Below are 72,089 nucleotides of genomic sequence, written 5' to 3' on the forward strand. Positions count from 1 at the left end.
TTCTTCACAAACTGCTCAAGTAGGACCAGCAACTACACTAACACACAGTAAGGTTTGTACTATAACTTCATGTACAAAGCGCAGGTCCCTTCCATGGGCTGCAGTCCTTCAGGCACAGACTGCTCCAGCGTGGGTCCCCCGCGGGGTCACAAGTCCTGCCAGAAAACCTGCTCCAGCATGGGCTCCTCTCTCCACAGGGCCGCAGGTCCTGCCAGGACCCTGCTCCAGCGTGGGCTTCCCACGGGGTCACAGCCTCCTTCGGGCATCCCCCTGCTCAGGCGTGGGGTCCTCCCTGGGCTGCAGGTGGATATCTGCTCCACCATGGACCTCCCTGCACTGCAGGGGGACAGCCTGCCTCACCATGGTCTTCACCATGGGCTGTGAGGGAAATCTCTGCTCCGGTGCCTGGACCACCTCCTCCCCCTCCTTCTCTGACCTTGGTGTCTGCAGAGTTGTTTCTCTCACATGTTCTCACTCCTCTCTTCAGCTGCAGTTGCTGTTGCGCAGGTTCTTCTTTCCCCCTTCTTAAATACGTTATCCCAGATGTGCTACCATCATCACCGATGGGCTCGGCCTCGGCCAGTGGTGGGTCTGTCTTGGCGCCAGCTGGCATTGGCTCTGTCGGACATGGGAGAAAGCTTCTAGCAGCTTCTCACAGAAGCCACCTCTGTAGACCCACCCACTACCAAAACCTTGCCACGCAAGCCCAATACACCTCTTAACCAAAAGAGTAGTTTTCTGTAACAGTACTATTTTTGCCAAGCAAGGTGGTTAGCCTTTTACTCAGACCTGTATCTGGGGATGGGACCAGCAACTACACTAACACACAGTAAGGTTTGTACTATAACTTCATCTACAAAGCACAAAAGACTGCAGTATTAGGAGAAAAAAAAACTAAAACAAACAACTCACCTCGCAAATGTAGTAACTGTCTCTACCTTTCTCTTTTCTTAAGGGTCTCAGAATGTTCAAATATATTTAAGTAAGTGAGAAGCTCTTGGTTTTTCTTCTTTTACCTCATTCAGAGCTCCACCTAAACTTAGGCCCTCTCCTTTTACTGATGAAGGTTAATGACTCTCCTTTCCATCCCAAACTATCAGGGTACCTCTCCCAGCCTGAGAGCCGACCGGCTGTCATGCAGAAGCTGGTCTGCATTCCTGTCCATTAGGCTAGTTTTCTCAGGGTGCATATCAGATCACATATGCATTAGACAAACACAAGAGAGCATGAGAGGTCATCTGCCAATGCAGCAGCTACAGCAGAGCAGCTGTTACACTGAAAACACTGCAACTTTTGAGAGACCTGCTCATCAGCTCACAACCCCATCTTCCTAATCTGTCCTTGCTACCTTTCTCCCTTTATTTTCTTTTACCTTATGATTCAGGCAGGTACCTTCTTCAGCCTCAACTAAACCTGTTGTCTTTGATTTGGTGGTTGACTTCTAAGTAGTGCTCTTTGCTGCTGCTCTAGTGGAGAGGTGACCACCCTAGTCAGCTGCCGATAGACCAATAACAGCATTTGGTGATACCATGATTTCCATGGTGCATTATTTATCTACTTCCTTCAGGATTCAGTGCAAGGGTAATTACTGGTTATGTAGCACAAGCATTTAAAAGAGCTTTAATCCTAGGATATAGATAATTTCCTAGGTAGTGGGACATTTTGTTTCTCTTCTGGAACAAGTGATAGAAGTCTCTGATAAAAGCACAGCTTAGACTGCTTCACGTCTCATTGCTTCAGTTCTCTGGTTCCTGGAACTGTGAATTTGGAAAGAATGGGTAGCTGAGGAGAATCAAAATGGGCACAAATTTGAAATGACTGCTAGAGAGTTAGGAGTGACACTCCTGAAGATCAAAATTTGTATTTTTACCATAGGTCTGAATGAGAAGATCACTGAACTTCCTGACAGATTCATGGGATGTATAGAAACTAAATGATCACCAATGAGCACCTTTTTTTGGGGGGGTGGTGGTGATGAGGGGGAGTGGTGTCTGATTATTTGTAGCTTTTGAAGGTGAAGACAGCTAGTGCTTTTAATCACTGGGGAAAAGCTCTGGTTAGAGATAACTTCTTTGTGTCTGCGATTTCTCTTTGTGATAGCATTTAAAGAAAAGGTGGTGCTACCTGTGAAACAAGGCTTTCCTAAGAGTATTCTTATACAGCCTCATACAGACTCCAAACTTGTTCTGACACTTATCTACCTCAGTTTTTCAAAGGACCTCGGGCAGTATTTTAAAGCCAAAACCCTGAAAGTCCGGAAGGTAGCCTGCCTTGTGAGAAAGCACGTAGCGAACTGCAATGACTGTCATGATGAATCAGAGGAGTAGGCATTTCAGACCACGTGAGGCGATGGTCCTGTACTTACTTCTGCAATGACAGCAAAACCCCAAGGAGCGCTACTGCACATGCACGCGAAGGCACAACAACTCTGTGACACTAAAGATAGCTATCACTCAGTGATAGCTAAAAAACAAACAAGCAAACAAGCAAGCAAAAGACTGCGGAAACTTGTCCCACAATCTGAGAAGTTGTTTATCTTGTCAAGACCTTTCTCACAGAGAGGCATGTGACCACCACTTGGGCTGAGCATGAAAAGGGGTGCAAAGGAGGAAGTTACACGATGCTTCACATGATAATGGCCAATTTTTTTCTTTTTCTTTTCCAGCGTGTAACAATTCAAGACAAGGAAAAAATTTAGCAAGTTTGTAATGTTTTGGTGGGGATGGACTTCACTGGCTGCACAGTAAGAGCTGGGAGGTGTGTACAGGGGTTGTGGTAGCACAGGCAGAAGGTGTGCCGGGGACAGCTCTCATAACCGGAATTACATTTCCTTAATTCCTCTGTGGAGAGCTGACTTAATTTTTATTCATTGTTTTCATCTTTCACAATGCTCTGTTAAGTCTCTGCAGTATTGTCATTATAAAAACCAACCTTATTAAGCTCTGCTGATGTGACACCTACCTTAGGCACACTGTCAGCCCTTGATAGGACTGTCAGAATACCTAACATCTACCCAGGGCTGGTGATTCCTTGTTCTCACTTACTTTTGTGTAAAATACCATTTCAGTCGTAGAATCGTAGAATTATTTATGTTGGAAAAGACCCTTAAGATCAAGTCCAACCGTTAATGTAACACTGCCAAGCCCACCACTAAACCATGCCCTTAAGTGCCACATCTACACGTCTTTTAAATACCTCCAGGGACGGTGACTCAACCACTTCCCAGGGCAGCCTGTTCCAATGCTTGACAACCCTTTTGGTGAAGAATTTTTTCCTAATATCCAGTCTAAACCTTCCCTGGTGCAGCTTGAGGTCGCTTCCTCTCGTCCTATTGTCATGTGCTAGAAAATGTGTTATGTGTCAGAAAATACCATGCAAGCATGCTGCCATTCAGGAAGTTAAAATCCACATGCCAGTGAGTGGCCAATATTTCAAACAAGACAGTTAAGCACTTGTTGGTTGTGAAGCTCGTTACTGCACTCATATTAATCACAAAGGTCAGTCTGTGAGTATAGTGTTGCTACATAATGTGAGTGTAGTTTCACAATCCATTTTCTTCAGCCTTAGCGCAGCTGGGAGCAGATGTTGGCTCTCTAACCCGCACTGACCCTACACCTCACAGCACCACTTCATCACCTGTGGGGACACCATAATTTCTGAGGCCATACCAGTGAGGTGTTTTCTTCAGCATCCAGTGCCGGATTGCAATCTCCCTCTCCTCGCTACTCATTCCCTCTTGTGCAGAAAATCGTGCTGTCTCCTCAGTTTTGCAAATGCAGATCGCAAGAAAAGCAATTCCTCCTCCACACCTTTCTCCAGGAAGTGGGATAGGAAATAAACAGCGAGGGAGCAGCTGAAGTTACGTTTTCCAGGAGAGGCGTGAGAAAGGGGAAGAATAATGGCTCTAGCAAGCAGCTCTGTTTCCTCCTTTCTGTCTCTTTGAAAGCCTGGGAAGAAGCATGCGTGCCAAGGAACCCTCAAGCTGCCTCCATTTTAGGTCTAGATACAAGTGTGATTTGTAGAACCTCGGACAGGAGCTTAAAAAGCTGCTGCATCCACCTTACAGCTGGGGAAGTGTGTAGCAGAAGAGGTTTCTTCTGTGTCCTTCTCCTCATCTGGCCCAGGGTGGCCCTGAGGTTGAATGGTTAAGGTGGAGAACCATCTGGCACTGGGACACTGGGTGGGAGGCATAGAACCGGAGGGTGGAACGAGCTGCGATCTCCATCTTGCTTGGCAGCATTTCATTTGATTCTTTGAAGTGGATATAAATTTAGGTTGCTTGCACGAAGGAATAAAATCTCTCATCATAGATTAGGATTCCTCTACGTGTATGAATTCAAAGCACCGTTTCTGAAAAACTCCACAGGATGAACGCTTTGCGTTTTTTGAGAAATGGGGAGAGAGCAGAACTCCCAACATGACGAGGAGGAGGAGGAGGATGCTTTTTCAGCGGCTGGGGCTGACAGAGATAACACAGCACCGGCACGTAAAACCCACAAAATTAACAAGGCCAGGGCATGGCGGAGGCGAACGTCCCCACTGCGCCCGCCGCGGCCCCCGCCGCCTCCCTGGCTCCGGCCTCCTCCCCGGCCCGGGCGGCACTCCCCTCTCCCCTCCGCTCCGGCGGCGCCCCTCAGGCAGCCCCGCCCCCGCGCGGCTGTCCGCCCGGCTGCCCGCCCGGCAAGCCCGCCGCTGCCCGGCAGTGACCCGCCGCGCCGCCGCCCGCCCTCCTTCCCGCCGGGGGCGGGGCCGCCCGCCCCTTCCCGGCCGTGCCCGTGGGGAGCGCGGCGCGCAGGCGCCGGAGCGGAGCGCAGCGCAGCCGAGCGGAGAGCGAGCCGGAGCTTGGGTGGCCCCGCGTGCGCGTCCCCAACCGCCGCCGAGCGCCATGCGGGTGCTGCTGGCTCTCCTGGCGCTCGCGGCGCTGCTGGCACCCCGCCGGAGCGCGGCCTCCCGCGGGAACCAGCCGCCCGCAGGTAACGGGCGGGGCCGGGACGGGGGGACGGGCCGGGCCGGGCCGGGCCGGGACGGGCAGGCAGGCAGGCCGCCCACCCCCCCGCCCGGGTCCCCTGAGGAGCGCGGAGCGGGGCGGTGGGCCCGGAGCTGGCGGCGCCGCCGCCGGTGCTTCGCCCTCTCCCGGAGTCGTTCGTGACCGAGGGCCGCCGGGGCCGCGGTGGGTCCCCCGGCCTCGCGTCCCTGCGTAGGCACAGGGAGCCGGAGGGGAAGCGGCGGGGCCCTCCTTGCCCCCTGGAGGGCGAGCAGCCGGGCGGCGGCGAGGGAACCGAGTCCCGCTTCGTTCAGCTTCGTACCCCAACCCCCCCAGCCCCCGGGCCTGTGCTGTGTTGTCCCGCCGAGGTGACCCGGTACCGGTTGAGCTCTCTCTTGGGTTGCGAGATTAAACTTTGCCGTGGAAGTGATCTAGTGGCATGCTAATTAGTTCTGGTAGCACTGCACTGTCAGCGCATTTGGAGACCTATTTCTGCTGTCCGGTTACTGTTATGGGCATAAACCCTGGCTTTATCACAGCTGTAATAAATGGTTACAGTCATTTACAGTAAGAGTGGCTGATAGCAGCCGTTATTTTAGGTGTTTGTACATTTTGTCACGTAAACCAAGAGCAGGGTGTGCATCAAACAGGCCTATTCCACTGTACTTTATGAACGCATATGTTCAAAAAAGCAGATAAACGGGGAATTGCAATGCAAAGATGGGGGAGTGCAAGACTGGGGAGTCCAAACAAGGTGTCAGGATCATGGCCTTGACCACAGGTGTGGGGACACATTTCAGCCAAGCACTGATGGGGAGGAGGGTGGCCTGCCAGCAAAGAACAGTCTTGTCTCTGTTTGGGAAGAGTTGGTGCAAGTAAATCATGAAAGAAATACTCAGTCTGGTTTACAAGTTTCACTTCAAACTGGAACATCTCATTAAAACCAGAGATTGCTCTCTAATAGCTCAGGTCAAAAGAGAATGCAGATTTAATTTTTAACAATATTGTGAGCAGTATACAGGGTGTTGCCTGTTACGCCCTTTATGAAAGGGCTTGAAATAGGAAGCATGTCCACACATTAGATAAATGCAGCAGCACTCTCTTGAGCTTTACCCAGCAGTACTCTCCTGAGCTTTACCAACAAAACAAGATCCATTTACCTAAAATGCTGCTTGCAGCTGGTCGCAGAAACACTGATGATGTGCCCAGGCACCTCGGATTCTGCAAATGCGTAATGCAGATTCACTAGGACTTCTTGCAGTTTAGATCCATGGCCAGGTGGAGTGACTGAACTTGGTTGCCCTTGGGGATGGGCCACACTGTATGGGATTTTGGAAGACTACTTAGGTTTACCTGATGTGGACTAGGAGCAGTAAAAATGGTAATCTGCCTGCTGACTTGTCCCCTGGTAGTTTACGTCTTGAGTGTCCAGTCTGTTGGACTTGGTGGCTGATTGTTAACCAGTAAACCTTGCAGGGAAACTCCCTTTTTTCACATTTCAGCAGTAAGGAGGCTTGTTGTGTTAAATACTGTCTTTTGAGATCTGACTTCACCTCTTTTAAGGGCATGCTTTTATTGCTGATAGAATATGCTACTTCTACATGGCATTAAGCAATTTTAAGGTAAAAACACAATACCAGTAAATCGCTTAGCGTAAAACAAACCTGCCATAATCCAGCCTAGTCCAGCACAACAGTTACCTCCGTATAAGACTACAGAATGGTGCTGTGGTGTAGTTGATGTGGCAGGCTGCCTAGAAGCAAAAAGCTCATTTTTCTGCACGTGAATGCAGCAAACCCTCAGATGAAAGGAGCAGAATATACTTCTGAGTTAGGTTTTGGAAACACAGGCAGAGTTTTTCTGGTGACTTGCGCTCAGGTTGGCCATGGCCTGTATAACCATACCCTTCAGAGACTTCATAATTTAAGCAAAAACTTAGGTTTTTAGTGAACAAAAACATGATGAAGGGAATTCTGATAGATATTGCTGTGTATTAGCTGAATTAAAATGCTGGTTATATCTGTAATGATGAACTAATACCATGTACTTACTTCATTATTACATTGATGCAAGCAGACATGCTGGCTTACAGTGGAAGGATGAATGTAGAAGGGGAATTCTGAAGCATGTTTATGATGCTTTCCTTTGCAATGATAGTGATTTTTTTTTTCTTAAGTCTTAGTAGGTCTTTCAGTGTGCCAAGCATGTAATACGAATCTCGAGGCTGAGTGTGTAATGAGGAAATGCCCAGTCATCTTCGTCTTCTGTTGTAGGACACAATTTTCCTTAGAAAAGCCAGACAGCCGAATAGCTAAACGCCCCCAGCGTTTCCTAAAGCTGGGTGCTTAAACATGTCTGCATTGATAGGCCTGTGACTCATCAGTGGAGCTGGGCCTTGTTGATGGGAACTCTCAGTCTGCATTTAAGTGTCTGGAAGAGGAGGTCCCTGGTCAAGATTACAGTACCAGAAGATTTGGAGACTGTGATAGTTCAGGTGCTTATTGCACATTGAAAGCAAGATTTCCAAGGTGATATATGTACTTCATTTTTGCAGCTGTCTTCCTGTTGCATGTGATGATCTTGGTGGTCTTGATTTGTTCTTTTATGGTTCAGATTATTGGCAGTCATAGCCGTTGTCTGTCCAGCTGCAAACAAAAACAAATTAGATGATGGAAAGTGCTGTATTTAGATATCATCTGTTATAATGACTTCTCAGCTACAACAAAAGGGAAGAATAGTCATAAAATAGATAAAACAATATTTAGCTTCTACTATTACAGCAGTTTTTAAAATGTCCATCTTGTGCAAGTTACTGTATTTTTTTTAAGATGGTAATCCAGGTCTTCCGCTCCTCTCGGTACAGCATACCACCTTGCGGAGATTTTTATCATAAACACTGATTTTAAAAGCTCCGTGGAAGTGTCAAACCTCTGAGCCCTGAGAAAATAAAAACCTGTTGTAAACAGAAGCTGTAAAAATGTACTAAATACTGTGTATAGTGTTTATTCCTGATTCCTGTGAAATCATTTAAGTTCATTTTACTAAATATTTTAAAAAATAATAGCTTTAAATTTTACCCTTGGTTTTCATACTCCCTTCATTTGTAAATTGAATGTGGTTTCCTTTTTGAATTTAAGATCTTTTGAGAACTTCTGGTAGAACTTTGTGCATAGAATTGCTGTTACTTGCACTAATTTAAGCTTGTTTTTAATAACTTTAAGGCAATACCATCAAGGTATAAGAGCAACATTACAAGAGAAGTGTATGTCCTGTGTTTCTTTTGGAGGGATAAACGTAAGTGGGTGAAGGCAAGCACATGCAAATCTTTCCACATATGCTATGTGGCTGGTGCCACTTGGAAGAAGGCTGGGCGGGTAGCAGGAACAAAATTCTTCATCACCTTGCTGCTTGGTGTTTGCTGGTCTGTCAAGCTCCTGGCCAAAACCAGCCTACAGGCAGTCTCCCCTCCAGCAGGCTGACAAGACCAGGAACTGGGCTATTGATCTTTAGTGCCTGGCCTGCCAGAAGTGCACAGTAGAGATGGATGCATGCTAACCCAGGTGTGGTGCCCTGAAGGGGAATGCAGCAGTGGACAGAGCCCCCCCCTCTGACCGTCATTTCACATTTCTCCCCAGAGCACAAGCTTGGTGCTCTTGCAGCCTGTGCTAAGCGCTGACCCCTTCCTGCTGAAATTCCATCCTGCAGTTTTGGGCAGTGCTCCTAGCTCTCTTCTAGCCCCCAGATGGCTGTACTCTGCTTTAACACAGGCCAATTTGGTTTGATTCAGAACAGATTGAAGTGAGACTCTAAATGATTAAAGAGGACCATTCTAGAAGGAAATGCAGTGTTCAGTGTGGGAGCAGCTCGGAACACCTGGCATTTTTCAAGAGTGACCGTTAGAATTTGTTGTGCTGCATGTTTGCTAAGCATTTGAAGAACTAGTTTTACAAGGTCAGGTTGGAGGATGGCCTTGTGTAGGCCTGGTAAGATGTGGCTGAAGACAGTCGTGAGTATATGTATGGAATGTTTTTATCTTGAACTGTTCTGAGGACTGGCAAACATCCCAGCTGAGCCAGATATGCCCTCCTGTGTTAGTAGTATTGGCTGTATGCCGTTAGTTCTTTCTAGATCTTTGTTGAAACATGTATAAGTTTGATTCTTTTGTGAAATAAAGGGAATCTTGCACAGAGAGCTTGAGCGCTTGATTCAGTTGCTGCATTCAGAAACAGATTCAATTATTTTTATGTGCTATTTTTCACCCTTAGCACAGACTTGCTACTCTCTGAATCCATTTTTCAGGCTACTGGCTGCCTTTTTGCCACTTTTTTTCTTTTTTTCTTTTTGCCTTTTTCTGTTTGGTTTTTTTTTTTTTCATTGCTTCTGCAGGACTCTGCAGCAATACACATTCTCAGGTAGTGCAGATTTAGCTGATCTTTATTCCCTTGTCTTCTCTTTCAGTGGTGGTGAAAGCTAAGGAGAATCACTTTCTTACACTTGTGAAGTCACCAAAGCTGCTAGTCTTTCTGGGTGTAGTTGAATTGGATATATGAGCTCAGATGGACCATGAGGCTGGCATAAGGAAGGTGCACCATTTTCCCAGTCAGGGACCCAGAAGGGACTGATTTGTTAGCATTGTATCTGACTGTTTTTTAACAGGCTAAATGATGAGTTACCCACCTGGCATGAATCCAAAGCAAAGTTCAAACTGTTGTCCCTCTTGGCCTATTGAAATGGCTTAAAACTGTTTTCCTGTGATGTGTCACTTGGGGATTATAAGGATTTGTTTGTTTTTCATGGAAATCCAAAAAAGGAGCAGACTTTCAAAAGATGTTTTTACTTGTTTTGTCAGTTTCTTTTTAAGCTTTCAATTTGTGCTTTTAATCTGTATTTCAGTGGCCAAATAATGTTTAATAGGCACATGCAACTTGAATGAACTCTGGTTCTTTAAGTCACTGTTGTCTCAGATAACTGTACCATAGAGTCTGCATTGTGGACTCATCTGGACCTGTTCTGTTACATGCATTATTGCACTTGCAGTTAAATTCCACTTCTGTGAACAGTGGTGACAAATGCCTCTGTGTGTACAGTAATGCCTCATGCCCTCTGCCAGAATGAGGGAAGGAACTTTGGTGTTGCACAAGATACAAACATCAGTTTAAAGGCTGTCTCATTTTTACATCTCTGAAGTGTCCCATTCTCCAATTCATTGATTTAATTTTTGCTGTTGGGTGATGCGTTGCTGAGGCTCAGTGAACAGGTGGGACATCTACTCCTATAAAAAAATATTAAGTCCTTCTGTATATGCTTTAAAAATAGATTTTATTGAATATATGGCTGCTTCAAACTTGTATTTCATGAGCACTTTCCATAGGTAGTATTGTTCAGGAGCATTTATATAGTGAACAAGATAGCTTGAAACCAGACTAGTATAGAAATCTTTCTTGGTGTGCGTGTGTCTGCTGAGATTTGTGAAAGATGTGTAGTGTGGTGGTTTGGATTTGGGGAAGTAAAATGTACAAAACAAGTTAGACTTGTAGATACAAACAAACATTTTCTGGTTTGATGGATGCTTTTGAAGCAGAACTATTATCATATATTGTGTGCAACTAGTGGATTAGTTCTATGAGTTATCTTCCTTAGTCTTAGAAGATACAACTGGTACACTTGTTCCTGTTACTTTGAAAAAACCAAAAAAACCCCTTATTACTTAGCCGCCTGAAACCAAGCACCAGATATTTGCAGTAAAGCAAAAGTCTTCTGGTAGCATTTGGTTTTCAATTTCCTCCCACATGTATTTCCTTCCTGTTCGCTATGCAGGTTTGCTGAAGATGTAAATGTCTCCAAAACTTAAATACATTAGTTAAGATAATTGCACATTGAGAAGATATTTGATTTTATATATATATATAAACACACACCACAGTGGTCACACCTGCTGAGGTCTTTGCCACCAATATGGCAGCAGTAGTTAGTCTGCATTGTTTGTATATGAACAAATAAATATTCACATTTCTCTCTGAGTTATTATGTATGTTGGTTATAAACTGATGCAAGTGTGAGTTTGCTCAGATAAACTGTGTGGTTGCTTTCCCATGTCTGTTCTCTATTAAATGCTCAACTTCTACGTCACCCTGTGATCATGCTTGTGTTTGCTTTTACCCCTCCCTTACTCCTAGCTTTGCTTTCCAGTGTTCCAGTTCTTTATCCTCAAAATCCAGGCACACTTGGTTTCTTCTAGTACTCTTAAAAAAATGTAAATCTGGCTGAACTACCTTTGCCTTTTATTGCTTTATTCTCTGGACATAGAGCTGCTGTCTGAAGTTCCTCTTATGTTCCACAGTGCACATACACAATTCAATTTCCGTATTTCTGTGAAAAAATTGTTCTTGCTGACCTTTCTGTCAGTATTGCTGTCTTACAAGGCAAGGTGAACAGAGCTAACTGCAGATGGAAATTGCTGCATTTGAACTGGAGGCAAACCAGAACTTGTTGAGTGTCCTGTATCATGCATCACGCACATTATTTGCTGATCAATTTTCTTTTCACTTTTTCCACACTTAGTTTCTCACTGTTTGAATTTACACTTTGAGTGTTTCTACGTTTATGTTTATTATAAATTAGAAGGAGTTTTATGTTTAAAGTGTACCACTGCGGCACTAGCCATTGTCATCTTCCTCCAGTTGTGCCTGCTGAACAGCATAGAACAGGGTGTACATGTTTAAAAAAATCAGTGCTTCATTATGGGTTAAGTAAAGAGTATTCACATAAATTATTATGGCATATTAACTGGCAATATGCAGAGATAGCATCTATGAAGATTAGATGTTATCACACTGAAAATCTGCAGTGTTCTCTATGGTCTGTAATATTGATGCTGGAGTGAAATGAGTCTGGGGTGTCCCAAGGCTCTGCCTCTGCACTGGCTGGAGGAGAAATCATTAGAAGTCACATAGACAGCCTGAGTAAAGGGGCTGTGAGCTGGACAAGGAAGACCATTTGATTGATTGAGGAGGGGCATGCAAGGGAGATAACAAACCTGAAGAAAGGCACTTGTCTGACCAAGGTGTTAAAAGTAGACTTTCCATGGGTGATCACAAGCTGATCCATTTTCTGTGCCTGTTTTGAGGTCCTTTGGTCTGAACTGTTGCAGTGCTGAGCACTCATTTCTGCATCTTCAGCTGCTGTCACTTGTGCTAAGGTTCTGTGTACTATTGCTAAATGACCTGAAGAGCAAGGTCCTTGGCCACTCAAATTGGTTAGGCAAGATTTGCAGGCAGAGATAGTCTTCCATGAAAATAACCAGTGTAATTAGGGAAAGGGGATGAGCTTTCAGGCTTTCTTTGGCTTTAAAGTAGAACCAGCAAACCTCAAAAATAAATACAGGCTGAGAACAATTTACATTTGACTTTACTACATATCCATTAGAGCACTTGAGAGACATGACTGGTGCCTGTAGAGAGTAAGGGAAGTGGTAGAAGGAGTAGTAAGGTGTCATTCCTTAGAAAAAGAGAGGGAGATAATTCTTCCTCTGTGAAACATGGAGAGGTTAATGAGGTGAGAGGAGGTGTGCTATAAACCTGTTTCTTTACTGGCTTTTGCTTCTAAGTAGAGTTATGACTTTTAGCTTCTGAGCTCATGCTGAAAGGTGTCCTTTAGGTTTGTCTTGAGGATATGGAGTGAAAGATCAGAGAGGGAGATAGTGCTTGACTAACTTGATCACTGAAAGCAAAGTTGTTAAAAGTGAGGATGAAAACAATGAGCTGATGGTATGTGTAAACTCATTCCTGTAAGTGATCAAGGCCAACTTGCAGTGCTATCGGAGATCTTGACATGGTGGTGGTGACATTCTTGGTGGCTGGTAAGGTGATTTATATGGTGCTATAATTTGTGAAGAAAGTTGTCTTTTCATGAGGAAAGCTTGTTTTCTGCTAGGTACTTTGTAGTCTCAGAGCTGGAGCATGTTAAAAATCATCTCTAGATGGAAGAGCAGAGAATTAGGTTGAGTAGTCTTTTATGGAGCTGTGGAGGAGTGACTTGGCAGATTCTTTTTAGTTCTAGTTGATTGCTCAGCACTCACAAGTACTTCAGAGTATTACATTCCTGTGCCACTCCTCTCCTGATTTATACTTGTGCCCAGTGTTACTCTGTCCCAGGTGCAGAATCCAGCATTTGGACTTGTTAAATTTCATCCCGTTAATCACTGCCCAATACTCCAATCTATCTAGATCCCTCTGCAAGGCCTCTCATACTTTGAGAGAGTCAACAGCACCTCCCAGTTTAGTATCACCAGCAAATTTGCTAATGGTGCGTTCAACTCCTGCATCCAGATCATTGGTAAAAATACTGAACAGAACAGGTCCTAGAATTGAGCCCTGAGGAACACTGCTGATGACTGGTCACTACCCAGATGTAGCCTCATTCACTACAACCCTTTGAGCCCTGCCGTTCAGCCAGTTCTTCACCCAGATCACCAGGTACCTGCTCATCTCACAGCTGGACAATTTGTCCAGAAGAATGCTGTGAGGGACAGTATCAGAAGCCTTAGGAGAATCCAGCAAAACTACATCCACTGCCTTCCCTTCATCCACTAGGCAGGTGACCTTGTCATAAAAGGATATTAAATTGATTAAACAGGACTTTGCCTTTGTAAACCCATGATGACTCTGTGTGGTGATCATATTGTTCTTTAAATGTCTTTCAATAGCACCCAGTATGATCTCTGTTATTTTTCCAGGTACTGAGGTTAGACTAACAGATCTGTAGTCTCCTGGGTCTTCCCTCACACCCTTTTTGTAAATTGGAATAGTCCTTTCCAGTCAGCAGGGACCTCCCCAGACCTTTGGTAGGTGATCAAGAGGGGTCCTACTGTAACATCTACTGGCTCCTTCAGTGCTCTGGGGTGAATCCCATCAGGCTGCATGGACTTGTGAACATTCAGCTGATACAGCTGGCTGCTTACAGTTTCAGTGTCCACAAATGGTAGGTCACTGTTCCTGCACTTAGGGTACTCTGACTCAGAGGACCAGGCATCCCAAGGTCTATCAGTATTATTAAAGACTGAGGCAAAAAAAACCCCAACCAAACAAAAAGAAAAACCCACATTGAATGATTCTGCTTTTTCTTCATCCTTATTAGTCAGGTGACCATCTTCAGCAAGTATTGGTCCAATGTTTTCCTTAGACCTCCACTTGCTATTAACGTACTTAAAAAAGCCCTTCCTGTTATCTGAAACAACACTGGCCACTTTCAACTCTAGTTCAGCTTTGGCCTTTTGTGTCTTCTCCCTGCGAACCATGACTCTAATCCTCCCACAAAGCCTGACCTTGGTTCCAGACATCATTCAATTTCTTTTTGCTTCTGAGCTCCACAGGGAGTTCCTTGTTCAGCCAAGCTGGTCTGCCCCTCTTGCTTGACTTACAAAACCACAGGATTGCCTGCTCCTATGCTTCTACAGGTGGTTCTTAAAAGCTGACCAGCACTCATGGACCCCTAAGCCCTCAAGAGCAGATTCCTGGGGAACACTGCTAAGGAGCTCCCTGAGTAGCTTAAAGTTTGCTCCCTTGAAATCAAGGGTAGCAACTCTGTCTCTGTACAAAATAAAAATGTGGGGATGGGAGGAAGAATGAGGGAGGAGAAAGCAAAGTGGCATGTAACTGCATAAGTAAAAGCCATGTAGCTTCTACTGGCAGTTCAGACACGTTCTGGGATTTAATTTTCCGCTCTTTTGTTAAGCATAGTTTTATTTGTATAATAGTACACAAGTAAAATGTTGTTAAGACTTGCTACACTGTGCCTTAAAACTAAATATTTGAAGTAACATTTGTGTTCTTTGACACCTCCTCTGCCAACTTGTCACCTTTTTTTCTTGTGGTTGAGAATTTGATGATTGTGTTCCTTTTTTCCAATAACTGAAATACCACTTCTGTACATATTAAAACATAACTAAACCACAGCACCATTTGCAGAGTGATGTATGTTACGTCTATCAAATCTTCGTGGTTAATAGCTTATCTCGGCCTCTGTGTATTACTTTCTGTAGAGTGTTGTCTTTGTGGTCTTGTTCTCAAGATGTGAAAATTGTTTACTTTCCCTCAATGTATCACAGAGTGAAGTTGAAGCGCTTGCTCTGTGAACAAGCAGCAGTCTAGAACAGGTCAATTATGAGTTACCTGTCAACATTTCACAAAAGCTATATTAAGACAATATTAAGGACACCAAACCAGACATTGAGAAGCTAAGAAGTAACAATTAAAATCAGTTGAGTGACCTTCATTTTTTTTTCTCCTTCTGAATGCCATGTGACAGCCTTCAATAGTTACAGGATCATGTAATTTTCCTTCCCCTGCAGCTGCTCCCCCAATATCCTTGTCACTGTTGGTGCTTAGAACAGAAGCTTGCTGTATGAGGAAATTATCAGTGCTGCTTTTTATTTTTGTATTGCTTACTGTGTTACCTCTGATGGTATTTACTTAAATGTACTTCAAATGCTTTCCTGTATATGAAACTACATTGCAGCTTCAGTGTTCAAATTCCTTACAAATGTTAGTAGTTTATTATTATTATCACAGCTTTCTAAAAATACTGCTGGAGTGGTAAAAATGGCATTGTCAGAAATTCACGTTGAATCCAGGCTTTCCCTAGCAGGCCTGTTGTCTTTTGGCAAGGCTGAGTCAGGAGGCAGTAGGGTTCAGTAGGGCTCCCCTGGAGCACAGACCCAGATCAGAAGATCAGGATGTAGATGAAGGCCTATCCAGGGGGGTGCCTAGGCTGAGTCAGTCAGCCCCATGCATTCCGACAGCCTCTGTTAAGAGGAAAAGGAAGGTAATTGTTGTAGGCAATTCCCTTCTGAAGGGTACGGAGGGCCCAATATGCAGACCTGACCCATCCCACAGGGAAGTCTGCTGCCTCCCTGGGGCCTGGGTAAAATACATTACTAGGAGACTCCCTGGTCTGGTTAGGCCCTCTGATTATTACCTGCTATTAGTTGTGCAGGTTGGCAGTGATGAGATTGCAGGGAGAAATCCAAAGGCAATCAAAAGGGACTTCAGGGCACTGGGGCGATTAGTGGAAAGATCAGGAGCACAGGTAGTGTTTTCCTCAGTCCCTTCAGTGGCAGGGAAATATACTGAAAGGAACAGGAAAACACACCTGATTAATACATGGCTCAGAGGCTGGTGCCATCCATGGAATTTTGGGGTTTTTGATCATGGGGAAGTTTACACGGCACCGGGCTTGCTGGCGGCAGATGGAGTCCAGCTATCTCGAAGAGGGAAAAGGATTCTTGCTCATGATTTGGCGGGCCTCACAGAGAGGCCTTTAAACTAGGTTTGAAGGGGGAAAGGGATAAAACTAGGCTCACCAGAGATGAGCCTGGGGGCAGCATGCCAATGTTGGCGGTGGTATCGATAGCCCAGCTCAAGTGCATCTATGCCAATGCACGTGGCATGGGCAATAAACAGGAGCAGAACAATGGCTACCAAACAGCCACTGTGCAGCAGGATAGCTATGACTTGGTCGCCATCACAGAAATAGGGTAGGATGACTCCCATGGCTGGAGTGCTGCAATGGAAGGCTATAAGCTCTTCAGAAGGGATAGGCAAGGAAGGAGAGGTGCTGGGGTGGCTCTCTATGTTAGGGAGGGTTTGGACTGTACAGAGCTTCACGATTGTGATGATAAGGTCGAGTGCTTATGGGTAAGGATGAGGGGCAAGGCCAACAAGGCAGATACCGTGGGAGTCTGTTATAGACTGCCCAGCCAGGTTGAAGAGGCAGATTAAACATTCTACAAGCGGCTGGCAGTAGTGTCACAATCGTGTACCCTTGTTCTCATGGGGGACTTCAACTTTCCAGACATCTGCTGGAAATACAAGACAGCAGAGAGCAAACAGTCTAGGAGGTTCCTGGAGTGTGTGGAAGATAACTTCCTGACACAGCTGGTAGGTGAGCCAACCAGGGGAGGGACCTTGCTAGATCTACTGTTTACAAACAGGGAAGGACTGGTGGGAGGTGTGATGGTCGGAGGCCATCTTGGGCTTAGCGACCGTGAAATGATAGAATTCTCAATTCTTGGTGAGGCAAGGAAGGGGGTCAGTAAAACCACTGCTATGGACTTCCAGAGGGCAAACTTTGGCCTTTTCAGGACACTGGTTGAGAGAGTCCCTTGGGAGATGGTCCTGAAGGGCAAAGGGGTCCAGGAGGGATGGACATTCTTTGAGAAGGAAATCTTAATGGCTCAGGACCAGGCTATTCCCATGTGCTGCAAGTCGAACCGCCGAGGAAAACAACCGGCCTGGCTGAACAGGAAGCTTTTGCTAGGAGTCAAGAAAAAAAGGAGAGTTTATCATCTCTGGAAGAAAGGGCGGGCAACTTGGGAGGAGTACAGGGATCTTGTTAGGTCATGCAGAGAGGAAATTAGAAAGGCAAAAGCTCAGCTAGAACTAAATCTGGCCACTGTCGTAAGCGACAACAAAAAATGTTTTTACAAATACGTTAACAACAAAAAGAGAGCCAAGGAGAATATCCATCCTTTACTGGATGCAGAGGGGAACATTGCCACCAAAGATAAGGAAAAGGCTGAGGTACTTAATGCCTTCTTTGCCTCAGTCTTTCGTAGTGACACCAGTTATCCTCAGGGTACTCGGCCCCCTGAGCTGGAAGACAGGGATGGAGAGCAGAATATACCCTGCATAATCCAGGAGGAAGCAAGTTAATGACCGTCTACACCACCTGGACACTCACAAGTCCATGGGACCAGATGGGATCCATCCAAGAGTACTGAGGGAGCTGGCGGAATAGCTTGCCAAGCCACTCTCCATCATTTCTCAGCAATCCTGGTCAACAGGGGAGGTCCCAGATGACTGGAGGCTTGCCAATGTGATGCCCATTTACAAGAAGGGTCGGAAGGAGGATCCAGGGAACTACAGGCCTGTGAGTCTGACGTCGGTACTGGGGAAGGTTATGAAGCGGTCCATCTTGAGCACGCTCACACGGCATGTGCAGGACAACCAGGGGATCAGGCCCAGCCAGCATGGGTTCATGAAAGGCAGGTCCTGCTTGACCAACCTGATCTCCTTCTATGACTAGGTGACCCACCTAGTGGATGAGGGGAAGGCTCTGGGTGTTGTCTACCTGGACTTCAGCAAGGCCTTTGACACTGTTTGTCATGGCATACTCCTTGAGAAGCTGGTGTCTCATGACTTAGACAAGTATACTCTTCACTGGGTGAAAAACTGGCTGGATGGACGAGCCCAGAGGGTTGTGGTGAATGGAGTTAAATCCAGTTGGCAGCCGGTCACAAGTGGTGTTCCCCAGGGCTCAGTACTGGGGCCAGTTCTGTTTAATATATTTATCAATGATGTGGACAAGGGGATCGAGTGCACCCTCAGCAAGTTTGCAGATGACACCAAGTTGGGCGGGAGGGTTGTTCTGCTTGAGGGTAGGAAGGCTCTACAGAGGGATCTGGACAGGCTGGATCGATGGGCCAAGGCCAATTGTATGAGGTTCAACAAGGCCAAGTGCTGGGTCCTGCACTTGGGTCGCAACAACCCCATGCAACGCTACAGGCTTGGGGAAGAGTGGCTGGAAAGCTGCCCGGCAGAGAAAGACCTGGGGGTGCTGGTTGACAGCCAGCTGGATATGAGCCAGCAGTGTGCCCAGGTGGCCAAGAAGGCCAATGGCATCCTGGCCTGTATCAGAAGTAGTGTGGCCAGCAGGAGCGGGGAGGTGATTGTTCCCCTGTATTTGCCACTGGTGAGGCCGCACCTTGAATGCTGTGTTCAGTTTTGGGCCCCTCACTAGAGGAAAGACATTGAGGTGCTGGAGCGTGTCCAGAGAAGGGCGACAAAGCTGGTGAAGGGCCTTGAGCACAAGTCTTATGAGGAGTGGCTGAGGGAACTGGGCTTGTTTATTCTGGAGAAAAGGAGGCTGAGGGGAGACCTTATCGCTCTCTACAACTACCTGAAAGGAGCTTGTAGCAAGGTGGGTGTCAGTCTCTTCTGCCAAGTAACAAGCGATAGGACAAGAAGAAATGGCCTTGAGTTGCACCAGGGGAGGTTTAGGTTGGATATTAGGAAAAATTTCTTTACTGAAAGGGTTGTCAGGCATTGGAATGGGCTGCCCAGGGAAGTGGTTGAGTCACCATCCCTGGAGGTATTTACAAGATGTGTAGATGTGGCACTCTGGGACATGGTTTAGTGGGCGTGGTGGTGTTGGGTTGATGGTTGCACTCAATGATCTTAAAGGTCTTTTCCAACCTAAATGATTTTATGATTCTATGATACTGCAGCTTTGGTATTCTCTCCACCACCACCCTCCCCCCCCCCAATTCAGTTTCTGAGAAGCAAGAGAAAACTACAGGAACTGGGCTAATCTTGAACTTCAGTAAATTCATATTGTCTGTCTTGCTGGTATATCTGTATAGTACCAACATAGGAGTATAATCATCACAGCTTATAACCTGATACGGGCTATCTGATGGACTTGCTTTCAATGGGCATAGGCTATCTGAGGTTCTGGGTTGCAAACAGGAAGAAAGCTGTCTCTGTAGGAGAGAAGAATAAAAAATGAGCTTGCAGGGCTCATGTGCTCGTACTGGTGACAAACTAGTCCATTTGGGGGCAAGTATTTGCAATTTTTATGTCTAATTTTTCCAGTAATGTCTAGCATGTTGCCTTTTCCAAATAATTTAGAAATGTATTTGGCTGTTCTTATTTTTTACTAGGTCTGTTAATCAAAGTGCACTTGTTCTATTTCTTCTAGTGCCTTCACCAACGCGGATTGCCATAACATCCGAAAATTTCAAAACTATCTTGCATTGGCAGTACCCACCTATGTCTGAAACTCCTCGTTTTATTGTGGAAATCAAACCTTACAAGTAAGTTCTTACTCTTTTGTCATTTCCCATACCTGATATTCTCTACAAGCATATAAAAGCATTCAGTCCATGGTAAATTCTTTTGTTTCTGTGTGGTGAAGTCATGTAGGGTGAAGGTTGCTAAGTGTAAATTAAGGCAAAATTTGTCAAATAACAGAATGGTTGAGATTGATGGGGACCTCTGGAGGTCATCTGGTCCAACCCCCCTGCTCAAACAGGATCACCTAGAGCAGGTTGCCCAGGACCATGTCCAGATGGCTTTTGAATATCTCTGGGGATGGAGATTCTACAACCTCCCTGAGCAACTTGTGCCAGCGCTCAGTCACCCTCACAGATGTTTTGTCACAGGCAGTGTATTGTAGAGTCTTGTGCAGTTGAAATTGTATTAACTGTTACTTGATCTGTTTTACAGCTTAGGTTACTATAACATCATCTCAACTTGTGTGAACATTTCAGCTCGTTTTTGTGATGTCTCAAGGGAAATACATGACCCTTTTGCCTCTCACTGGGTTCGAGTGAAAGCTGTTGTTGGGTCACAACAGTCTGAGTCTGTTGAGACAAATGAGTTTATTTTGCAAAAGCATGGTAAGTTCCATCATAAACTAAACCTTGTAATTTTTTCCCATAATTAAAAAAGTTAGTAATTACCCTTTCTGTTGTATTATTGTGTCTCATTTGGGAATATTGTAAAGTCAGGAGTCCAGGATGAAATGAAGCATGATGCTTGTTCAGCAGGAGCTTCCATAGTTCTGTCTCTGTAGGAACTTGTTAGCCCTGTCACTGTGGTATCTAAATATTTTCTTCAAAAATTCTAAAGGCAAGAAAGTGATGCTGATGGTGCACTCTGTACATCCTTCCCATATTCTTGCCTGGTATCCCAGACACCAATTTAGGGTAGGAAACTGCCACTGGAAGCTGTGGACCTTTAGGCATCACCAAAGTAGTATTCAGGAGGTTGGTAGTGCCTTGCTTGACACTATAATCCCATGTACTGACAGCTTTGGATGTCTAGATACTATCTATAAGCTATGGGAGTCCACTGTAGCTGGGTAACTAACACTTATTCTTCATGGAAATCCTCTAGGCTGCTTCAGGAGAAATCACAGTTTTTCACATCATATCAATATGTAAAAGTAAATTGTGTGTCTAGACTCCAGGCCAACCTGTTTAAAACAGTGGGGCAGGCCCCAGCATTGCATGGGCAGTGCAAAGCAGACACAACAGAGGGAGGAAAGACTGAGAGACTTCCTCTCATACTTGCTTCATTCTCAACATATAGCTTTCCAGCAGGACATTGCCCATGAGATTCTACCTGACTTGGGCTATGCTTTAGATAGAGCTGGATTTCTGCATTGCTGCAGCTGAAGTGGAGTCCTTCTTTTTCTGCTATGATTCCCTCCCCACCCAATAATCCCATGACTTGGAATCAGTGGCTGGTTTCTAGTGTTTGACAAAGGGACAGAAGTCACGGTAATAATGTTGAGTTTGACAATTTGCAGAAAATTGGTAGCCGTGTATGGAGGAGACAGACAAAATGGTTTTCCCATTGAACAAGAAACTCATATGTTTAGTCACATCATTAGACGCTAAAAATTCATATAGGCCATTGCCATGGGAAATCAGGCTTCCTAAGTACGGTTGCTCGCAATGAGATTTGTTCAGATTTTCAGATAGCCTTTGTTTCAGTACAGTATTGTTTTTAGCTAAGTGTGATTTATCGTGGGATCTAGTCAGCAGTATTTTGTGTTCTGTTCTCGTTCACGTCTATGTGTTTAATTGCTTTGTAAGTTTTTTCTGTTGTCAGTGAGCTGAATTTTTATGGCCTTGTGTGTATGGAAGAGTTGGATTGCTTAACAGTGAAATTCTGCGCAGAGAATCTCTGTTTCCATTTTAGAAGCAGATTCTTGAATATCCAAATGCCTCCATTACTTTTAAGTGTCCCAGCTGTGCAATATTAACTGCATTGAAATAAACATGTAATTCTTCTCAAATCTCTGATGAATTTTGGAAAACTAACTCTAAATAGCATATTTTATGTTAAAAGCTTTGGCCTAATAGCAAAGGTACAATGTGTTGCAGGAAAAATAGGACCACCAAAACTGAATCTCTCAAGGCATGGTGATAAAATCATGGTTGATATTTACCATCCTGCATTCCCATCTGTGGAGCTTGTTCCTTGGATGGAAGAGATTTATTCAGAGCCTATGTACTTGGTGACTTTTTGGGATAGTAAAAATCAGGTAAGTTCCAAAACGAAAACTCCAAATTAAAAATACTTGTTTACCTTAAATGCATAAACAAGGAGTTCACTCCTGTGACGCACAGAACCAACAGATACTAAGAAAACAGTTGAATGTAACATAGGACCACTGAAGCCCTAAAATGTCAAGTGTGTCACAGTGAGATATGTGACTGGCAGGTCTGGATTTTAGTTGTCCAAATGGGCGCCCTGTAACAAAAATGAGATTATTGCATTAGCTGTACACAAGATGGAGTTACTTGATCCCATGCTATTGTTTCTGCATACATGCTAAAACATTGGTAACTTTACTTGTGCCCCTTTCACTTGTCTGGATAGACCTTTCATTTAAGAAGGTAACCTTTCAAGATATTGATACCCCTTTGTGTAGCAATCATGGAGGGTGAACTTGAGGAAAATAATAGTATTTATTTACAGTTACTTTTTCATATGCATCTAGGTAGAAGTTTTATAAGTGAATTAGGAATGCGAATCTAGACTACGAACAGCATGTATTTTTAGCTGAAAGCACCATGGTCTGATCAACTACACCATCTTAAGGTAGCTCATAAGCTGATAGCTGAAGATCACACAGCTTTTGCAAGGCATATAGATGATGTAGGAGCCACATCTAATAGTGTTTTAACATTTTTGGAAGTGTTGGAAGATATTGGAACGTTTATATTGTTGTATTGAGTCAAATGATATAATGTGACTTGCATTTTTTGCAGAGTAAAGAAGAGTTCACTGAAGACAACTGTACAATATATAAATGTAGCCTCAACATCCCAGTTCCTGCTGAAGGTTCCACTTACTGCGTTTCAGCGAAGGGAAGTTTCTATGGCAGTCTGATGGTTGGCACCCCATCAGAAGAAAGCTGCATTCATGTTCCTTTCAAGCAGACGTTGAGTAAGAGGATTCTAAAACTTTAGTAAAAACATACTGAGTCTGACCAGCGATCTGTTCTAGCTAAGTATTTGACTGCTGATATAGCCATGGGATGACTTGGATGCCTGTGGGAGAATATGAAAAAGGGGAAAGCATGGTCATTCTTTTCCAAATGCACTGTCCCAGTTCTAAAGGCCTTTAAAGATCATGTATTAATTTTCAAGTAACCCTGACTTCTTTTTGCGTGCTTTTCCTACTTCATTGGTATTACAAAACCTGTTTCCATTGCATCTGATCATTGGTGTAATTAACAAATGACTAATGGATCATTCATGAGTTACATGGTTTTCAGAAGCATTGTCTCTCTTTTCTGACAAATGATGTTTTGCTCAGTCTCATCACTGAGGAGAATGTATATAGACTTTCTTAAGTTTCAAGCAACTATAAACGTGTGGTCATAAAATTGAGGTATTGATGTCTTTTTCTTAATTAAAGAGAACAAAGGCAGCTAGCGACCCAACTTCAGATCTCTGATAACCTCTTACAAACTTTTTAATGTTACTTCATTATGGCCCAGAACTTCACTAGAGAAAAGATAAAATTGATAGAAGCAGTTGTGTTCATTCTTTTATGCACAAGAGCAGTGGTATGGTTGAGGGGGAAGACATTAAGGAGAGTCAGACTAGTAGAATCTTACTAGTAATAGTTAACAATTCTATGTTTTGGAAGATTTCACATTTTAATTTTATTGGACATAGACTGTGTAATTATTATGTCAGTTAATACGCTACCACATGGAAAATGTACAAATCTGTTCATCCCCATCTGTCATCTCTAATAAACAAAAAATTAGTTATGAAATTCCTTTACCTCTATAAAAACATGATTGTGTTTATATAAATTGAAAATCTTCTGTTATTCTAATTTTTATTTACTTGATATAATGCTCTATAAATTAAGTTTTCTTGAGTGAAAAAAAGTGGTAGTAAATTGACAGATTCACACGTGACAGCTAAGCATTCTGAGCTATGAGGAGGGGATTGGTGACAGCCAACATGGCTTCACTAAGGCCAAATCATGCCTGACAAATTTGGTGGCCTTTTACAATGGAGTTACAGCATTGGTGGATAAGGGAAGAGCAACCGACATTATCTACCTGGACTTGTGCAAAGCATTTGACGCTGTCCTGCACGACATCCTTGTCTCTAAATTGGAGGGACATGGATTTGATGGATGGACCAGTGGGTGGATAAGGAATTGGCTGGATGGTCACACTCATAGAGTTGTGGTCAATGGCTTGCTGTCCAAGTGGAGACAGTGATGAGTGGCGTTCCTCAGGGGTCGGTATTGGGACCAGCGCTGTTTAATATCTTTGTTGGCAACATGGACAGTGGGACTGAGTGCACCCTTGGCAAGTTTGCCGACGACACCAAGCTGTGTGGTGCAGTCAACGTGCTGGAGGGAAGGGATGCTATCCAGAGGGACCTTGACAGGTTTGAGAGGTGTGCCCATGCGAACCTCATGAAGTTCAACAAGGCCAAGTGCAAGGTCCTGCACATGGGTCAGGGCAATCCCAAGCACAAATACAGGCTGGGTGATGAGTGAATTGAGAGCAACCCTGTGGAGAAGGACTTGGGGGCGTTGGTCAACAAGAAGCTCAATGTGACGCAGCAATGTGCATTTGCAGCCCAGAAAGCCAGTCTCATTCTGGGCTGCATCAAGAGAAGCGTGTCCAGCAAGTTGAGGGAGGTGATTCTGCCCCTCTACTGTGCTCTCGTGAGACTCCACCTGGGGTACTGCATTCAGCTCTGGGGCCCCCAGCATAAGAAGGACATGTACCTGTTGGATGGAGTCCAGAGGAGGGCCACGAAGATGATCAGAGGGCTGGAGCACCTCTGCTATGAAGACAGGCTGAGAGAGTTGGGGTTGTTCAGCCTGGAGAAGAGAAGGCACCGGGGAGACCTTATAGCAGCCTTCCAGTACCTAAAGAGGGCCTACAAGAAAGCTGGAGAGGGACTTTTTACAAGGGCGTATAGTGATGGGGCAAGGGATAATGGCTTTAAACTGAAAGAGGGTAGATTTAGATTAGATGCAAGGAAGAAATTCTTCACTATGAGGTGGTGAGGCCCTGGAACAGGTTGCCCCAAGAGGCTGTGGATGCCCCATCCCAGGGAGTGTTCAAGGCCAGGTTGGATGGGACTTTGAGCAACCTGGTCTAGTGGAAGGTGGCCCTGCCCATGGCAGGGGGGTTGTGACTAAATGATCTTTAGGGTCCCTTCCAACCCAAACCATTCTATGATTCTATTATGGTTTCTGAAGTTACTCTAACTGATATAGCAGTTGTTTATTTTTCCAAACTTCCTAACAGTTTTTGCTCTGACTTCTTAGGCACACAATATATCATCATTCTGTGTGGTGTTACTCTGAGCCTGAGTCTAATGTTGACAGTATGTTGTGGCTGCAAGAAACTAAGGAAGAAGAACATAAAGCTGCCTAAGTCTTTGGTAAGTTCAGACTTCTTATCTGCGTCAGTTTTTTAATATCCAACTAGGTAAGTTTTATAACTAGAACATCTTTATGCCTTTCTCATTTTCTTTTACCATGGTCTCATAGATGTTTAGGATTTATACCAGTCTAATACTCTGACAGCCTCTGCAATCAGATGCCTTGTGTTTGTTGTAGGGCTAGACTTCAGTCTCTTTTTAACTGAAGTAGCAGTAGTTGGTCTAGCTTGAGAACTTAGTTCTTAAAAACTCTATGTGTGTGTACATAGACAGGTTTGTAGTCATTCTAGCAGCAGAGACACAGAACCACAGAATCGCTGAGGTTAGAAGAGACTTTTTGAGATCATCTAGTTCAACCCTTTTGCTCAAACAGGGTCAGTGAGAGCAGGTTGCCCAGGACTTTGTCCAGTCGGGTTTTGAATACCTCAAAGGAAGGAGACTCCACAGCTGCTCTGGGCAACCTATTCCGGTGTTTAACCACCCTCACAGTACAAATCAATTTTTTACATTCAGATAAAATTCCACGTGTTTCAGTTTGTGCCCATTTCCTCTTGTCCTGTCGCTGGACACCTGTGAGATTCCTGCATTAGGTGGTAATATTGTGATACGGCTAAGTGCTACAACGTTCTTGAAGTGATGTGCAGAGTAAGGGGAGAGGGGGAGTAATAGTGCTGTAGGAAGAGGGAAGAACAACTAGGGGAAATATGTACTCACACTGTGCAGTCACAGGGGGGAGATGTCAGCAGCTGTGCTACCTTAAAAACTCCTTGTAGCTGTCCTTAGGAAACAGAGTGGATGTTCCATAGAGCAGCAGCACTCCTTGCTTTCACGTCAGGCAAGAGTGGAGTATCTGACAAGTACTGTTGTAATGTTCTCCTGGTGTCTCATTAGTCATAGCAACTGAACAATCAGCAGCAGTTGAAACAGCTTTCAAGAACTGCCATGTGAGGCAGTAGTAAATGGTAATCATATCAAGAGTGTATCTTCTCAGCGGATGCAGGAAGTCTCATAAGACTTCTAGAAAGAAGAGGCAATGATCTTCAATTCCGTGTTCTGCAACTTCAAGACCCTTTGAAGTGATTCCTTCATAGTGCAGGGGTAGCTCAATGCCTAAGATCCCCTGGAGCTTGCTTTCTTTGGAATAGAATATTAGGAGGTGAGATTGCACTGACTAAATGGAGATATCCAAGCCAGTGATGCTAGCAAGCTCCTTTTGTAGTAAGCAGCAATCTAGTCCATCAACGTGTGCAGCACAAGATGATTCATCTCATTCTAAAATAGTACGTACTTCTGGTCAGACAAAACACTCTCTAAAATGCTTGTTTCTTGCCATGGACTGTGAAAGAGCCATGAGACTAGTTCAGAGATAGCCATGCACACTGTAGACTTTAAAAAATCAGATGGGAGAAACCGGTCTGACGGAATCTGCAGCTAGACCCCAATATCAAAACACACAGGCCTGTAGAAAAAGTGAGACACTGGAGATTTTTTCATCTTCACACCAGTATGTAACTGTCTGAATATGTAACATTATGTCCTACGTACACACAGTAATTCTTGTGAAGACCGTTCATTATAGCGAAAGACGGCTCATCCAGAATGACAGTGCTATGGTCAATGGATCCATAGTTATTCTGGCTTCCCAGTACCACTGTGGTATCGCATCTAAGGGATCAGGCAAAAGAATGTTGCACAAATAGAATGTGTGCTGCTTAACTCCTGTGATCTTCCTGATGCATGATCCAAGTTCATACTTTAGCTCACCTTGTAGAAACTCATTTGTGTGCCCATATTCTCAATTTACTGGGTTATATGTTATCTTGTGATTCCTAGGTTCCAGTGTTCCACAGTCTGGTTCACATGCCACATCATGCTTTGTTGCTCAGGAGCTGAATGAAACCTGTAACTTCTTACAAAGATTGTTACCTGGGTGGTCAAGCACCGAGGCAAGTTCCCCAGGGAAGTGGTCACAGCCCTGAGCCTGTCAGTGTTCAAGAAGCATTTGGACCATGCCCTCAGCTGCATGGTTTAACTTCAGGGTTGCCCTGAGTAGAGTCAGGAGTTGGACTCTTATGATCCTCATGGGTCCCTTCCAGTTCAGGATATTCTGTGATTCTGTCCATTTCCATTGAAGTCTCTAGTGAAAAATAAAAATTGCAGAGCTCATAAGGGTAGTTTCAGTACAGGTGATATGAATAATGTGGGAATTTAAAATGAATAATTAATAATTAATTATTTTTATGATTAATCATTTAAAGTAATGAATAAATAATGTAAATGATTAATATGAATAATAAATTTAATGATATGAAGTTATCTCTGTAGACTTCTTGGAGCTGAGAGCCTGTCACTGACCTTTGAATGTGTACTAGATATTTCTCTCCGCACAGGTGTCCTGGTTTCAGCTGGGATAGAGTTAACTGTCTTCCTAGCAGCTGGTAGGGTGCTATGTTTTGAGTTCAGTATGTGAAGAATGTTGATAACACTGATTTTTTCAGTTGTTGCTGAGTAGTGTTTAGTCTTAAAGCCAAGGATTTTTCAGCTTTTCATGTCCAGCCAGTGAGAAAGCTGGAGGGGCACAAGAAGTTGGCACAGGACACAGCCAGGGCAGCTGACCCAAACTGGCCAACAGGGTATTCCATACCATGTGACGTCCCATCCAGTATAGGAACTGGGGGGAGTGGGGGTGGGGGATCGCCGCTGGGGGACTAGCTGGGTGTCGATCGGCAGGTGGTGAGCAATTGCACTGCGCATCATTTGTACATTCCAATCCTTTCATTATCGCTGTTGTCATTTTATTAGTGTTATCATTATCATTATTAGTTTCTTCTTTTCTGTTCTATTAAACCATTCTTATCTCAACCCACGAGTTTTACTTCTTTTCCTGATTTTCTCCCCCATCCCACTGGGTGGAGGGGGAGTGAGCGAGCGGCTGCGTGGTGCTTAGTTGCTGGCTGGGGTTAAACCACGACAACAGGTTATGACCATTGTACTTTACTTGAGCTTGTCTGAAAATGAAATTTGTAGGGAGGTTTTTTTCATCTGTTGAAAGGCTAGGCAAGGTGTCCTGCCTTAGGACCGCTGCCTTCCAGTGATCTGCTTCCTGGTGGCTTTAAGTATATGCTAAAACATCATTTGAGTGACTTTTGGCAAGTTGGAATTCTCCAACAGAAGGAAAAATAAGAAACAGTAACCATCAAGCAGCTGCCTTTGCTGAGTCTCATATACCCGAAGAGAAGAAAAAAAAAATGTCCATTGCCATTTAGATCTCAAGAACTTTTACATTGTCTTTTCTATGCTGTTTGTGACTCCCAAGAATAACATGTCAGTCATGTACAGGTCCTACTTCCACAGTGCCACTGTCTTTCAGTATGGGCATTGAATGATTGCCTTCATTAGAGAAAATGTTCATTTAAATGTTTAAAACAACATCCTTATTCATAGTAGGATCCTACCAGGAATATGCATCTAGTGAAATGGGACAGATTCCTTTACAAGACTTCATCGTGCTAGTCTTCTGCTGCATCACAGGAATCTCATGTTTCAGCAGCTTAGCTGTAGAGAGCTGTTCATTTTCTTTCATTTACCTCACAAAAAGTATTTCAAGAGGCCGTCTGCTTCCACGCACCATCTTCAGTCATTCCAATTTGTCCTGTGTGTGATTTGTCCTGTACGAGATTTTTGTCGTAAGATTTGTGATAAGGGCTTATCCACTTTAAAAGGACCCTGGCCTTAGTTAACTGGTATGCTGTAAGCATCTTCCTCTGCTTTAACTTCACTGTCTTTTTTTTCAGTGCCTCACACCTTTAAATGGTGGCAAATATTTTAGTGGGTAGAAAACACCCACTCTGTAAGAGAAAGACTCATTGAAAAGCATCAACTTCCATTTTTTAGCTCATACTTAAGTCAACTTTTCTGCTGTCTGCTGGTGCTTTTTCTGAGCCTGACAGGAATGACAAGGCTCAGTTCTCTCACTGTATTTGTAGAACACTTATGGATACTAGGAAGACAGTTAACTCTATCCCAGCTGAAACCAGGACAATATTCACAAAATACTTCAGGATTTTCTTTGTGACTCTGGCTTTTTTCTTTATACAGCATGTATTTTCAATTTGGAGAAATTGTAATTGTTCCTGTAAATTTTGACTGATATTTGCCACAAATAATTGTCATCTTACAAAAGAGAAGCTGCTTCATTAGCTTTTGTGAAGATTTTTTTTTTTCCTGTGAGCGTCTATAGGGCAGTAACATAGTCTCCTATTTATACGTTTACACAGCATTAATTTGTCGTGGAACCATGCAGGTTTTGTCAAGGTCCTAATAAGGTTTGAAATGGACTTCTCAAACTCTCCTCCAGAAAATGTGCACATGAAAATTACTGGGAATTCGTAGGTGGACAAGCACTTAGAAAAGAAAGTTAAAGAAACTGTTGATTACCCTAACTGTTACGGATTCCTTGGCATATGTTATTTGTATGTATACTTGAGCCTGGTTTCCACTGGCATATCTCCCTAGTCTGTTGAGACAGTGAAAGACCTAAAAGTTCAGGTGCTCTCATTGGAGACAGGAAGATATCTGAGCACCTACACATGCCAGGAAATACTGCTGACATCCAGCTTAAGCACACTGGCTGTCAGTTTGCTGGTATTAGATAATGTGCACCAAAGAAAAATATTAACTTAACTATGGTAAATACTTCTCTTAAAATAGCAACCTTATCTTAATTACCCTTGTTACTTGAGATGCTTTGAATGGCATTCCAGTTAGTGTAGTAAGTTGTAATTCTTCTCTTTGAAGCTAGAAATAACTGCATGAATTGCTAAATTGTCTTGTAGTCATGACTCAGTGACTCTTAAAGAACCTTTGGTACAAGGAAACACATGAGAGTGTTTTTTCTTCTGATGGCTTCCTTCTTTCATGGATGGGAATAGGAGTGTCTTTGCACCATCTTGCTTTGGTCAGAAACTCACCAAGAGAAAAACCGGTTTCCTTTTTGAGAACAGAAGTCTTGGATGTAGTTGTATAGAGAGCACTTACTTTATCTTCTGGGTCTATCTCTAAGCATTGCCACCTGGTGCTATGAAATGCAGAACCTGTATAGAGTACAAGGCGTTCCCTTAACACATTTTAGGACTATGATTTTTAGAGCCATGTGAAAATCCTAAAAGGACAGAAAGAACTCCTCACTGTTTTTTTATTTTAACTTTAGTACAGCATGTACTGGTATGGAGAGAGATGGGAAGTTAAAAATGCAGCTTTTAGCCCTAGTTTCTATAGCATTTTGTTTTAATTGACAATCCTCAAGTATTCCAGCTTACACAGAGAATTGTCTTCTCTTGTCACTTATTGTGTGACTATTGGAGTCACATTTTTGCTACCCCCAGAAAAACGACAGATGCTAGTCCCTTCAAGGTCAGTGTCGGTCTAGCATAAGTATCCAATATTTTTTCGTATATCTATATAAACAGGTTTTCAAAAGGTACATTAATCCTACCAGCTGTTCATAACACTTTCATTATCTACACATTACTGATTGTATTCAGGTTTCTGCAACTGTCTTTCAAGCATCTGCTTCTTATGAACAGGTGGTTTCCATATATACTCATGGAAATCACCCTGAATATTCTTTATATAGTGTTCTGACTTTTTCCACATAACAGAAGATGAACATCCAGAGAGGATGATGGCTGAATGGCAGCTAGGTTGTAGTGTGGTATATTCTCAGTGTCAGGAGCCACCTTAATGCTCTTTTTACTAGTTTTGCAGTGACAGTCCTTGATTCCCAAGGGGATCAGCTCACCTTAGTGGTGCTAAGAGTTTGTAGAACTCGCTTAGATTACAAATAACTGCTTTCCAGGGAGTGTTTGTTTGCTTTGTGGTGGTGTTTGTTGTTCAGGGTTTTTTGTTTGTTTGGGGGTTTGTTTTGTTTTTTTTAAACTCCAGTAGTTTCATTGATCCACCATAAACCACAGTAGTATCAACAGATATCAGGGCAACTGAGGAGAAAGGTGTGGGGCTGAAGTGAGAGATGAAGGCAAGTTCTAATGAAGTCAGCACACTTTGAAGGTATGAATATAAAGATACAGCCTCACAACCTTCCGATCAAGGAAGATTCTTGAAAAACAGTCAGATTTGATCATCTGGTTTGGGTGGTTGTCTCAGTTCTTACACTAATACAGACTGGGAGGTTCTTTTTGCCTATTTGTAGCTTTTCTTAAACATTATTTTTCTCCCCCTTTCCTCCTCCTACCTGTATCACTTCCTTCCAAATTTGCCTCAACCTGTATTTTCAGTCAGATTATTTTTTTTCTCAAAGTATCTCAAAAAACTGATTGTGTCTACATTTTATTAAGAAATTAGCTTCTCTATAGTACTTGATAGTCTGTGATACACATATATAGTGAACTATGAAGTTTGGACAAGGACACTATTAACTGAGTAACCCTTTCTACCTATACTTTCTGTTAGCTTTAGGCAACACCATCGTACAGCTGAAAATTTACTGTACTTTTTCATATGTATTCTTGAAAACACCTTTAAAAACAAAAAACAAACAAAAAAACCCCAAACAACCCCCCCCAAAACAAATCAGAAGACCCTAAACAGCCTGAAGACATGTCATAATCATTTAAAACAAGCTGGAGCCTGGCCATTGAAGAAATTAATATGTTCTTCCTGTGGAGGGATTTCAAAGTGAAACTTCAATGTTTGTCGCAGCATGGAGGATTTGCTTAGTGACACAGGAGAAATAACTAGGAAGACTTTAGCATAGATATGACTACTGGGTATGCATAAAGGTTTTCTTGTCATTTTAAAGATTTTTCCAAAGTTCACTTCACTCCCAGTTGAGACAGTGACCACCAAATATTACAGTCCTTGCAAATTACACTCATTAGCTATAGAGTATGAAAGGTTTCCCCAGCTAGTTGAAGAGTATTATAGCTTTTTCTTCTTTCGCTGTTTTCCTCTACATTGCAAACTTCAAATGACTTAAATACAGTGGGTGACTTGAAATGGATTTGGTCCTTGTAAATATGTTTGCACATAGAAAGCATTTTTGAAAGCTTGCATAAAAGCATTAATAAAACAGTTGAAGTCATAGATATAGGCTAATGACCTTGCCAGATTCTAATTTTGCTAATTTCTGTTGGGATTGGTTGTAATGACATTACATTTGTATTATGAACTTGTATCTTTTTTTTTTTTTTTAACCTCTGAACTTTGGCAGAATATAAAGCCAATAAATTAGTAGATTATACGGAACAAAAAGTGATTTTTTTTAATATTTTTTTTTTTCCATTTAAGGTCAGTGTGATAAGAAACCTGAATACAGACAGCATTCTAGAATCAAAATCGGAGGCAAAATACGTATCTGTAATGAGCTTTGCGCCAAGCCAGTCAGAGTTGCCAGCGAATGATGAAGTAACCTCACTGGCGGTAGAGCCAAAAGAAGACATTGTTAGTCCTGAGAACTCCAGTGAAGGAGCATCTTCTGTTCTTCCCCCAGAGGCACCAGCCATAGCAGAAGAGGTGTCTGTGCAGGAAAGCACAGAGGAGGTATCTTCTGATGACGAACAGAATCACAAAGTAAAAGAGAGTTATTTCATTTCTGACAGTAGCCAAATGGATATATGCAGTAACTCTTCAGGTCCAGAGGTTTCTGCCACAGAAATAAAACAAACAGTCGTGCCAAGCAGCTGTCTCAAGTTTTCTGGCTATGACAAGCCTCATGTTCCATTAGATATGTTGATAGATGTTGGTGAAGAACAGCCTGTGATTGCTTACAGGCCAACTGACTAACCAGGATAGCTGAAGTGTTTAACCAGAACTGAGGAAGAACAGCATTACTGAAGATTATGGAAAGTCTGTGTTGTATTACGAACATCTATAAGTTGTACTTTTCTGATCCAACCAGAGTAACTAGTACACAACTTAGTACAGTAGGATCTTGAAATGAAGCTGAAAGTAGTGCCTGAGAACAGCATAAAAAGTGGGGGGAAATTTCATAATAACCACTTTAGAAGTGTTTGTGTATATGACATAAGTTACTATTTCCTATTTGAAATAGAGCTCTTTTTTAACAGTACTCTATGGAGAACAGACTTCATGAAGGAGTATAAAACAGCAGCTGTATCATTATTGCCTTCTGTTTCAAATCCTTTTTAAAATTAATTCGATGAACATAATGCTTAAGTCCTTCACTTGGTTACAATAGAGATGTGCGAGAAATATTTTGAGAGTTTTTGCCTTTATTGGAGGTATTATCTTGCTTGTCTTTTTCTTTTGAAGAGTATTTTTGTATTAAATGAAATGCTACTATTTCTTTTAAGTAAGAATATGCCTATAACGTTTTCCTGTATATCTTAAGAATTTGACTCCATGGCCAAGAACCACTTATTTAGAGTCTTTTCTGCAATAGAAGTATGTACTTCCAGGATGGTTACTTTGTACATTTCGGTGAGAAAATTATAGACTTTTTCCATTGTAACATAAGTGCTGTGACTAAAAAAACCTATTTTTAAAAGTGCTGTTATTTTTGTGTAGCTACATCTGTTTGGATCACCTAGATATGTTGTGTAACCATGTCACATTCTGGATAACTCCTGTATTAGCATGCTGGCTGATCGTCATTGGAAAAAAACTGTGTATAATGGGTGGTTGCATAAATTCTTTAAAAAATATTTTCAAAATTCAAAAGCCTGCTTTCCTCCAGAGCATTTTTATCCTAATTCTTAGAACAATAGAAATCAACAGGACTTTGTTCAAACATGTTTTCTAGCAGGTTGAAAATGACTACCATTTTTCCCCTTTTTATGGCATAGCTCGGGAACTACACCAAATTACCTCCCTCTAAAAATACATCTCAAGACAACAGAGAAGTAGTGTGGTAAGTTGTAGTTCATAAGTTATTGTCATCTGACAGCCCTTTGAATTTTGTAGCATGAGATGGTAGTTTTGAAAACTGGAGGATGAAGATTTTATTTTTTATATTTAAAAACTTTTTACTCTAATGCCTGCAATCCAGTTATTTCCCTTTAGTCAAGATTTGATGGGTATTTTTTGTTTGTAGGAAACGTTTACAATAGTTCCTAATGAAGCTTAGTTCAGAAAAAAGTTGTTTTACAGACACAAGGTTGTCTGTATACAGTGTTTATACAAAACAAATACTTTGTTTTTAAAGATATATTTTATAGGATTATCAGAAATGTTTGCATGTTATAGCAGGTGGTTTTAAAGGAAAACCAATATCATAGTACTTCTGTCCTTACGCTTCTCAGTGGCATGAGTGTTCCTAAGATAAAGTTAGTTTATACAATAGTTTCTAGACCACTTCCATTCCTGCAGATGTCAGACATTAACTCCAGTGGTACATTCTCAATTCCCAAAGATTTAAAGACAATAGCTATTTTTCCCTTCTTTACTCATGGGAAGATAACAGATTTGTTAGCAGGGTTTTGATAATGTTAGGAGAAGCCCAATCAAAGAGGTGAATTTTGTAGTTATGGTGTAATGGAAAGCCCAACTAGAAAGATTTTGGTATGCGTTAGCTGCTTTTGATTTGTTTCTGCATTATGTTCAAATGTAGTGAGACCCCCTAGTAACTTTTTCAATGTTGTGTTCTGGGTTGAGTTCCTAGAAGGCAATGCTGGTGACTTTTTGCTTAGGATCCACTAGTGTGTAGATATCTCCATTGTGGAAGTGCAGAAAACTCTTCTGGTGTTACAAGAAGCTTTTGAAAATCAGAATTAGCTTACACTTTGAAACTTCAACTAAGCTGACTTTTCAGTTAATAATAGGTTCACCACTGAAGTGTGCTTTTAGCAGTCTGTCTACTAAGGAGATGAGCAGCTGCAACTTGGGCAGAGCGTGAAGTTGATGTAATTTCTTTCAGGTTTTGTACGTTTGTTGATAAATATGAACCGCAGTAAATACCTCTGGACTTTATAAACGTCAGGCAAGTGTTTAAGTTAAACTTGGCTCAGAAGGGAGAAATAGGGCATTGGAAACTGAGATTACCTTGTTTTGGGGGAAGAAGTTTCTGATCAGACAATTTGCTGAGTATCTTCTTTGCTACTGCTCAGAGTATTTCATCTTCTTGCAATTGGTAGGTTGTTTTCCTTCTGTCAGTTTTGTCCAAAAAAAAAAAAATGTTGCTGTTCTCCAAGAAGATGAGGAATTAGCCATAGTAGTCATTCTGTTCAGTATATCTGCCTCAAAACTATTCTGTCAGAAGTATGTAATTTCTTGGAAATGTTATATTTACATTATTAACAGTGCATGTTGAAACCCTGGCACTGTTAGGAAAATCATTAACTAAGATTCAGCCTCTTAGATTTGTGTGAACCTAAGAGATCACTAAGTGTTTTCTGTTCTGGAAGGTTTTCCTTTGCTGCCACACTGGAAGAGGAATGTTATTTTTTGCCTGTGTGGGGGCAGATAGATGCATTTTAAAACCAAGTGACTGTCTCAGATTCTTTTGTCTTCCCCGTGCAATACTACTGCATTGTACATTGTCCTGAATCTTTCAAGTCACATAGAGCCCTATGTGAGTAAAAGGGACCAGCCAGGTGCTAGGATGTAATTAAGCACAAGGATGTTAAGTTCGATCAGAAATATATCATGAGCATATGGGAAAAATTCGGCATGGCAGGTAGTTACATATAATGGAAAGGCACTGTTACTCTGTAAGCTGAAAATCAAGCATAGGAGTATGAGTGCTTTGTGCTATACAACATATATATGTGCACAACTGACCTCTTGTAATTTTTACAACGTTAAATGTATTTTTTTTTAATGAAAATTTCTGAACTGTAATTGCAACAGCCACTGAATTATCAGCCTCCCTGCAGGTATGTCTTCTGTGTGCTGTGTACTTAACAAGTAGGCAATAGCACAGGGATAGTTTAGATGTTTAAATTACTCAGGCCAACTTGCAGGTTTTATAATTGTGAAATAAAGAAGTTTAAGGGTGCGCAAAGCACCGGATTCTTTTATTAGCTGTGACTAGCTGAAATCATGAGGCCACAGTGAGACAAGAATGTGTTCCCTGGGTCAGTAAGCTCTATTTCCCCCAGTCTCGTTTCCAGCAGTTGCTAGTAGTGGTATTGAGAGAGCCTAAAAACACGGCAAGTGCATGATGGTATTTCTACTAGGATACAAACCAGCAGCCTGCAGTGTGATGACTTCTTGTGATAGGGAACATAGAAATGCCTTTCCAGCTACAGCTGGTTAGCCTTGCTTTTGCAGTTCTGTAGTACCAAATATCTGAGCCCTGTGGTTTGGAAGCTGCCAGGTAGTATTTATCTATGCATTTTCACTTAACTACTGAATGAGTTTAAATTAATAAAGTAATACTCTTGTGATGAAGTAGTACTTTGCTTAAGCTTCTGGATATTCATGCATAGCACCTTGACACAGGATATCAAAGTACCTAACATTTACAGGTTCAAAATTATTTAATAGCTCTTACTTAGTAATACTAAACTGTTTACATGGCACCACTTCAGAGCACCTGGTTATTTCTAGCCTTGAGAGAAACAGCTCTTCTCATGCAAGTTTCTTTTCCTGCAATCTTAACTAGTGAAGGACTACAGACAAATATGCATGTCTGTTCTAAGCAACTGGGACACACTACAAGATGTCTTGTTTCCACAGATGTCAGTAGCTTTGACAAGAATGATTATTTTTTTTTTTAAGCTACATTATTGATTTATGTGGAAAAAGCATAAAAGCAGAACATTTGCAGTATTACCACAATATTTCATTGCTAATTGCAGATCTGATAATAAAAAGTTAGAATGTCACTTGGTTCAAATTAATATTTTCAGCATGTCTTAAAAAAACCCAAACCAACAAACCAAGCACAAAGCACCTTTCATATTATAAGGGACCTGCATAGATTTCTTTAGTGTGGTTTTTAAAAATTCAGTCCTTTAACTATGAAGCCCTTGTTTATTAATACACTTTCTCTTTTCTCTAAAAGGATGCAATCATTGGGCTAGGTGGGACCTCCAGGGGTCTATGGTTCATTCTTCTCCCCAGTCTCATGCTTTAACCCCAGCTGGCGACTAAGCACCACACAGTCGCTCACTCACTCCTTCCCCCTCCCCTGGTAGGATGGGAAGGAGAATTGGAAAAAAAAGTAAAACTTGTGGGTTGAGATAAGTTTAGTAACTAAAATAAAATACAATAATAATTGTAATGAAAAGGAAGATAGCAAAAAGAGGGAGAAGTAAAATCCAAGAAAAGGTAAGTGATGCACAATGCAATTGCTCACCACCTGCTGACTGATGCTCAGCCAGTCCCCAAGCAGCAATCTGCCCCTCTCGGCCAACTCCCCCCCAGTTTACATACTGAGCATGATGTTCTATGGTATGGAACATCCCTTTGGCTAGTTCGGGTCAGCTATCCTGGCCATGGTCCCTCCCAGCTTCTTGTGCACCTGCTTGCTGGCAGAGCATGGGAAACTGAAAAATCTGTAACTTGGGATAAGCGCTACTTAGTGCAACCAAAAAAATCAGTGTGTTACCAACATTATTCTCACACTAAATCTAAAACATAGCACTGTACCAGCTACTAGGAAGAAAATTAATTCTATCCCAGCTGAAACCAGGACACCCAGAACTGCATCATTTCTCCTGTGCATTTGTTTAAAGACTCCATGACCCCATCAGGCAATTTATTCTAGGAGTTCTTTACCCCTAGAAAGTATTTTCTAACATTTAATGCAAGTCTTCCTGACTTTAGAAACTTAATTATCAACAATGAGCCTGCTGAACATAGTTTGGTTCTTGTCTGAAATTTGTAACTAAACTACTTGTAGCTACTGTAAATTTTAAATGTTTTTATATTGAATTTAAAAAAAATCTCAGAAGATAAATGTGTGTGATTGCCTTTTCTTACTGTTAGCTTTTGTTCTGAAGACTAAATCTGCTTTTGAAGCTTGCTCAGTTCATGTTACGTATGTACTGTATGCTTGAGCATTATTGAAAATGAAGAGAAAACACTGTGGGACATAAGTATAGCATTCATGTTTGTGTAATTATTTGTAGCCAGTTACCGTATTCTGCTTACCAGATGTATTAGCATGTAGAATTCGTTTTAAACTAAGGTCATTTCTCATTTGTGGAGATACCCTTTGGGTGAAATACCACTCACTCCAGGCAGCTCTGGAAGTCTGACTTTGAGGACATGATTTACATCCCTTTGTTTTGAACAAGGTCTCTCTCCGGTACAGATGTGAGGTGGTGCCTTTGCTGTACTCCAGTAGTTGGTCTTGGAGAGGGATGAGGGCTGACACGCAGGAGCTCTTTGATCCACTGATTCTGGCTACATCATCAGCTTTGCAGTTTCTTTTTTGCCCTTTGGTGCTATTGATGCAGCCTGCAATAACTTCACTCTGGTTCTGTTGCTTGAGCCTGGGGACTCTCCTTATGTTCTATTTAAAAATCATGGACAAGGATTGAATGGTCACGCCATTTGAATGGATTAATTGCTACAGAGCAAGGAAAGCTGAGCTTCCCTGAAACTCCTACTGATTACGTTACTTGAAGTTTAAATGATCACAGAAGTCTTATATGATGTTTACTTCTTAATAATGAGCATGTGCATTCTTATATGTATCTTGGAAATCAACTATTTGTCTTCAAGTGTCATGCTAGTTTACCCAAAAAAATGTAGGCTACTGTTAGAAGAATTTTGGTTTCACTTGTCTGTCAAATCTAGAATGTGAAATTTAAAAACATTTTCTACTCCTGATCAATAAGTTTACTCCTTCCAAGTAACTTCTTAAGATTATGAGTAGGGCTGATTCCAGTAAGAGCAGTCATACCTTAAGAATTCAGATTCTCTTAGAAATGGCTGTGCAGATTGAGCAGAGTCAGAACAAATGGGAAAACTTGAATTTATAGCATGTCTGCATTAATTACTATATTTAAATTTGTAACAGAGACTCTGTGAGTTTTAGTAATAGATTAGGTTTTTGATTAACCCATTATGAATTACTTACAGTCAAACCAATTTTCTTTCCTGAATTTTTGGGGTTATCTCATTTGAACACACCTCTCACCCCCACGTTTTCTAACTTGCCCATTTGTGTAATCGGATAATGGCAGGGTAGCTGATCAGGCTGAAACCTAATTTTTCATTTATTTGGGGGCAAAGAAGTTTTATTTTCTGCTGTCCAGCCACAGCTTAAAAGAGGAAATGCATTACATGCAGAGGAAATGATGAGCAGGCAAACAAGGTGGTTCTGCCAGCCAGCTCACTGTGTTCTGCAGAATTAATCCTGCAATTGTCAAATATTTGCAATGTGTGCAGTAGGGCAGTAAGCAATGTCAAGTCCGATCCGGCTTTTTCCTGCACTGACATCTCTTGAGTAGCGCAGACTCAGAAAGGTTGCTTAAACAACTTATGCCCCTTCAAAAATACCTTTCCACAAAGAGTATATAGAATCTTTTCAGACTGAAAATACAGAGTGAAAAGAATAAAAATCTAATACACTGTATTTTCTTTGTGGGTATGACTGTTTTGTGTTAACATTTTGGGGGTTTGAGTGTTTGGGGGGGGGTTCTTTGCAAGTTAATAGCAGCTTGGTTAATTGTAGGAAGGGTGGAGGGCATGCACAGTCCCACCGTGGAAGACGGGAACTGTATGTAGCGGTATGTGCATTCTGCTACCAGATTTGGTAGAGCTGAGGCCTGTGACAACAGCCACAATTTCAACCTGCTGCAGATGTGATTAAATGTGAGATAAATTATAACAGGTAAGGAGGGGTTGCAAAAGCTTGCCTGAATGGCTAGAGGGTGGTGCCGGGAGGCAAAGAGGCAGGGAGCTCCTTTGCCATTCCTCAGTCCCTTCTTCCATGTGGGTTCATCCCAGGAATCAGTCTGGCCTTATATCAGGCATTAGTATAGTACCTGCTTCCCCCCCTGCCAAATCTGAATAGAAATTGGAACAAAACGCTGGGTGATCAATTACTAAGAATTACTTTATCAACTGCTTCCAGGTTGTGCAGCAAAACTAGCAATTTTATTTGAGATACACCAAATTTTATTTCCTGTAAGAAAAAGAATATGGAACAAAGCTTTTTGGCAAATAAAGTATCACAGGGTGATCTAAATTTTCTGGTTAAATGGTCATGTTGCAGTAAACTCGAAACTAACACCTCTGAGAAGTGTGAAAACCAGTTATGCTGAGTGTAGAGCATTCTGTCCTGAAAAGCTGAGCACGCTGATGCCTGAACGCCAGGAGACTGTATCCACACATATCTGAGGCATTGTATTTAAAAAAAAGCTCATAAAATTACAGTATGTTTACAGATTCAATAGTAACTTAGAGATGGTGGTGGTGAAGATTGTTGTTAGAACAGATTCCTCTTCTAGAGTTTGCACTCATTGGATGATACAGAGATGATCTTGAGAATTTGAAAGACAACCGCAGAACTGAGCCACAAACTTCCACTTGCAGAAGAGGTGAGTAAAAGGCAGTTTCTCTTTTTTGGTTCTTTTTTCCCTTGGCCAGGGCAACCTTGGAGCTTGTATCTTTCTGGGTTTTATTGCCCCAAGTAGCTACCAGAAGCGTTTGCTCCTTCTGCAGCCCAAGCCTTGATTACAACTGTGGAGGCAGGCATCCCAGTTCCTTCCATCTCTTCCCCCAGTGCATGGCTGCCAAACTTTCGCCCTTCTCGTGCAGCGTGGTAAGTCAGCCCAGCACAGTCTGTGGTCTGGACGGGGCTTCGGTGATCAGTCACAGAGACTTCCAACCACCACCTACGATAAAATGAATGCAGCGTCATATCCTACCCACATTGGTAGTATTTCAGGCATTGCCTCAGCTGCTTCTGGTGGCGGTGTGTCGGAGAGAGCGAGCATCGGCACTGCCAGTCTTCGAGCCTTCCTTTCTTTGCTTTAGTAGGTGGACCAAGAAAGCATGAGCAATGTTTGTGTTGTACCTCTCCAGGCTTCTCTGTGGTTTCTGTTGTCTAAGTGATCACCTGGCACCTTTTCTATACTATTAAGATTACCTAAGCAAAACCAATGAACAATGGAATATTAATTCCACGTGTCTGTAAGCTGGTGGGGTTTAGTCTGTAGATGATTTGGTGAGGCACCCACAACCTAAAGAAAAGCAAGTCTTTTCTCAGTGGGCTTAAACAAGCTACAGCACTCCTTAGCAGTAGGGAAAAAAAAAAAAATCCTACAGCTTTGCAAATGAGAAAAACCGACAATTTTAAGGAAACTTGTCATTTAAATAAAAGGCTTTGAGCTGTTTTGAGGTTTCGTATTATCTACAGTTCCTAAAGAACGTTAGTGTTGGTTACTAAATTTCTGGTGCAATTCAATGTGTGTCTTGCACATCGTTAAATAAATATTGTATGTGCAAATAATCACTTGCTACACAGTGAGCCTTCAGCAGATCTTCATCTTTAATATGTTCAAATGTCTCACTATCGAGGTGCAGCTACAGCATTGGAAATTGCTAACCGTAATCTTTAAAATGTTGACCCGAGCCCTTTAACAGTGAGTGTTGAACAGTTCATACCTGTGGGCAGGAAGCAGCGAAGGCACGCACTGTGCAGTGAAAGTCAGCCTTGCTTCCTCAGAAACTTATCTGTAGAGAACCTGTGTGATGCAATGCCTCTTCCCTGAAGGGCAGGGGAAAAAAAGTCCCAAAAGTCCCTCCTGCCTGACTGAGGGGGGTTTCTTTTCTTTTTTCTCTTGTGTGTGTGTGTGTGTATAGTGATTCATTTTCCCATTCCCCACTGAGCTGGTGCAGGGCTGCCCTGCTGCACATGGCATGCCAGAGGGGGCTGAGGGAGCCGGGTCCCTTCAGCTGGGAGAGGCAGTGGCTTGGGGGGGGAGGATCTAACTGCAGTTGCCAACTATATAAGTATTTGCAGAAAAGACAGACTTCTCTCCAAGGCCCCCAGTCAAAACACAAAAAGCAGCTGTCATAAGTTGCAGCTGGGGAATCCCACTTAGATATATGGGGGGAAAACGTGCACTGAAAGTGGTTAAGTGTGGGTTAGAACTGCCATTAGCCCTGCTCTGAGCATTAGGGTGGACTGGATGATCTCCAGAGCCCCCTCCCAAGACAGGTTTTTCTGTGAGTCCATGCTGGCTGCTTACAAGACTGAAAATTACAGCTCCAATTGCGAATAGTCTGCAGGTCCAGAATAATCTGAACCACTCATTTTTTATAGTCGGTTCGTGTGAAATGCCGCATGTGAGAGACTCGCCTGGCCTCTGCCAGTTACTGGAAGTATTCTCTGTATGCTTTGGGAGTTTCTCCCCTTCCTTCATCTTCCCACACCCTCACCCAGGCATGTAAACAAAACCCACCCTCACATCCACTAGAAATATCAGAGACTCACATCTGAAAAGCCAAAGGTGGTGCTGCAGAAGCAGTTCCAGGGTTAAATTTTCTCCTCTTATGGATGGGAAACAACTCATTCAAGGGAAAAAGAAAAAACCAAACCCAACAAGTCAGATTGGATAAGTCAGGTAGCTTCCAGCAAGCATATACTTGACTTTCACCTCTGTGTAGCAATATCCAGTCCTCAAGAGAAAGAAATCTGTTTACCCAGCATTCAGATAGGTTTTTATTCCAGGAATGGAAAAAATCCTCATGCCCATGGTTCTATGTTGGTTCACAGAAATGTCAGTACTGCTGCTTCACAAAGGTTTGGATTAAAAAGATGCTTCAGTGTAAGCTAGGATCAACTAGTAGCGTAACTACCTATGTGAACTCTGCTGGGGAAAAGTAATATATTTTCATTTTCCATTTCTTCATAAAGTATGGCTCAGAGTATTCTTAAACAATATTGTTTTTTAAAAGTTCTCATTTGTATTTTAAATAGCATTGCAGTGCACATCATCCTATAGTGTTCCTCAATTGTTTACACTTTTAAGCATACTATACATGTATTCTATGAAACTCAAGATGTGTATGTATGTACATGTCTCTGTGTGTGTAGCTGGTACTTGTTTGACTGTAGCTATTTTTATCACACAAAGCACTGAAGAAGCATGGCTGAAGTTGGTAAGTTGGACAACGTTATGGATACTGATAACCTGGGGATTACCAGCAGCTGTTTCAGTAATCACAAAAATTATGTGAAGAGTTACCGATTACTTCAGAGTGCCAAGCCCAATTGCAGATAAAGCGCTGTCAGGGTGCAGCATGCAGGTAAACCCTGAGTTTTTCCATGGGCTAGGTGTGGCATAGCAGCCTTTTCTGAGTGAAACCCATGGGCGCCGGGCAGGCTGGCCCTCAGCTCTGCGTTCGTAGGAGGAACCGCCATCAAAAGCAATTTTGGCAAAGCTCCATGCTTCAGCTCCCGGCAATGGGCCGTTCCGCAGGGTACGGGAAGGTGCGTTGGTATAATTCAAGTAAGCAAATACACAACCTGTGACTAAACTTTGATGACATTTCAGTCTGGTTTATAGAAGTTCCCTATTCCTGCACTTGAGCTCATATAACATGATGAAATACTAATTGCATTTGGTGTGGGGAAATACTTAAAGGTCATTCAATTTTGAAAATGTGTTTGGGAAATGGATAGATAACAAATTCCCAGCCGGTGATGGCAGGGTGGTCTTTCTGCCTTCTATCTCCATTTCGTTTGGGTTTTTTTTTTCTGCATTTCTTCTCATTTCTTTAATTCCCTTAACTGGATTAACTAGTTAATTATTCAAAGCTACACATCTAGCATTTTAATATATCTGCTGCAGGTTCAGTGCTTGGATAATGAGGTGGAGGTGATCGGCTGAACTGATAGCCTGTGCCCATGAATCTGACTGAGGCCACCTTCTTGAGTAGATGTTGTTCAGTTTGCTGAGTGTGACCGGTTGCCTTTAAATTAAAAAATACCTTCATTTGAACCAGAACTTGCACTTTTTTGACCTGACAGGTGTTTTGCTTCCACCTTTTCCCAAGGTAAAGAAGATTGTTAGGCAAATTTTTGTTTCTGCAGACAGGTAGTTTTCACGTCCATTATTTCTTTGGTGGGCGTTGTTATGTAGTGCTGTGCTGTCATACAAAATTTGCATTTTCTCTTCCAGCTTGTCAATGCAAGCTTGCAAAAGGAGAATGCATCCTAACTTTTGCCCAGCTGCGCTGGTGAAGTACATGTGAACGTCAGCACCGGGGAGCTTTCGGGAAGGGAAGAGTGAGGGGCAAAGCTGGGCAGGAGGGCCAGCAGGCTCCCAGCTGCCTCCAGTGGCACCACATTCGCCACCAGCGACGGACTCAGCTGAGCTTCGCATACATCCCAGGAGCACAAAACCTGGCTCCCACCAGGCAGGCACACACATGGCGTTAAAGTATTTACAAACATGCAGAGAGATCGCTTTCGCCGGGGACCCCCAGCATCCCTAGCGCTGGGGTCAGGCTCGCAGGGATGCACTTATTGGAAAGGCAGGATTTGGAAGACAGCAGCAACAAACACCAATGTTTGTGCATACAGCATCGTGGCACACTCACACCGGTCGGGCCATATGACTCCTGGCAGTCTGAAAGTCCACCGCAGAGTGGCACTTTGGCCCGATGGGCTGGGGTCACCTCCCTGTTCCCTGCCCAGAGGCTGGCAGTGCTGCAGCTGCCCCAGCCTCTCAGCATCTCTCCAGCAGCCAGCGTGATGCGGATGCGCTGCCCAGCAGCACGGCTGGCAGCGATTTCACGGCCCCTTGTTCCTCTGATGATGTATTCCTAGATGAGATCCTGCCACAAACACACCTGCAAACTCTGACAGCTTGCATTCGACCCGAAGACAGGTCACCAAATCAGATGACATCCCATGGGTAGGTCTTTTACATGTTTGCAGCAAAATTTCTTGTGTTCTTCAGTTCTAAGTGACTAGTGAGCTGAAAAACAAACAAACAAATAAAAATCTTAGCATGGCAAGCAAGCAAGCTTGTGTGACAAATTCACGGGATAAAGCAGTACTGCCAGACACCATTTGGGAATTAGTGCCTTAAAAAAAAGAACCTTTTTCATGCTGGTTTGCTTCATAATTAGTTCCAAACTTCAGAGTGACCACAGCTGCCAAGTAAGAACAATTGCTTATGATTAATTTAGAGCAACTCATATGTTTTCAGCTAAATTAAACCAAAGCCAAACCGGGGATTTTGGAAGCTGCTGAAAGTAAGGGGAACTCTGGAGTGTTTAACAACTACTTCCTTGTAAGACATGCCCAAGAGGAAGAGAAATGCTCTTCAGTCATGGAGCCGCTCTCCTAAGCATGAGGGGGCTACTGCTTTCCTCCCTCTGCTTACTGATGCACCTGCTTCAGGATGAGATAACTAGTAAGTAAAGGCATTCTGCTCTTTTCCTGGGGGCGGGGGGTGGGCACTGGGTCTGTTATTGAATCTCTGGATGAGTCAAGAAATCTCTGGATCTTTTGGTAGGTTTCAGAAGTCCAGTCAATTCCAAATTAGTCTGTTATTTTGTCTTTCAAGGTTCTGAAATGCAGATAAAACAAGCATGTTGCCCATTGAGTTTATTCATGGCTGTATTACCAGTTTCAGTTCAACTAGTGCAAGTCTTAACCTGACTCTCTGATATGCCAGGGGTAAAGCTGCAGTCATCTGGGTCACGAAACCTAGAAAAATGTTAGGATTTGTGTGCTTCAGAGAGGTTATTAACTGATTCTGCCATCAGTAACTATCACAGTTTGAAAACAGATTATCTTGAAAATTGTCAGTCAGCTTTTTCCAGTAATGCAGATCAGAAAAGCAGTGAATCTCATGTTATTTTTTATTAGGCAAGAGCTGATAAACACAGCTGGGACAACAGTTAAAACAGCTATAATCTCTGCATGTTAAAGCTGAGATGTGGAGGAAAGAGCACTCAACTTTAACTACCGATGGGGCTGCTTACTGCAGGCTTTGTGAATTGATCTGAAGAGTTTGTTTCCTGCGGTGTTCATCAGGCATCTTTCACAGCAGTAAACTCACTAAGGAAAAAAAAAAACCAAACCACAACCAAACCACATAAAAGTGTTCCTTTCATAATATTAAATGTGTTTATTCTGTAACTGCTAATTCTAGTCACTGTGACTTGGAAAGTTTTGAACATGAGATCCATGAAAGTTAATTTGCCTGCAGTCTGCTAGTCATGAAACCAAATGAGCTGTAGCAATACTCCCCCATTTCGATACGGAGGAGTGTCTCTGACAAACACGTTATGTTTCCATTCTTTATTATTTGCAGCAATTTTAGTTTTGGAAAACCAAGACCTGCAAGATTCAATTAAGCCGCAGAAGGTAGAGTTTCGTTCGTTAAACTTCAACAGCACTTTGCATTGGCAGCCTGGGAGGGCCAGAGAGGCAAGAGACACAGTCTACTTTGTGCAGTATAAAGTGTAAGTACCAGGGGAACTCCAGTCTCCCATCTGCTTGGCACATCAAAGGGATTTCTCAGGTGACACGGAATATTCTCCCCATAGCTGGGGAACAGCCACGTCCTGCTCAGCTGCCAGCTCTCCGTTGTTGCTGCACTTAGCAATAGCCCATAAGGTGCAGCTGAACAGCCCGAGGCAGGCAGGGAACAAGCACTTCCAGCAATGCGCTCTGCACCCTCATTGCACCATAGAGTTGCAGAAAAATGTACTTTGCAGGGGACCTCTGGAGGTCACCAGGTCCAACTGCCTGCCTGAAGCAGGTCTACCTAGGTCAGGTACTTCTGCAATAGGACATTTAATGTATTTTGGTGGCCCACCTTCCCCACGACAGTGCCATAGGGTGCCTCACATGCCAAACTGGAGGCAGCACTAGAGGCTGGTCCTCAGAGGAGGTACGCTCCTGACCCTGGCACACCTGATGAGCACCTGAAATCACTATTGCCTTTGAGAAATTAGCTGGTAGAAGCCAGCATTCTGCCTGTCATTGAACACAGTGGCTAAGCCAAAGCTCTCCTGCCTCTCCCAAGGGGCAAGTATGTGGTGGCTTCCTACAGGGCTGGTGACCCATTTCTCTGCTTTAGGCTTCTTTCAGAAAAGACAGAAACCTGTAGCTCCCAAATGCCCATGAAATCAATCTTCCCTGTCATCAAATTGAAGGGAGTTAAATTCCACGGCAGAACACTTGTCACTACTGCCGAGTTAAAACAGGTTAAAAATCTGTACAGACCCAGCTGCCGATAGCTAAAGCTTACATCCTTCCTCCTCTTTCTTCATAGGTATGGGCAGAGCACGTGGCAAAACAAAGACGACTGCTGGGGGATTCAAAACCATGTCTGTGACCTGACGACTGAGACCTCTGACATCCAAGAGCCTTACTACGGCAGAGTGAAAGCCGTGTCAGCTGGCGTCTATTCCGACTGGAGCCTCAGCTGCAGATTCACTCCCTGGCGAGAAAGTAAGTGCAAACATATGGGTCTCTCTGAGAAAGGAATTGGATTTTCTGTGGCATGGAATACATCATTTCTGCTCACAATTTGCAAACATGAGTAATCCTTTTCTAGCCACAAAGCTGTACCGACAGAAGTTGTGAGTCAATAGCTCTCAGGTGAAGGGTTGTGATAAAATAATTTTCCCCACGCTTGAAAGCCAACCAATTATGGATAAGCAGCCACTTATCAATAATTAGGAGATCAGAAGTTCCCGGCTCCCTCTAACTCAACCTCTTCCTCAAGGCATGGAACTACACAAATTGTTTTCAGCTGTTTTCGGAGCTGCTGGAAGGACTGAACACAACGTGGAAAAGAAGGAAATGTTCTCTGCTTGGGGGGAAAAGGGAGAAGAGAGCTGAGAACTGTGTGGCCACCATTCTTCTCACTTTTATGTGTTTTCCTGGCTGCAGTGTATTTAGAAAGGACATGAGCAAAGCTTTTAGTTAGTACAGTCATCATAATGCCATAGTATGTTAGAAATTGGAGGACTGTCAAAACACTGAACAGTACCAGTGTACCTACCAGTAAGTTTCCCATGAATTAATCAGTTTTTGCTCACTGGTCAATGCCAAATTGAATTGTGAATGTCAGTGCAGGTCACTTCACAGCCCTGAAGTGCAAACTACCTTAAGCCTCTTGTACAGATGAAACCACAAGCTTTGACATAAAGCAGTACCTTGCAGCAGCAACAGCCCATCTTGCCACGCGCCACCTCCTCCTCCTGGAGAGACGCATGGGGCAGCTGCTGTCCTGTCTCCCCACATCTCGGGGGCTGCACGCACAGATATGCAGGCACTGTCTTGAACCCTTAGCTGTGTTTAACCAAGCAGATTGCAAAAAAATTTGAAAGTAATGATTGAAGCTGTGTCCCTGGCATAACAGAAATGGTTCAAATAGCTGTTTTATGCAGTCCAAACATATGGGGGTGGAAAAAAAACTTAGGGCAAAGAATCCAAAACATTTTGCTTGATTAGCCTGCAGTCAGCAACATGCAGCTCTGCGAGATTTCAAAAAGTTTGGCTCAAAAACAGATTTACAAACACAGGAAATGTCACCCCCAAAATGACCCAAGTAATAACACGAAGAAGTAAGGATTTACAAAGTGGCACTTTAAAAGTAAATACAGCATAATATATTGTTGGTAACAAGAACATTAAATTGTTGAATGGATTCAAACTGCATTCTGTGAAACATTATTAATAAACTACAATTGTGTTTACAGCTTTGGTTTTTTTCCTTAGCTATGATAGGACCTCCGACCGTAATTGTGATTCATAGCAACAAATCCATAATACTAAAGCTCCAGGCTCCACGTTCTCCTTATAAAAGGAAGAGAGGCAGCAAGATACCAATGACAAATTATTATGATCTGCTATACCAAGTCTTCATAATTAACAACTTGCTAGACGAGGTAAATGCATATTCAAAGATGAACATTTACCATTGAAAGGCCAGGAAAGTATGGGCACACTATTCTTGTTTTACAGTTGAAGTTGTCTTCTGGGATTGTGAGGGTATCAATGACTGGGTAAGTATTTGAAAACAAAGTAGGCCTATTTTTCAGGAATCAAATTTGAATTGAGTTGTAATACCTCCCTTTATTCTTTCCCATCAACTTAGTATTTCATACACTAAGGCCTAGATAAAAGAAAAAAAGGACAGGAGGGGAATTTTGGAGGGAATTTTCTTTTAAAATCATAAATAAATTATTGATGTTGTTGACTTTGTGCAAGTCCACGCACTGCTCTGCATCCTCTGTTCTTATCAAACTTTAGTCACAGACACACTTGCTAGGGCAATGTGCTTGACTGGCTGTTTTTATTCCACTCTGTCTGAAGCAACACAGAGTCCCGGTGTATGAAGGAAAAGACAAGGTTATTAAAATAGAAAATTTGAGGCCCGGACTGAGCTACTGCGTCGTGGCTAAAACGTACGTGCCAATGCTGGACCGCAGCAGTGCCTACAGCAGCAGGCAATGCACTGTGCTGCAGTGACAGGGCTGGCGCCTCTGAGGCAGGTAAGTCACCAGCTGAAATTGGAGATGACTCTGGAAGTCAAGAACTATCCCCTCACCAAAGGCAGATACTCTCCAAAAGGAGAAAAAAAGTGGCATAAAAACCACCATCCCATATGACAATATTAGCCAGAGTTCTTATATCATCTCAGCTAGTTTCACACCAGGTAGGAATGATATGGCTAAGGAGATTAGAGGAATGGTGTGGATAGTTATTTGTATGCTGGCACAGTCCTCAGAAACATCTCCCTCTTCCCTTTCTTTATGCAGTTATACATAGTATTGCTTTCATCAGTTTTTATCACTGTCAAGTAATAATTAACTAGGAAAATGAGTGATCTCCAACATTATTAACATGCAATTCTGCTGCAAGCTCTGCAATTCTGTTCAGGGATTTATGTGATGTATTTAATTCAAATGGGCCTGTCCTTTTCATGGCCATTCTTCAGGTGTAATGTGTTTAGAAATAAATCAGTTATCAAATTTCATGAGTTTCCATGGGCCAAAATGCAAGAGTTAGCTCAATTAGCTGGTCTGAAAAATCTGTTTGTTTACTTACCTCAATCATTAGACTACCTTCACATATCATGTGCCCAGCAGGGAGATTTACTATCATCCTGCCTTGCAGGTACCAAGGCACAGAGTGTACAAAGACCTACGCCAAAGCTGATTTCTGTGTTGTTGGCCTTAGTAAGCTCAGATTTGGGCCCTTTCTAGGGGTAGCAGGGGAAAACTGGAAAAGCATCATTGTTTGAACCTGTGCGTCTGTTCTCAGATTGGTACCCTAGCTACGAAAAATTTTCTTTCTTCTGCTTCATAATATGATGCATAACACTGGTCTCTCATGAAACTTGGTCAGCAGGTTTGGGCTAAGGAAGGAGTCAGTTTCTAGGTGATTTTCCTGCATTTTTCCTTGCTTTCCCAGTACTGTGAAAGGCTGGAAGCTCAGGTTGGAGCTGGACTGCTGAACAACCTGCAGAGGTACAGGAGGGATGCAGGCAAATGGCATGTGTTGCATTTTCAGTTAAATTGAATACCATCCACCTTAAACACGCAGTCCAGTGGCAATTCTCTTTCTCTTCCCAGTTACAGGAATAATGGTGGAAGATGCATCCTATCAGCTCAGATCCAGCTGTAAATCAACATCTGTGGTCTATGTCTGGAATACATACTTGGATACTTTTTAAATTAACCTTTGCTGCATTCAATGATTTGGTTCATCATAATCATTTTATGCTACACAAAGGCCAAGGATGCTTTGTATGTCCTATATTACAATTTAAAATGGTATATATTTGCATTTAGAAAGGAAATAGCCATGTACTGTAATAAAAAAAAGAAGGCAAAAGCACTTGTGAAAATATCCTTAAGATTGTTTCTAGGGGTGTTCTATTTTAAACCTTGGAATTAAAATACAATTTATAAAATAGAAGTTTGAGATATTTTATTTCTTCTACAACAAAAGTTGCAACAGAAGATGAAAAAAGTGTCCTTTCTTTAAAATAAGAACTGTATAGCCCAGGAGCATGGAGTCCCACACTCACAATGTCTTCATAGTGTCCTCAACATAACGTTTCTGATAGTGAAACAAGTATGTGATTAGGCAGGAACTCATTTAAACTGAAACAGAAAAGATGCTTGCTTTCAGTCAGTGACAGACAGTTAAATGAAGAAGACCTCTATTTCAACCATTTCACAGTAAACGATGAATGGATGCTGACTCTAACCTGTGACTTCTAATGATTTTAATCCTACAAGTCTTCATCTCGTAAGTGAAAAGATTTCCTGGGTGAGGTCTGGGTAGATATCCACTAAGCCACCCCAGGATGGAGAGATGAAGTGGCTTTTCCACATCTGCAAGGTCTGTAACTAATGAGAATCTTAATACTTAACTGCATTCTGTTATTGCAACTTAAATGAGAGGAGGTAAGAGTGTGCCAGACACAAGAAGGCAAAGCAAGCCCTGGGAAAAAAATGAAGCTCCCTGCTATATAATCACTATCCATTTTTCCCTTAATTCACATACACAAAGGTGGATTGGTTCAGTTTAAGTAACAGACCTTGAGTTCACTTAAGCCACATCCAAAGCATTTTTCACAGTCTGTCACTAACACCTGACCTGGAGGCAGCACTGCTGAGCGCAGCATCAGGATGCTGGCAGTAGGCGTCTGGGAGGAGGCTGTGCTTAAGTGAATGCTTGTCTCTCTCGCCTTCACCAAGATGAAAAAGAGCATTACATAATAAATATTTTCACCATCTGATTCTAACACATGGTATATTTGAATGGCTAGATTTGCACGTGTCTAGCTGCATCCACATATCTAGTCCATAAAACAACACTTCCCTTTTTGCTCTTCTTCCATTTCTTCCACTTGTTTTCCCCCACCCCTAACGCACAATTTCTTAATTTAGGTGAGTTTCTTTGGGACTTATTAAATCTCTGTATAGTACCTAGTGCCATGACAAGTCTCAGATCAGCATTGCCCTGCCACCCCTCTTGCGCTGGGCAGAACACCAATAAAACCATCCAGGCAAACAATTAAGAAATAGCCTTGTCTTATAGTTCAGCAGTGGTGACTTCATCTGCAGCCTGAAAACAGTATCTGCAGTAATTCAAGCTCTTTCTCAAATTCACTTCTTTCCTTAAGGCAACTCACGTTGCCGTTGTTACACAAAGATAAAGCTTTATTAAGGTAACAGCTACTAACCCTAGTCAGGAAACAGACTCCAAAAATGCTGGATACTGTACCTATGTCAGATGCAGTGGATGAAACTGTTTAGGGCTCTCAAATCTTAAAGAAGACATTAAAAAACAGAAGCAGCAGAGCCACAGGGGTGCCTGAAGTGTTCAGACCTGGCTAGAAACACAGCCATGCTATGGATCTATGGAAACATTGGAAACCTGGAAGTTTTTCAATTTAATAAAATTATACCAAATGTGCAGCACTTATACTGGGAAAAACAATAAAAGGTCTGAAGAAGTCTTGCACTGTTAGGTTTGCTAACCACGTTTCACTTCCTCAGCAACCACGCAGGCTTACAGAAAGCAGTGCAAGAGTTGCAGGAAAAACAACCCACTACTTCCATTCTGATGGTACCAGGATTTATTATTGCCAACCTCATGATGTTCTGCAAAAGCTAATTTTCTCTTTCCATTTGAAATGCAAATTTCCTTTCAGCTCTGCTCTGACATGTAATTTTACTGGGGAAGGGTTTGGTAAAACGACTGGTGCTGTATTTTTTCTCCACAATCAGCGGTAGTGGCACGTTCCCGAGACATGCTCCACTGGGCTCACAGGATGGGGCTCCTGCAGGGAGAGGTACTTTGCTGTAGTGCATACCAGTTGGGTGATCTGCATCCACAGCTTCTAGATAGTGTTGGTAATGCTGTAGTTTTTAAAAACAACTTTGCTGGTGCCTTAGCCTGTATGCTGCACCGCTGTTTAGATCTCCATGAGGGAGGGGGGGAATGGAGGAACAGCTCTGCCAGGCTCTAAACTACAGCTGGGGCTTCCTTGCAGTTTGGAAATACCTGGAAAAGTGAACTCTGGCCCTCCTTCCCCTTCCTCCTTGTGGACACAAAGAGACCATCTGCTGTGGTTTAACCCCAACCAGCAACTAAGCACCACACAGACGCTCGCTCACTCCACCCCCCCCAGAGGGATGGGGGAGAGAATTGGAAAAGTAAAACTCATCGGTTGAGATAAGAGTAGTTTAATAAAACATAAAAGAAGAAACTAATAATGATAATGATGGTAATAAAATTACAATAATAATAATAGAAGGATTGGAATATACAAGTGATACACAATGCAATTGCTCACCACCTGCCGACCGATGCCCAGTTAGTTCCCGAGCGGTGATCCCCCCAGCCCCACTCCCCCCAGTTTATATACTGGACATGACATCGCATGGTATGGAATAGCCCTTTGGGCAGTTTGGGTCAGATGTCCTGGCTGCGTCCCCTCCCAAGTTCTTGTGCCCCTCCAGCCTTCTTGCTGGCTGGGCATCAGAAGCTGAAGAATCCTTGACTTTAGACTAAACGTTACTTAGCAACAACCGAAAACATCGGTGTGTTGTCAACATTCTTCTCATACTGAACTCAAAACATAGCACTGTACCAGCTACTAGGGAGACAATTAACTCTATCCCAGCCGAAGCCAGGACAGCATCTGCTGTGTGTCCACCTCTCCAGAGCTGCCTGGGGTGGCACATGGCTCCACGGTGGTTAGCACGCATGCACACCACTCACTGCAGGACGCCTTTACATTGTCAATTCGACTCTTTCCGGCCGTAAGTTTGCAAGGCCCAGCTGAAAACACCCTTGTCTTGGTTTTTTAGTTACTTACAGAGCATTTTCTAACAATGTGCCAAATGCCAGCTTCTTTTTTGGGAAAGAGAAAAAAATGCTGGTTTCTAGGGCTACGACATTGGGTGGGGAAGACTAAGCAGTGTAACAAAAGCAGGACTTGTGCAACCTATTCCGTAAGGCCTCGGCTGCCGCGTCACCGGGGGATGGCTGCAGTCATGAGCACAGCCTGTCACAGTGGCCTCGTCTGGCCAAGTCCTCGCGTCGCAGCTGAGGGTCCCGCCAATGAGAAAGAGATATTATGTCTTTTAGAGTTTGCAGTTACTGATCTTCCTGTGAAGTGGAGCCCATCCCACAAGGGCCTACCCTTCTTTCTTTCATGACGGTGGCTGAACATTATCTTATCTTTGGGATGGAGTAAGAGCTTATCTCCCACTGTAAATGGCTTTAACTTTCTGTTTCACCAGCACTCAGAAGAGCAGTACCCAGGTACCAGAAATTCAAGAACAGGGCTCCGGAAAAGCTGATAGAGCAACAGCAATGGACCAGATGCTTCAGCCTTATAAATTAGGAGAAGATTATGCATAGCCAGCTGTACCATATAAATGCCCAGTTTTATATGATGCCATGATCCTCAGTGTTTATCATATGGTCTAGCATCTGGCCAGTCCTGTTCATACCTCCCATATATCTGTTCTAATCAGATATGGACTTGGGGTTTATTTACTTGATCTCAGCTAAGAACAGCTCTTGTGGCCCAGGGGTGGGGTGCTGTTGTGAAATGACTTTGGCTTTTGCCACAGATCTATCAGATGTTCTCAAGTATGATGAACTGCAGGGAATTAATCATAAATAGGTGCTTTTTCTGTGGATTTTCTATGGATTTCATTGGTTGCTACAATGATCAAAGACATTAGTCTGTAAAATCTGTCTGATAAGAAAAAAAAGAAGAAAGAAGAAAATAAAACCCAAACTCCTGAGAGTTAGTTTGCCACAAAGGACACAAGACACAAAACCAGGCTACTTCTTCAGAGAAGCAGAGGGAAAGAAATGACACCAGTGTTCATCATCAGGGAAGTTACGGTTTCCTTTGCAACTTGCTTTCAGAATCTTTTATAAAGTTTATGAAGTGCTTCCAAGGAAAAAAAACGCTTGAAAATTTAGTTCCCCAAAAGATGAAATTACTGGCTGTGTTACTGCAAGTCTTACATGTTGAGTCCACTGAAGGCCCAGCTCAAGCAGTCATTGCTGCCAGAATTTTGGCTTGAGATGGGGAAAAATGGGAAGCTCTGACGCTTACAAGGAAAGTTCAAAAAGGGAATTCCTGAAACGGCTCCGTCATCTGAGGTAAGTACTGAAGACCACTAACAACTTTAATTTTTTTAATGTTGTGCTCTTTTCTAAGGCAGTGGGGACTCAACACTGACACCTAAAATACCTTCAATACTGACAAAATGCAGCCCAATAGTATCACATTCTGAGGACCAGGCTCTTCAGAGATGTCCTTACTTTTGAACACAAGAATAGGGTGACAATGAAAAGCCATTGTACTAATTGCTGAACCTGCAAAAGAGCAATTGGAAATTTGTCATTAAATTAATTTCTTTCAGGCAATGTCATTCTAGCACAGCACAGCCTTTTTTTTTTTTTTTTTTTTTAAAAAAAAATCATATAAATCATACTGATTTCCAAGAAACAGCCATAAGTTCTTGCTTTTCATTTTGTAATGACAGATGAGCAAGTATTTTTTAACATTGCTTGTTATGGGACACTGGGTTTTTTTAAGAGCTGGCAAGCACATGATTGTTATAGGATTGGGCTAAGCTCTTATTTCTGAGCTAAATTCTTCTTATAATTTTTTATATTGGAAAGAATAAAGCTCCTAGAGATATCAGTAAGAACAAAAACAACAGAGTTGATTCTGTTAAATGAAACTTAAACGCTTTCAGAGTCCATGAAGTCACTAATTGTGCCCCAAGTGGAATGAGAATCAGGGAGACAAACCTCGGGAAAAAACAGCTGGAAAAGGCTGATATAAGCTGTGAAGAATTAGAAGGGGTCTGCAGAGCAGCAGGGTGACCAATACAAGGATAGAAGACAAAGTATGCACAGAGAGTGGCTGGGAAGCAAAGAGCCTGCAGCATCAGAGCAGAAATGTGTATTTCAACAATCTTACAAAATAGGAGCAAAGTGATTTGGCCAGCAACACAGTATAGCTGCTGGCACAGACACTAAGTAGTTTCTGCCTTGGAAAAGGACTGCTAAATATATATGGAGCACAACTATTTTATACATGCCCATAGCCAAGGAGAGGATATACCTATAAGGGCACAAGGTTTATATATTCTGCTCAGAGAGGCCATTTCAACTATTTCAGCAGCAATCTTAGAAGCCAACAGCCACTACCAAGAGAAATTCAAAAGCTGGACAGAGAAATTTATCAGTGGAAGAAGCAGCACCAATTACTGGAAAGGCTTATTCATTGCAACTGTTCAAGAAACAAGCATAGACACACAGTGGGACTCGATCACCTCAACACAGGTGCGTAGTGCCATTTAATATACCTCTGAGTTTCCAGAATATTTGTACATGGTTGGCAGGTGCAGCAAGAGATCTGCAGGAGACCTACACCTCCCTGGGGTGGCAGCTGAAGCCATGAGGGGACATCCCACAGACATGCACTAGACATTTACGCTTGGGTGACTGAAGCTCTACCCCAGTCACTGAAATGCTACAGTAATGTACTAATGGGATAGTTAGCAGCTATAAACTGGACCCTGAAGTCATATTTATAGGATTCATAGGGTTACACTAAGAAATCTGAAGAGAAAATCTGGTTATGGGGATGGAACACAGATGAGAAAATCTTGGTGTGTACATTGGAGTTGCAGGGTTTCTTGGGTGCCTTCACCTTTGTAATAATGCCAAAGGCCTTCCCTTTGCATTTGAATGATTACTTTTACATTTGAATGATCTTGTGGAAAATGGAGTATGAAGAATGAAACTCTGAAAAGTGAATGTGAAGAGACTGCAGAAATTGAATGAGATGCCAGTTTGGTCCTGCTTTATTGCAGGTTCATTCTGAATACCTTCTTGAAGCTGATTCTCTCACCTGCTGAAATATTGCTCCACTCCAATAAATACCCCCCAAAATCATGCCAAAAGTACAGAAAAGGATTAAATAAGTTAAAACTTTTCAGCTGCACAACAAGATGTATTTGTATAATGCCATCCCTGAGAGCACAAGGCCACCATCTCTTGCCAAGTTGTTCCTTAATGGTGTTGGCCACAAAAACGTATATTTCTAGAAAGAACAGGAAACACAACGACATAAAGCATAATGTACTTTGAGTCCTCAAATTTTGAAACAAAAGAGGCAGGGATCAAGCAGAAACAATAGGAAGGGCTGAGCAGGACGTCCCCAAGACTAGGAATTCCAACTCGGAGACATAGGGAGATCTATTATTGTATATTGTATATTATTGTATATGTTCCACGCATGCAACTCCTTGCTCTGCAGGCTGTGCTACCACCATGAAAAAGAAGCAAAGAGCCATAAACAAGGGAGAGCTACTGCACCTGTGTAAACCTTTAGCGTGTGCAGACACAGTACTTGTGGTACGCTGGAGTAAAGCTGGCAAAAATGGCTTAGACTGGGAAAGGTTTTTTTTTTCCTAATTTTTATACCAGCTGTATATTAAAGACAGCTGAAAGCCCCAACTCATATCACCAGCAGCCATCTAAAGGAACATGATGTTGTTCTTTTTACCATGACTGACCAGTACAGCAAAACCCATCCTGCTACTTCCAGATGAAGTAGCGAATGTAACATTTTAGAGCTAGGCCATCAACATGATCAAAGGAAAGAGCTGTGCATCAGTGAACCCAAGACCTGGTGAGCTGTGTCCGGAAACATGACCTCTCAAGGTCCAATGATAGTCAGTCATGTTACGGGGTAAGGTGGGGAAATGAACCAAACAAGGGATGGCAAACTGAATAGCAGAGAAGCTTCAGCTGGTTTTCAATAAGACCCCGCACTGCATGTGAATAGAATCAATGAAAACACTTCCAGACAAATGTTTCTAATGAAAAAATGGAATTTTACTGAAAGAAAAAAACATTTACTGTTATGGGTGGCGACGACAAATTATACGCCAGCCTGTGGACAGTCCAATCAAAATTTATTGAAGCAAGCAGCAAACAGGCAAAACAGCGCTGGGCGGCCGGGGAGTCTCTGCTCTACCAACAGGCGCGCGCCCAACCCCTTTAGAGTCCCCTTTTTATAGCCCTTGGCTGCCGGGCTAAAACCCCGAGTCCCAGCCCACGTGGCCTTGTCTAGTGTCTTCTGCGATTGCGCGCCTTGTTGCTAAGGGGGTCGTGGGATGAAAGTTGTAGTCTTCTTCTGTGTTTCTTGTCGTTTAGAGCATGCGCACCTCAAAATACTTCCCCATTAGGCACTGAAAGTCGCGCCATCCCGCTCACCCAGCAGGACCCTACAGTTACAAAGTTTCCAACTGCACCTGTTTGCAGGAGCTAACGCTGCCTTGCAAAAGCGAACACACTGTGCAAGGCTTACAAAACCGGTTTGATTAACAAATACATAAGATGAATTAATACATAAGATGAATTTATCACACTTACTGAAATATCTTTCATAACATTATGTTTTTCAAGTGAAAAAAGAAAAATTTCTTTGTGACAAAAACCCCACGTCCTTCATTTTCTAGGCTGTAGGATTTCTAATCCCAAGTCTAAATTTCCTGGAGTAGGACAGTGTGCTGGTTTTGGCTGGGATACAGTTAATTTTCTTCACAGTAGCTAGTATAGGGCTATGCTTTGGATTTCTGCTGGAAACAGTGTTGGTAATGCCGAGATGTTTTCGGTACTGCTGAGCAGCGCTTACACAGAGCCAAGGGCTTTTCTGCCTCTCACCCCACCCCACCAGCGAGGAGGCTGGGGGGGCACAAGAAGCTGGGAGGGGACACAGCTGGGACAGCTGACCCCAACTGACCCAAGGGATATTCCATGCCATGTGAGGTCATGCTCAGCATATACAGCTGGGGGAAGAAGAAGAAAGGGGGGATGTTCGGAGTGATGGCGTTTGTTTTCCAAAGTCACCATTATGTGTGATGGAGCCCTGCTTTCCTGGAGATGGCTGAACACCTGCCTGCCCATGGGAAGTGCTGAATGAATCCCTTGTCTTGCTTTGCTTGCGTGCATGACTTTTGCTCTACCTATTAAACTGTCTTTATCTCAGCTCACAAGTTTTCTCACTTTTACTCTTCCATTTCTCTCCCCCATCCCACCAGGGGGGAATGAGTGAGCGGCTTTGTGGTGCCTAGTTGCTGGCTGGGGTTAAACCACGACAGAGAGGAATGGAAATTTTTCCTTGACAGCTCTGATTAGTCTTTATCTAACACATCAAGTCAGAGCTCATACTGCAAGCAGTAACCTTTGGGAATGCTTTCAGAGAGGTGCTATTTCTGTGAAAGCAGAACGATTCAATAACCCTTCCTGGAATACAGAATACACCCGTGACCTGAGGCAGGAGGAAGGAAAAAGGACATTGCTCTGCACAGCCTTCAATCCTAAGAGGAACGCTCACATCAGAAGTTGAGGTTGCTCCAATCACCCTCTGCTTCTTATTAATGACACCCCTGTGATTTCACTAATGGAGACTGGCCTATCAGCATTACATTGACATAAAACCAAAGAATCTCCCCCACCTGGGGTCAGGCCTCTTCTCTGCTGCAGGGGCTCTGCTCCTGCTCACTTCGTGCAAGTTTCACAAATTATACCTCGCAACACCTCATTTCCTTGCTGCACTGGCTAGAAAAGAAGAAAAAAGCATAAACAATGCCCAAGAAACTTCTGCTGTGTAATCACAGGGGTCCAGGCAGCTTACTGAGGTTTACATGTAGCAAACTGAGTATTAACTCACCACTCTGCATTTCATTTTATCTGGTGAATAATGCAGAACAGGGTGTACCTCCATAAACAAGCAAGATTAAAATCATCTTTTTAGTATTTACAATCCAAATGCCACTGCTAGTATTTCTAATGAATTTCAAGACTTGACCAAGATGAAGAGTGAAGTCAGACCAGGCAGTGGGCCAAACGAAGGGACTGGAAGTCGTTAAATCCATATCCCTAGGGCAACCTACAAGCAGGCACAACAGAACACAGAAACTAGCTGCTTGTATTAATGAATATACTATATTAATAGTGATAGTTCTTAAGTAGAAAAGGTTTTGAGACACTTATCAAGGCCCTCTGCAGATTATGTTCCTACCAGCCTTGAAGCATTTTGATTAGCTGGGGAACAACATGGACAAGCTCACTGACAGAAGGTCAGCCAGTCCAGTGAGTGCAAGTCCTAGGCCATCCTTGGGGTATGGAGAACACAGAATTCCCTGGAGCTATTTACAGTTTCTTAATGGCCAAGTAGCAAAAAAAGAGTGAGAGGTTCACTCTTCCCTCTTGGCCATCTTGCATTCGCTGTCATTACTCAGGGGGCTGCGTACTTAACCCTCGTGAGCAATTTACTCATGTGGCAAGAACAGCTTCTAGGTAAGGACTGAGCAGGTACTAGTCAGTGGTACTGGATGTAATGGGTGTGGATGACTGTAAGTCTGGGGTGGTATTGCAGCTATTGCAGAGAGGCTGTGGAGCACAACTGGGGACAGACTGTTCACTTGCTATAGGCTGTGCCAAAATCTGAACCAGCTTTCACAACCCGATGGCTAACTTCACACCGTGACACAGGCCATCTGCATTCGCTTGCTTAGAGACAGCATCTTAGCCATGGTCTGCATAAAAACACCAGATGTGAATGTTTCACTGCTATAGAAAAATCAGAATTTCTTGATAAAGAGAATCCCAATTTCAAAAATACAAGGGAAAAAAAAAATCAAACCACAGTCATAGCTATAATTTCCTTGTATTTGCAAAGCTTATATAGCATGGCATGAGCTGTGCCTGGAAAAGTGCATTTCAGAACTGAGGTTTTAATGAATGTTTGCACTCCCTTTATTTGTTTAAAGAAAAGCATAAAAAACCCTGAGAATGAAACAAATTCAAGTAGGGGTTTTGTTCCTGAAACAGATCTGCTTTTATTGTCTCAGAAGATGTACATTTCTACTCAGTGCACACAGCTATTTCTCCACAGATGGAAAAAAACAAAGCTGAAAAGAACAGCAAAATCCCAAATCCCAAGGCAACGTTTTCTAAATAAACCAGGGAACTATAAACAGTCTGGCTGAACCATACATGGGATTATACTGACATATTGTGGCAAGACACAAGTAATGCAATGCCTTAATCACTTCTGTGACCATAAGCTACTCCGCTACTCCCCTCCCTCTTGGTTGACGAGCAAAGAGAAGTCTGGGGTCCTCAGTCCCAGACTGAGGACAGGGACAAGGAACCTGAGAAAATATATAAGCAAGACCTTGTGACCGGATCCTTCCAATGCTTCCAACCATGGTATCTGGAACGACTGAGTCGTTTCCACATCTTCGCATAGTGAAAAGTCTCGTCCAGTTACAGAGAGGCAGAGCAGATTGCCTCCCTGTCTTTGAACACAGAGCAGAAAACCCTACACCCCCACACAGCTGCAGCTGTGCATTTGGAGGCTTCCAACCTCTGAGCTTTCAGCCAGCCAGAAAGCTCTTTGCTTTAAAAAAAAAAATTATCCCTGAATGACTCAGTTGAATAATCTTTCCCATATCATTGGTGCTTTGGGAAAAAAGTTCAGGCACAAGCTGTGCCCTGAGCCATGACATTTTTGAGGGAAAAAGAGTACACAGACAAAATAATTCCCAGAACTGTGGCAATGAATAAGCCATCTGGACTGAAAGTCCTCTTGGCCATGGTGACAGGCAGTCAGGCAGGACCTCCCCAGCCTGCAGAGCTCGGAATCGCAATTTTAACAATTTTAGCCTTTTCAAATAAGAAAATATATTGTGAGCATGGTCACTGTGTACCTCTCTTTCCCAATGTAATTTCATCACTGGGTGGACCTCCCCCTTTGTCTTCCCAGCAAATGCCCTAGGCCATTCATAATAAAATACTGTCACCTCCCTCTAATGACTTCTGGTACTAATTTTTTCCTCTAGCGTGGGCTTAGGAAGCCTTTCAATCCATGGAGTTAGGAGAATCAGACTTAGTGCCAGAGAGCTACAACTCATCCTAACCAGAGAACAGTTGTGGTGGGGCAGGTAAAGTGTGATGTGAACCAAGGCTGACCAACCACAGTTCTACCACGCCATCAGTTGCACAACCTGGAAGACTTCTGCAGTTACTTGGTGCACAGTAACAGTTGTAACTTTCTTTCTGGGTTATGAGAAAAGTTTCAAACATGGAGCCTCTTTGTATGACCACAGGGACCACAGCCGTTTAAACAGCAAGCCAGCTAGCAGAGCTCATATATCCTAGGTAAAAGGAAACATGTTGCCGTGAAGAACACTACTCACAGACCATTGACTTCAACAGGAATTATGTAAATACCCCTAGTTTCAAAGTACCTTAAAGCCTTTAATGTATTTATCTTTGCAGTATACCAGTGAAATAGGGAAGGGCTCTAATCTGATCTATAAAGAGATTCAGAGGTGTTTGGAAAGATACACAGGCACCCAACCACCTTTGAACGAAGGGATTTGCTAAGATTACACGGAAAGATTATGGGCAGTGCAAGGAACTGGACCTTGTTTTCTCTGGTCTGAGGATCTCAAATACTAGACTGCTAGTCTAGTGACACTGCCTATCACTCAAAAATAATTATCAAAAAGTAATATATGAATGCCAGATTTGAAAAAGAGTCTTCCTTTGCAATAAAGATAATGACGGAGTTTATATCACAGTCAACAGACTCAGTGGTTAAAGATCAGCCTGAATTGTAAGTGTGAAGTCATTTTAAGGGGAAATACCCATTCTGGCATGCTGCATTTCAGAAGCAGAAAACTACAGGACGGCTGGCTCAGCAGCAGAAATGACGCTCCCTTCTCTGAGTCCACCCTGAATGACTAAAGGTGCATCCCTTTTTTTTGCTACTTGGAAGAAAATATTAAACAAGCAGCAAAACTTTCACTGAAGAAAAAAGTGTGTTTTCTGCTTCAGCAGATAATGCCCACTCATTTGCTTCTCAGGTCAGCAAAATGTGGATTCTCAATTTACAGCTTGAGATGTTTTAACCACTATGTCCTGACCTTTTAACCGCTGTTGTAATTAAAAACAGATTCCTACCAATGGCACTATTATATAGTAAATGAATTGCATGAAGCAGCAGCAGTTTTTACTCTGCTGAACTTTATGTTGAAGCGATTTTAGCTTTGTTATTCACTGTTACCTCGCACAGTATTTGGCTCCTCAGGCACAGAGGAGCGTATGGCTACAGAAGAGCTGTGACTTTCTGTAAGAAAACTGCAGTCTACGGAAATGAGCAGGTGTCGTGGTTTAACCCCAGCCAGCAACTAAGCACCATGCAGCCTCTCACTCACTCCCCCCCCCCACCCAGTGGGATGGGGGAGAAAATCGGGAAAAAGAAGGAAAACCCACGGGTTGAGATAAGAACAGTTTAATAGAACAGAAAAGAAGAAACTAATAATGATAATGATAACACTAATAAAATGACAACAGCAATAATAAAAGGATTGGAATGTACAAATGATGCACAGTGCAATTGCTCACCACCCGCCGATCAACACCCCCAGCAGCGATTCCCCCCCCCACTCCCCAGTTCCTATACTAGATGGGACGTCCCATGGTATGGAATACCCTGTTGGCCAGTTTGGGTCAGCTGCCCTGGCTGTGTCCTATCCCAACTTCTTGTGCCCCTCCAGCTTTCTCGCTGGCTGGGCATGAGAAGCTGAAAAATCCTTGACATTAGTCTAAAGACAACTAGCAACAACTGAAAACATCAGTGTTATCGACATTCTTCACATACTGAACTCAAAACATAGCACCGTACCAGCTGCTAGGAAGACAGTTAACTCTATCCCAGCTGAAACTAGGACAGCAGGCAATGCCTGTTCTGCTTATTGAGGAAATGTTTTCTGAAAGTGAACCACATGTAGTATTATTACCTATAGTAAAAGGAATAATTTTTCTATGGCTGCTGGCACCTGACAAAGTTCTTTCACATCCCTACCACTGCCTCATGCATAATTCTCCTTTCTGTCCTGGCGTAAATGTCAGTTGTCAGCATAAATACAGCATAAATAGTAAATGGCTTGAAGCTTACTTACAAGAAAAATAAAAGGCATTAACTGTAAAACACTCAAAGTACACCTGAGGTGAGAAGGTTTAAATCAGTCTTTCTTTAATATACTTACAACTTCCTTGGCCAGAGATGAAAAAGTTGAAGAAAGCTATTTCACAGCCCAGTGCATCTGCTGCTCATGCAGTGCTCTGCTCCCTTGCACTAGTAATTATTTTGGTATTTTATGTTACTGCAGAGACTAGAGAAAGCCCTCCCAAGCAACATATGGCTCCCTGGTGAGCACAGCCCAATCTCACATGTCCCGGAGGAGCGCATTCAAATGCTGCGTGTGTGAGCTGCTCCCTGGGGGGAGCCCAGCAGGGACCGGGGCAGCCCACCCGGCACACACCGCAGTGCCAGTAGCCTGATTTCGATGACACCCATCTTTACCTCCCAAGTAGCCACGGAGGGATGAGCAGTCAGCAGTGCAGCAGCTCCTCTCCGGCTGTGCTAAAGCCTGCACCTGTAGGGGAGCAGCAGCATCCTAGCAGCATCCATGGACTCGGCCCGGCAGACCGCAGGGGTGAGATGAGGGCCTTGGACTGCCGCCTTTCCTTTTCAACAGCTTGCAGCAGGGACAGCCTCAAGCTCCATCCAGGCTCTCCAGCACGCCAGGAAGGCAAGGGCAGGGCAAGAATGCAGCAGTCAGGGAGTACCAACAGGCCAGATTACAAGAGAGGCAAGACACAGAAAAATTCCAGCATGGGAGTATGGCAATAAGAAAGAGATCGTAACAGCAGCGAGACTTCGCCCCAGCAAATCGGGCACTCCACCTGAGATTGTGCACTGCACTACGCACGATGCCTAGAAATTAAGTATTACAATGCTGAATGCTGCAATGCTGAATGCTGCAATGCGTGAATCCTATTTGTCTCCCTACCTCATGGAGCCCTGGCAAAAGTGCAGAAGATTTTTTTTTTAGATAAAGGCTTACACAAGCCTTGTGCTGACTAGCAGTCCTCTGCAGGAAGCAGACAGGAGGAGGCTAGGTGTCCCCAGGGGAGACAACACACCCCCCATCGCTCTAAAGCAGATCACCTGAGAGCCTCTTGCAATTTGCGGTATGGATACATTTAAGTGTTAGTTTGAAAAACGTATCACTTGAGTGCTTGAAAATGAGAACCCGCTTTGAAAATTCTGTGAGCATTTCAAATCTGGCCATTAGATACAGTACCCAAGATCTTTCCAAAGAAACCCAAAAAGGCAGAAAGCCTTGCTTTCCTCTTGAACTTCTGCATCTCCTGGGAAGGGGGACTACAGCAGACATCCCCGCTGCCCGGCCGACTGCAGACCTCAGGGAGTGACAATGGGACAGTCCTCTGGTTTCTTGACACTCACATTTTGCCCATGCGAGGAAGTTTCAGTGGGCGACCTGTGAATTTTAAACCTGTCAAGTTTCCTCATATAGTTACACTCTGACTTTTTTTTCAGTTTTATTTATGTGACGGACATGGGTCCTTGACTCTTCCCCCAGCTACACTGACACTAATAGTCCACAAAGCAGGCGTAGAAGCTGAAAATCTGATTTCCCAAGGGTGAAACCTCTTACACTATGAGTACACATGCCAGTGACAGAAGATAACTTGTAGAAACTCGGATGCTTATGATGTTCATTGCTATTTAAACGATTTGGTTTTACGCTATTAGTAGAAATGATAAAAAATTTTCCACAGCAGCAAAACCAGACCAGTAAGCACATGACTTGAGTGTAGTACAGAAATGGTACCTATCACTGAAGGTTTCTTGAGGTGAGATTTGTGAGGCGACAGGCAAGTGACAGTATACCTGCTGTTTGATGATAACAAAGCTCAGGGAACCATATAGAAGCAGTAATAATAAAACACCAGGAGGGCAGTTTTCGACACGAATAAGCCAATTTTTAAAAGAGAAACCTCCATCTAATGTATACCCAGAGTTTTTTTACAGAGGTTTGTGAACAAGCACACAATCCAGGCAGCCAAGTAGCTGACTGGATACTTGATCACCTCTGAAGTAGGAAGTCTTGGCAGCCCAGTCAGTCTCCAGCTTTGGTCCCTCTGTAAATTTCCCACTTTGCCATGTGATTTGCTGGAAGGAGGTGTCTCCGCAGCTGGAAACAAGTTTACTTCTGTTCTCAGTTCCTTTAAAGTCAGCCTGTCGCTCCGACCTCTTGTGCTATTGCCACTTGTCAGTAACACGCAGTGAGACAGGAGGAAGTACAAAATATTGCAACACGAGATTTCCTTGAGATTGTGAATGTGAGGAGTAAGTCAGCTCAAACTGACATGCTCGCTACCTTTATTGTTATTTGACAAGACATCACAGCATCAATCAAGCAGAAAAATCCTCAGGTATTTTCTTACATTTTGGCATGGTCCCAACAGTATAATGCAATGGGACTGTAATTTCTCTCTGTAGGCAGATGGCAAGATGACATACAAAGCATTGTAACGATCAGTGTGGGGTGTTGCTAAACATGAATTAAATAAAGCTCCTGGACCATAACGTCTAAGATTTTATAGAGATGAACTACATTATGGACACATGTTTTCAGTGTGGGTTCATCAAAATTACCAGAAATGAAGATTATGCTTAGCTAATGGGTACTTTTGGGGTTGATCTGATTATGTGTCACCCATCTAACTTTGTCTACCACTAGCTCTTTTCTCTTGTGGGAAGTCCTGTCAAGCTGAGTCCTCTGACATAGGTTTTCAAGTGTTGAAACACATCCTATGAGGTAAGTTCAAATCAAATGGAGTTGAAGTTGTACCATTGAGCAGCCTCTTCCAGACCAAACATCACACAGGAGACTACAAGTTTCATTTAATTCTGACATTTCATTCCAATTTTAATAGGACTCCACTGAAAACATACATCTGGGGCAGGATGTAGTTACCTAAATCAGGGCAGCAAGTACATTTTAGGCACTGAGGGTACCCTGCCTGGCCTCCAGCCGCCACTGCAAAAGAGACTTCACGTCTCCCTATAACACGTGTCGTATCTACCTGTACCTGGGTACTCAAGGGCATGAGTATCTAATGTTATCAGCTACCAGAGTGTTGCATATTAATACCTCTGTCCTCTTAAGTGGTGATGTATTTTTCTCCTGCAGGTTCTTGGCTGAGGTACAGCAAATTACACACCTGAAGCACACATCCTTGTTCAAATCAACTGGAGACCGCAGTCAACACTGCCATCAAAATGAGTGCAGGTTCTGCATCAGTGTTTAGGTGTCCACTCTTACGCTGACTTCAAACTAGCTAGTTTGGATGCTGTTAGCAGGGTAGTCATGAAAATGCCCCCAAAACCTAACCACCTGAGTACTGCAGCTCATACAGAGCTCCATATTCCCATAGGCACATTGCTATAGGTATCTCAGATACCTCGGATATAGGTCTAGATGCCACCATGGGATAGCATAACCCTGGTCACAGTGAGTGCATAGCTCTGGTTATGCAGTGTGGAGTAAGCCACTGCACTGAGGACATACATGTGTCATGCCCCTGTCTGTTCCTGAGGCCTGTGTACTTTATACTGCTGTCCCGCTGCGGCTGCAGTGCCACCCGGCCTCACAGAAAACCCGTTCTCATGATTCTGGTCCAGGAACTCTTTCCCCTTCCCTGCACAAACCTTCCCTGCTATGTATGGAGATTTTTGCTTACTTGAAGCAGCCATGGTAGGCCAGTGCAGAAGCCAGGATACCAGACTTAAAAGCTTAATGATCTATCCATTATGCTAAATCCTATGCAGCAGCACTAATTCTTCCTATTCAATCATCCTTTTCCCAAGAGCTCGGGACAATACGAGACATGGAAGGCTAGGTGATTTATTGCTTTCATGCAAGAGGTCAGATTAAGGAAGACCAGCCATCGGAGTCTGTTTCCCTATAAACTTAGTATCTGACAAGCCATTGGTTAGCTTGTCTTCAGAATATCCTTGTCATGGAGAAGTTACTATAAAAATAACACTTGGAGACTTTCAGTAACTTGTACTTTGCGTATCTGTTTTTTCCCCAGAGCAAATGATGAAATAGGTTTTATTACATTCCAGCATCACATATTCACTCTGAAATGAAAGCTAAGACTTTCTGATTTACCATATCAGCTACACATAGATCACATCTTCATGAGGGGGGTTATTGATGAAAGTTATCACAGAAGATAACTCTACAGTAAGACTGTAGCCAAGATTTCTGTTATTGAGTCAGAATACTCAGTGTGAACAGAAATAAGTAGTGAATTTTTCCCTTTGAAATAAACAGCCATACCTCTCACTTTTCAGCTCAAAACTAGAGTTTAGGACTATTGAGAACACATACCTCAGTATACACACACCAGTACAAAAATGTGCTTATATATGGTGTATTTGTCTGTGTATATAAAAACATATATGCGTGTAATGTAGATATGTATTTATTAAGTATAAGCATATCTATTCTCTGCAAGCTGAGAGACACAAAAGACCCTAAGCCACCACTTCTGAGCTTCTCTCTGTAGGAGAGTTACCTTCTGACAGCAAGATAAATGAAGTGGCAGCTGTGTTCATTCTCTAGCGCTCATGCTTGTTTAGTACCCTGATTAATGATGAGTGCTTTACTTAGACTAATTTATCTCTTGCAAGCCTTTATATGCTGCTCAGAACCCAATGTAAAGTTTATGTGCAGATGCACCCACACAATAAAACAATTCCATATTGAAAATGACTTTAGTTTAATTTCAAAGTGAGTCCCCAAGGACCTTATTGCTGGGGATGCAGTATCTCAGTCTGCCTTGACTTGAAGCTCACATTATGGGTTTGTTGGCCATCCACAAGAGTTACAACATTGCAGTCAAAAGGTGCAGTAGATATTGTGAGAAAAACGGTGACATCCAGTTGCTAGTTAGGTAAATTTTTTAGTTCATTTGGACATTTCAGAAAGAGAGGGAAAGAAGCAAGGGTACTGATAGAGAAAAAAACTTTGTATACTAGAAGCCCATCCTGAGAAGACATATCTATCTAAGCGAGGTAAGAGACTCTAACCTTTACTCTAAGACTCCTTCTGGCTGAGAAAGTGATTCTATCCCAGAAAAAAGTACATGTGGAGGAAATGTCATGGCATGAGCCTCCTAAAGAAAAAGCAAATGATGGAGTCCTGCTGTGTCCTTATAAAAGATTTTTAACTACATTTCCACTTTCAGCTGAATAAATATTTTATGGGATGAAAGTAACGGATAAAACAGCATAATGGGGGATCATCAGGAGGAGTTTCAACACCTCTTCATGGACTAAGGAGCCATGTGAGCGAACTCTACATGAACTGAGCACCAAACAGCTGCAGAAGCCTAGAAATTGCCTATGGTGGCAGAGTGGGTATGTGATGGGTTAACCCTGGCTGGTTGCCAGGTGCCCACCAAAGCCGTTCTATCACTCCCCCTCCTCAGCTGGACAGGGGAGAGAAAATATAACAAAGAGCTTGTGGGTCGAGATAAGGACAGGAGAGATATCACTCATCACTTACCGTCACGGGCAAAACAGACTCAACTTGGGGAAATTAACTCACTTTATTACAAATCAACCAGAGTAGGGTAACGAGAAAAAAACCGAATCTCAGAACACCTTCCCTCCACCCCTCCCTTCTTCCCGGGCACAACTTCACTCCCGGCTTCTCTACCAACCCCCCCCAGCGGCACAGGGGGACGGGGAATGGGGTTTACGGTCAGTTCATCACACGTTGTTTTCTGCCGCTTCATCCTCCTCAGGGGGAGGACTCATCACACTCTTCCCTGCTCCAACGTGGGGTCCCACCCACGGGAGACAGTCCTCCACGAACTTCTCCAACGTGGGCCCTTCCCACGGGCTGCAGTTCTTCACGAACTGCTCCAGCATGGGTCCTTTCCACGGTGTGCAGTCCTTCAGGAGCACACTGCTCCAGCGTGGGTCCCCCACGGGGTCACAAGTCCTGCCAGAAAACCTGCTCCGTGGGCTCCTCTCTCCACAGATCCGCAGGTCCTGCCAGGAACCTGCTCCAGCGCAGGGTTCCCACGGGGTCACAGCCTCCTTCAGGAAACCCACCTGCTCCGGCGTGGGGTCCTCCATGGGCTACAGGTGGATATCTGCTCCACCGTGGACCTCCATGGACTGCAGGGGGACAGCCTGCCTCACCATGGTCTTCACCAGGGGCTGCAGGGGAATCTCTGCTCCGGCGCCTGGAGCATCTCCTCCCCCTCCTTCTTCACTGACCTTGGTGTCCGCAGAGTTGTTTCTCTTACATGTTCTCACTCCTCTCTCCGGCTGCCGAATCTGCCTGTCCCAACTTTTTTTTCCTTCTTAAAAATGTTATCACAGAGGCGTTACCGCTATCGATGATTGGCTCGGCCTTGGCCGGCGGCGGGTCCGTCTCAGAGCTGGTATTGGCTTTCTCTTGAACACAGGGGAAGCTTCTAGCAGCTTCTTACAGAAGCTACCCCTGTAACCCCCCCCGCTACCAAAACCTTGCCAACAAAACCAATACAGGGTAACAGGTAAAAACCACGTCGTTATAAAGTCAAATGCACACATTAAGGCAGATGTGAACTCAACAATATTAACTGGCTTTTGGCAAGTCCAGCAGAAATCAGGAATACCTCTCAAACTGGGGTGTAAGCTCTTAAGAGCACTCACAAACCAAAGGACCCTTTATGTGGAAAAGAAAAAAGAAATAAACAAATGAAAGGATAGTTCTTCACATCATAACAGCAAAGAAGAGAAGCCAACTTAGACCACAAATCCATTCTCTACATTTAGGTAATTCTTGCTTTTCAGTGAGATGAACGTTGCCATCTATTTGTCAGGACACTACCGAGGCCAGCAAAGGGCTTGCACATCCTCATCAGTTGGCTAACTGGACATTGATTTTGAGACTAATCTTACTCAGAGTTGCAACTTCAACTTTGGCTGTGTACTTCCTCTTTGCTTAGTATTTCATTTTAAATGTAAGATGATGCCTTTTGAGTACAACTTCCCTAAATAACACCGCTCTAGGGCAATGAACACAGATATTCTTCTATTCATTTTTTTAATTATAGCTGGTATAGTGAGCAAACACAAATAAAATTTATCTTTAAAGTCTTTGAGATTTTTGTAGCAAATAAAAATTCAGCACTTATTTTTCTAAAGCTAAGATGCTCTAATGTGTTTTATATGACACTGATGTTGATAAATGTAATGAAGAAGTTGCAGTTTCCTGCAGAGAGTGAATTGTTGGCATTTTAAAAATCAGATTTAATAGAATTTATAATGACAAAGGATTCATGCTATCAGGCATTTGTGTGGTCATATTGATTTCTTTACCAGTGTATGGAAATAGAGTAGCAATTATGCTTGTTTCCTGCAGAAGTTAACAGTCTGAGTTACAGCTAATGCTTTCAAAATTATGGCTTCTTCATAGGCTATTCATTTTTCTCAATTTCCTACAGCAAGAAAATACTTGTAAAACTTGATTTCAAGGGTTAGCAGTCTGATACTGGAGTTAGCAGAGAGGATAAAATCAACAGAAACTTTAATAAGAAGCTATGATAACTGCTCATTTTCTGAACAACTCTAATGGAAGCTAAAATTCTGTTTAGGTTATTGTTGTTACTACTACAGATGCAAACTTATCCTCTAGCCTCTGAAAAACAAGGCTGTGATTCAT

At 42.9% G+C, this 72,089-nt stretch overlaps 2 protein-coding genes across 2 annotated transcripts; both read left to right on the forward strand.

Moving 5' to 3' along the window:
• Positions 1–4,782: 4,782 nt before the first annotated feature.
• Positions 4,783–36,850, forward strand: IFNGR1 (interferon gamma receptor 1). The gene is made up of 7 exons (XM_030022751.2): positions 4,783–4,973; positions 19,742–19,856; positions 20,269–20,441; positions 21,936–22,096; positions 22,827–23,004; positions 25,372–25,487; positions 32,793–36,850. The coding sequence occupies exons 1-7, from the start codon at positions 4,886–4,888 to the stop codon at positions 33,285–33,287; spliced, it is 1,326 nt and encodes a 441-aa protein (XP_029878611.1). The 5' UTR covers positions 4,783–4,885; the 3' UTR covers positions 33,288–36,850.
• Positions 36,851–45,662: 8,812 nt separating this feature from the next.
• On the forward strand, positions 45,663–51,241 carry IL22RA2 (interleukin 22 receptor subunit alpha 2). Its single transcript, XM_030023358.2, is given in 6 exon segments — positions 45,663–45,716; positions 45,718–45,793; positions 46,700–46,850; positions 47,666–47,844; positions 49,120–49,289; positions 49,717–51,241. Coding segments are annotated over 6 exon segments (771 nt in total). The 5' UTR covers positions 45,663–45,677; the 3' UTR covers positions 49,873–51,241.
• Positions 51,242–72,089: the final 20,848 nt, after the last annotated feature.

This window comes from Aquila chrysaetos, chromosome 8 (assembly GCF_900496995.4).
Source record: "Aquila chrysaetos chrysaetos chromosome 8, bAquChr1.4, whole genome shotgun sequence".
In the NCBI taxonomy this organism is placed as follows: Eukaryota; Metazoa; Chordata; class Aves; order Accipitriformes; family Accipitridae; genus Aquila; species Aquila chrysaetos.

Coding starts and splice junctions, on each gene's coding strand:
- IFNGR1 (XM_030022751.2), top strand. CDS start 4,886: ATGCGGGTGCTGCTGGCTCTCCTGGCGCTCGCGGCGCTGCTGGCACCC. Junction 4,974..19,741: donor CGGGAACCAGCCGCCCGCAG/GTAACGGGCGGG, acceptor TATTTCTTCTAG/TGCCTTCACCAACGCGGATT. Junction 22,097..22,826: donor TTTGGGATAGTAAAAATCAG/GTAAGTTCCAAA, acceptor CATTTTTTGCAG/AGTAAAGAAGAGTTCACTGA.